The 70,829-nt window shown below is 49.3% G+C and overlaps 2 protein-coding genes and 1 long non-coding RNA gene across 4 annotated transcripts in view; 1 reads left to right on the top strand and 2 right to left on the bottom strand.

The window, feature by feature from the left end:
- Positions 1-1,557, bottom strand: part of KCNC1 (potassium voltage-gated channel subfamily C member 1) — a 40,437-nt gene extending 38,880 nt beyond the window's left edge. Inside the window, exon 1 of one of the 2 annotated variants that reach the window (XM_055144129.1) lies at positions 568-1,557. In XM_055144129.1, coding sequence (XP_055000104.1) covers positions 568-1,137 — 570 coding nt within the window. In that variant the 5' untranslated portion in view covers positions 1,138-1,557. The remainder of the gene's footprint in view (positions 1-567) is intronic. The other variant, XM_004621657.2, reaches the window with a different exon arrangement.
- Positions 1,558-16,188: 14,631 nt separating this feature from the next.
- Positions 16,189-18,037, bottom strand: MYOD1 (myogenic differentiation 1). The gene is made up of 3 exons (XM_004621656.2): positions 17,408-18,037; positions 16,750-16,831; positions 16,189-16,457 (listed from the first exon to the last, which is right to left on the bottom strand). Exons 1-3 carry the CDS (start codon positions 18,035-18,037, stop codon positions 16,189-16,191), a joined length of 981 nt encoding a protein of 326 aa, XP_004621713.2.
- A 23,342-nt stretch (positions 18,038-41,379) lies between these two features.
- LOC129405832 (uncharacterized) lies at positions 41,380-70,586 on the top strand. The gene is made up of 4 exons (XR_008630784.1): positions 41,380-41,521; positions 64,902-64,995; positions 66,459-66,515; positions 69,420-70,586. It is a non-coding gene; the product is annotated as an uncharacterized LOC129405832 (long non-coding RNA).
- Positions 70,587-70,829: the final 243 nt, after the last annotated feature.

The following is a 70,829-nucleotide window of genomic DNA, read 5'->3' as shown; positions in this document are numbered from 1 at the left end:
TCCAGCCGCAGGGCCTCTTCAGCGGGCTCTTACCTGGGAGGCCGAGAGGGGGGCGCCCCCGTCCCCCTCCCCACACCAGAAATCTAAGGGGGCAGTTCACACCTTCCCATCTGCAAAGGCAGGCAAGAAGACGCAGCAACACACCCATGCTCACTGTGCGCGCGCGCGCGCACACACACACACACACACACACCACACACACACACACACACACACACACACACAGGCCCGCTCTCTGCCCCCTGCATGCTTTACCCACCCAGACACCATCACGCTTACATAAACATGCCCGCAAGCCGCTCACACGCGCGCGTGCACAAACACACCCATTCAGCAACACACGCGTGTTAAAACAGGACAGACCCTGGATGCGAATACCCACAAAACGGGTCACCCCGGCGCGGCGCGAACGCGCCGGCCTCTCTCACCCCTGTGCACACTCCCTCCTCCCCCGCGCCGTCCTCAGGTCCCCCCTCACGCGCTCCTTCTCCAGGCCTCCATGCCCAGCCCTCGGGGACGCAGCGGGGCGCTGCCCACTCGCACGCCCGCTCGCCCGCCGGCACTTACCCGCGCGTAGCGGGATGAGTAGGGGTCCTCGAAGAGCGCCCAGATGCGCGGCTGCCAGCGGCGCCAAAAGCCGCCGGAGCGTCCGTCCGGGGAGTCGCTGAGCGCCAGGCGCTTGGTCATCTCTAGCTCGTCCTCCCCGTCGCCCGAGTCGCCGGGCCCGTCGGCGTCCGCGTCGTCGGCGCTGTTGTCCAGGGGCGCGCCGCCGAAGCTGTCGAGCGCCTCCTCGGCGTCGCGGTGCTGCCGGTACGTCATCCAGCAGCAGGGCTCCACGTCCGTCTCGTCGATGCCCCAGAAGGCCAGCTCCTCCTCGTAGAGCGGCCCGCACACGTCGGCCGGGCAGTGCAGCTTGCCCGTGCGGTAGTAGTTCAGGATGTGCGCGAAGACGCCCGGGTGCCGGTCGAAGAAGAACTCGTCGGCGCGCGGGTCATAGTCGAAGTGGCTGTGGGCGTCGGGCTCGGCCAGCCAGGCCAGCCGCGTGCCGGGCAGCGTGCGCAGCGTCGAGCGGTACGTCTGGTGGCGCGTGCCGCCCACGTTGATCACGATGCGCTCGCTCTCGTCCCCTTGGCCCATCGCGGCGCCCCCTTAGGCATGGCGCGGCCCCGCGACACCCATGGGAGCGGCCGCCAGGGGGAGTCGGCACCGGGGAGGGGGGCTATGCGGCCTCCTCCCCCCTCCCCCTTCCGGAGCCGTCGGGAGGAACCGGAGAGCGCGGGTTCGGGTCACCCCGCGAGTGACCCACCCCCTCCCGGCCCCCTTCTCTCCTCCTCCGGGCCGCTCTTTTCTTTTCCTATCCGGTCCGGGGTGGGTGGGGAAGTGTGCGCGGGATCTCGAGGGTCTCTGGGGCGCCAGAGGTGGGAAGGAGCTGGTCCGGCTGCGGAGGAGGCAGAGGTGGAAGAAAGGGAGGGAGCAGCAGGAAAAGGAGAGCGCAGGGGAGGAGGAGGGTTGTGCGGCGGCGCTCAGCTGTGCGCCCCGGGAGGAGAGCTAAGAGGGTGGGGGGGCCGGGCTGCTGTCCCCATCTCAGTGGGGAAACGGAGCAATCAACACAAAGCTTTGCGGGGCTGGGAGGGTGGGAGAGGAAGGTCAGCGGCTCCCCGGAGGCCTCCCCCCGCAAGTACAGAGAGACCAGCCCCCTCCGGAAGGGGGGGAGAAAGGGTAGAGAGAGGAGTGGAGAGGTGGGTGGGGGGCTGGGGGGGGGGCCCGGGGAAATTCGCGCTCTGCTTCACGGTGGTCGCTGCAGCGTGCTCTCGCCGTTGGGGCGGGGGAGATGGATGCTCGCCGCCTTCCTGCGCGGCTGGGCTGCAGCTCTCGGGGCGCAGGGCGGGCTCGGGGGGGCCCCCTCCCTCTCTCCTTGCCTGGCTGCCTGCTCTCCCCCCCGGCGGCGGGCGCGCCTGCCCGCCCGCCCTCCTCTCTGTCTGTCTGTCTGTCTGTCTGTCTGTCTCTTTCTCTCTTTCTCTCTCCGCGCCTCTCGGAGGCGATGGCGGGGCCCCCGGGCCGGGGCGCGCGGGGTGCGCTGCGCGCGGTGGCGCCCGCGGCCGGGCTCCGGCGCTCCCCGCGGCGGTGCTGAAGGGACAGCTCCCGGGCTGGAGCGGCGCTGCGCCGGGGGGCTCTCGGGGCGGCCGGGGGGACTGGCTCCCGTACCTCTGCGCCCCGCGCTCCCGCGCCCCGCGGCGGGCGGGCGCCGGGCGCCGCGCTGGTCGGGCCCGGGAGGCGGGGGTGGCGAGTCCGGGCGCGGCGAGGCGAAGCCGGCGAGGCCGAGGGGAGCGAGGCGCCGCCGCCGCCGCGACGCTGCTGCCGCCCGGGCTGCTGGCTCGGGCCGGCTGGCTCGCTCGCTCGCGCGCTCCGCGTCCAGCCCGCCGCTCTCCGGACACGGGCACACGGCGCGCGCAGCCGCACTCGCCCCCGGAGGGAGGTGCCGCGCTGGGTCCTAAAAAGCCCTGATTCCGCGCCCCCCCTCCCCCCCCACACACAGCCCCGCGCCGAGCCCGGCCTCCCTCTACCTCGGCGCTGGGGGCGCCCGCCCCGCAGGGCTCCCGCGGCTCCCCGGGGACCCGCCGACGCTCCGCCCTCGGGGGAGCGCCCCTGGAGGGGCGGGGGCTCCGGGAGACGTCTAGGCCCGTGCCCCCGGGTCGCGCGGCGGGGTGAGAGGACGTGGGCACCCGCCCGCCCCTCTCGATCCAAATTGGGGATTGCCTAACCCCCGACCTCCCCGGAGACACCTGGGCTCGGACCCGCTCCCAGCAATTCTCTAATGCCAACCCTTTCCACGGAACCTGGAAGCCCCCCAGTTCTCTTCCCAAATAACCTCTCGCATGGCCTTCAAAATAATACACCCTGCCTCCTACCACCACCACCAGTACTCACAAGGTGCACGTTGTCCCCTAAATCTTCTCACAACCCTATGGTCTACACCCTTGGACAACTCACTAACCCCTAAACCTTTCAAATCCCCAGTACCACCGACTTGTTACTTTGTCGCCAGCTCAGCTCATGGTCCTCCTGCTATAGCTCTGACGTCCTGTCCCAGGCGCCATGGCTCCTGAAAAGGACGTTTGTTCATCCCTAGAGGTCAGAAGGACCAACTGCTGCCCTCTCCCAGGCTTCAGCCGCGATCAGGTGACCTGAAAGGCCACGGCCACTTGCAGTGATTTCCAGGGCTCCGCAGCTGAACCCAGGGGCTGGGAGTTGCCGTTTGAACCTCCAAGTCAGCCTAGCTGGTGTTTGCTGCCTGGGCCTCACTTTACCTAATGGAGCCATCGCATTGCTGGTTCCAGGCTCTATCACAGGCACCGGGACCTTGCCTCAGAGGGCCTCCCAGGCTGTGTGGGAAAGTGAGAGGTGGGCTCCATACACGGCTGGGAAGGTTAGGCCCCCCTCCAGCTCCTGGGGTGGCCACATTGGGAAAGAAATTTATTGATCCCACACCACCCCAATCGAACACCAGGCTCCCTGGGCAAAGGGCGATTTAATTAAGGCTCATACCTACCTGTTGGCACTTGCTAATGGGTGCAGGCAACGGTCCCTCTGCAGTGGCCCACGGACACCCATGTAGGCCTGGGGACAAGGCTGGGCTGCAGTCATCTCCTTCCTCACACTGGGCCACATAATTTCCAGTCCAGTCCCAGGGAAATCTGCCTGTGGTGGGAACAGTGCTGAGAATGGGGAGGGTGGGGGGAAGTCCGGGGCAGGGAAAGAGTGGAGGGGCAGAAGGGGGACCAAGGGGAGTGATCAGAGAGGCAGAGTGAGGGTGAAAACAGGGCAGGAGAAGGACAGCTGGACTCTAATCTGGGCCAGGAGAGACCTCTGCAGAGACTGATAGGCATCACCTTGTCCGTGGGAGCTGCTTCCCTTCTATCCCCCAGCCAGGCGTGGACAAGAGTCTCCCTCTAACCAGTCTAAGGCCCGTGTCCGGGCCACTGTGCAGGCTAGGACCACTGTGCAGGCTAGTCCGAGCAGGCTAGGACCACTGTGGCTCAGCTGCTCCCCAACTCAGACCACCATCCCATTCTCCCCACCTAGGCCCCGACCCCCCCACCCACCCCACCTCCACAGACTAAAATAAGCTCTGCCCCATCCAAGGAGTTGACGGAACAGAACCATGGAAACTTGGAAGGAGGAGAAAGAGATGTGCGCAGAGAGATGGACACATGTGCAAGGATGCAGACATGGGGAGGGATGAGAAAGAGGCTTTTGCAAAACCCCCTTACTTCCATATTAGACCCCTCTTCTCCCTCGGGACAGGGGGCCTGGAGCTCCATATCTTCCTTCCCTGCTGGGCCCTGCTGGGTCAGAGTATGACTCCCCAACATCCATGTGGAGCCTCACTTATGAGAACAGACAGCCAGCACCTCCAGGGCTTGCTCTCCCTCACCCCCAGTTCCCAGAGCACGGTAGCTTCTGGTTGAGGGCTGGAAGATTCAAGAGCGGCCAGGAGAGGGGCTGGATCCCAGGGTCCCGGTGGGTCTGGAGTCCTGGTCCAAGACTGAGCCAAGGAGGATTTACCTGGGGTCTGTCAAGAGTCAGAACAGCGCCCACCCCAGCCACTAGCCCATGGGGAGCCATTGTGGGGGGCTGAAGAGTGCCTCACTGGGTGTGGGGTGGGGGGCTGAAGCAGAAGAGGAGAGAGAGGCGGACTGCCCCTGGGAGGGGAGTCTGCGTGAGCAGGAGCTCTGCTGAGGGTTGACCTGCAAGGAAAAGAGAAGCAGGATGGGAGAAGTGGAAGGGGGCCCTGGCATCTGAAAATCCGTCCCGGTAAGAGGCAAACAACAGTCTCGGAGCATCCCAAGTGGGAGACTGTCCTACTTTAGAATTTTCACCTTGATCCTCATGCCCCTGCACCTCAGGCTTCTCCTCCCCCGTGAGGACACCCTTCCCTTCTCTAACTGAAGCAGGGACCTAAAGGTTCCTCCTCACACTTCCTTTTCACACTATGAGAAGGCTGGCATTTGCAGACAGCCTAGGAAAAATCCAGAGGGCAACACAGAAAAACAAAATAAAACACAGACCTAGGGAAATGAGGGCAGGGAGGAAAAATAACTCCCTGGGCTAAACTTCTGCCACCCCCCCCACTCCGCCCATAACCACACACCCCTACCCACCTACCCAATGCCCAGAGCATAGGAATGACCGGGGACCCTTCTCTTGGTTCATTTTAAGCATCCCCCACTCTGCCTTTTTTTTTCCAGATGATTTGCTCCTCCTTTTCAGAGGAAGGTTTATGATGCCATGCCTGAGGGTCCGAGGCATCTGTGACGAGAGGGGCCACACAAAGAACTGCAGGTGGAGAAGTATTATCCAGGGTTTAGGGGCAGAGGCCCTAGGACCAGGCAGCCAGGTTGCAGTCGCGGCTCCAGAATCGACTGTGACCTTGGGCAAGTTTCTCAACTTCTCCACACCTCAGGTCTTTGTGGTTTCATGCATGTAATAATAAGCCCTAGATTCTTAACACCTCCGCTGGGGGTGGCGGTGGGGGGGCTTCTCTTGTTCAAACTAAGGGGGGTTCCCTTAAGCTCTGGTGGGAAATGGCTAGTGGATGAGCTGTCACAGGGGCGGACTAGGAATAAGGTTAAGGGAGTCTGAAGCCAAGTCTGGCTTATGTTTTCACACCTGGCACTTCAGGTCTTAGATTGGATCCTGTTAGGCTCTGGCACTGGCCCGAGTCCAGCCTCTGGGCTCACGTCCAGGCGGTCACATCTCTGCTGTGGTGATGCTCCCTGGCCCAGCCTAAGCCCTCCCAGTGGGCTGTGGTGCCACCTCGTGGTCACAGCCGGAAACGAACCTAGCTGGGCACTGCCCGGGTTGGCTTTGCGGGGGGGGGGGGGGGGGGGATGTTAAGCACTGCGGGCCCCAGGCATCTTCTCCTCACTCCCTGGACACCTCCTTCCAGTAGACAGAGTGGGGTGGGGATAGGGAGAGCGACCCTTGAGGTGACCAGGTAGGAAACTGCTGCCCACGTCTCTCAGTTTTGTACCGTGAACCCTGACCTTGGGACCTAACCCTGGAAATGGGGCTCAGTTGTTCCTTTTTGAAACCGCTGGATGACTGGATCCCAGATTTTTCGGGCCGGTGGCAGTCCAGAAAGGGTGAAGAACCATCGAGGGAAGTGCTAAGACAGGCATTCTCGGTTTCTGCTCGCTGACCCAGTCAGCGCCCTGTTGTGGGGGCTGCATTGTGGGGTGGAGAGCAGCATTCCTGCCCTCTACCCACTAGATGTCAGTAGAACCCCTTCCCCTGCCAGGACCACCCCAAGGGTGTATAGCTGGATCTACAGCTGCCAAAGTGATGCTCTACTGGAGGTGGCGCTTGTGCATAAAATTCCCCCCCAGATGAGAAAACCAGTGATTTTAGACAGATTTTGGTGAGGGATCTAGTCTTGCTTCTGATTTGGTGTATGAAATGGCCATTTTTCCTCTTAAGACTTCTGTTACTTATCTGAAGAAAGTTCTAGAATAACACTGGGTGAGGATCGAATGAGATGGGTCTCATACTGCATTTTCTTTCTGTCCCTCTGCCTGAGACTCCGCTGTAAGGCTTCTGCCACTGTTCAGCAGCGTCACCCCTCAGGGTGTCATTGGCCCAAGGGGCGGAACATCACCCCTTCTGGGCGAGGCTCGGGGAAGAATGGCGTTGGGCACTTCTTGCTGCTGGCCATGGATGTGAGGAGGGGAAGTGGGAAAGAAAGATTCCTGTGGGGTGGGAAGAGGGTGTGAGGAGGGTCAGGGATGCCTCTGTGTGTGTGTGTGTGTGTGTGTGTGTGTGTGTGTGTGTGTGTGTGTGTGTGTGAAACAGTGTGGATATTGGCAGTTCTGTGAGAGTGCCCACAGAAGGACTGGGCAGGGACCATGGGGTTCTAGAAGCTCTTCTAGAAACAGCTGGAGACAAGGCTCTTCCAAGAACCTTCCTCCCTGTGCAGCTAGTCCAAGAGGAGGCTTGGGGGCTTCCCAGTGGGCATGGAGCATGAGTCTGTCTGCAGGGAAGGTGGTCAGCAGTAGGCAGGGGGAGACCAGGTTTTGTGAAGCTGGAAGTTTAGACATTAGGGAACCCCTCTATTTTTTTCTAATTGGGCAAAAGAGGAACATTTATCAAGTCATAGAAAAGAAGTCAGGGTTAAAGAGGACAACTTGAAAAATTGAGAAATACGAGTATTTAAAATACCCAAAAGAAACGGTATTATATAAAATGTCCAACAATCTGCATAATATGTTTAAGTATGTTACATTTATTGAAAACATTCATATTGCCAACATAAATTATTACCCTTTTTTTTGCAATTGCAAAAAAAAAGACTGCATTTATTTTGGCAGAATGATGTTCAGTTAACAAAACAATGTTTATTTTTATAAAAGCTGTGTCAAAGATGACTGAAAATGAAAAAATCATCATCCCCCACAGGCTTATTTTTTTTTGTGTGTGTACCAAGAGAATCTACTTTAATTCGACAATTTATAATATCAGTGTTGTACAGGCAAGATGTGGAGCCTCTGAAAATATCATCAAGGTCAGGGTTATGCTGAGATACACTGACAAAATGTGAGGAACCTAGAATATCAAAAAAAAGAACTGTTGAAAAATGCAGCTGGAGGACTCACATACCCTGATCTTATACTATGCAATGACAGGACTCAATATTATACAGTAGAACTGGCATCAGGATAGACATATAGATCAATGAAACAACCTAGAGTCCAGAAATAAACCCATACCTTTATGGTCAATTAATTTTTTGACAAGGATGCCAAGACAATTCAATGGGAGAAAGCACTGTCTTTCAAACAAATAGTGCCGGTCAGTTGGATGTCAACAGTCAAAAGAATGAAGTTGGATATACCACATACAAAAGTTAAAAGTGCATCAACTACTTGCATATAAGAATGGAAACTAGAAAAGCCTCGGAAGATATCATGTTAGGCAATAGTTTCTTAGATATTACTCCAAAAACATAAGCAACACATCAAAAGTATGAGCATAGATCAGACTCCAGTGAAATTAAAATAAACACTCATCTTTTGCCCTTCAGAAGATGCTGACATCCAAAAGTGGGAGAGGGGCTGGAGTGATAGCACAGTGGGTAGGGTGTTTGCCTTACACGAGGCCGCCCCAGGTTCTAATCCCAGCATCCCATATGGTCCCCCGAGCACCTCCAGGAGTAATTCCTGAGTGCAGAGCCAGGAGTAACCCCTGTGCATCGCTGGGTGTGACCCAAAAAGAAAATAACAAAACAAAACCAAGAGTGGGAGAAAATATCTGGAAATCTGAAATATTGTCTGTTGTTCAGTGTCTCCCAAAGTAGTTGCCTCAAACTGGGGTGGGGGGGCTATTTCTGTTTAGTTTCTTATAAAGGTATGGTTTTGGGGAGGCGTTGTAAATCTTTTTCTAAATTAGTTTGGGGAAGAGAGGAAAATAGGGCAAATAAGTTTTGGGAGCCTCTCATCTAGAAAATAAAATAATTCATAATTCAATAAAAAAGACTCATAACCTAATTTCTAATTGGACAGAAACTAAAATTAGCATTTTGCCAAAGAAGAGGTCCAAATGGCCAATAAGCATACAAAAAGCTGCTGGACACTCTCATTGGAGAAATGCAAATCACGAAGAATGAGATGCCGCTCTGCACTTACTAGGATGGCTGGAATAAAAGAACCCATGACTACATTATTGTGGAAGTTGTTGAGAAATTGGAACACTCATGCATTGCTGATGGGAACGTAAATTAGTTTGGGGAAGAATTTGGCAGTTCCTCAAAATTTAAGCACAGACTTATGATTTATATAGCAATTTCAATTTTAGGTATACGCCCCAGAGACTTAAAAGCATATGTTTTGGGCTGGAGAGATAGTACAGGAGGTAAAGAGATCAAACATAGCCTACCCTGGTTTGATCTCCAGCACTACATATGATCCCCAGAGCACAGGCAGGAGTAATTCCTGAGCACAGAGCCAGGAGTAAACCAGAGCATGGCCAGGTGTGCACCCAACCCCTTAGCCCTTCCAAAAACATGTTTCCACAAAAACATGAATGTCAGTGCTTATGAGAGCATTATTCACAATAGTTTTATGAATGGAAATTTAAAAATCAAAATAATGCAAATGTTTCTCACTTATTCTTTGGCTAATAGGCAAATAAAATACCATATAAGGATCTGAAGAGATAATACAAGCAGGTTTAGACACTTGCCTGACACATAGTTGACTCAGGTTCAGACCCTAGCACCACATGTGTTCCCTTGAGCACAGAGCCTAGAGTAAGCCCTGAGCACCAACAAGGTGTGGCCACTCCAAACAAATAAAAAAATCCACATGATATGTCTATAATGGAATAATATTAAGCCACAAAAATGAATGAAGTACAAATTTATGCTACAACATGGATAACCCTTCAAAACATTAGATTAAGTGGAAAAAAAAGCATGCACAGAAGACCATTGTTTGTGATTCCATTTGACTTTAATGTCCAGAGCAGGTAAATCAACAGAGACGAAATAGATAATGGTTATAAGTCAGAAGGATGGACAGTGAAGGGTGACTGTCAATGGGTACAGAGTTCTTTGGTAAAAAGAAAAGTGCTCTGAAATTTACTAGTGGGGATGGTGATAGAGTTGTGGTTACAATGCGAACTACTGAACTACATATTTATGGGATGGACTGTGTGATATGTACATTTATGTAAATGTATGTAATGTGTGTACTATATTTATATAAATATATGTAAAATGTTAAAGATTGGGAAATTTAAAAGAAGGATTAGTAACCTAAAGGTTACCAACAATTTACCTATGCTGAGGCAATCTAAGTTTTGTTCTAAGTTTTCTTATCTGTACAAGAATAATTTCATTATTTTTATTTATTTATTTTTTGCTTTTTGGGTCACACCCGGCAATGCATAGGGGTTACTCCTGACTCTGCGCTCACGAATTACCCCTGGCGGTGCTCAGGGGACCATATGGAATGCTGGGAATCAAACCCGGGTCGGCCGTGTGCAAGGCAAACGCCCTACCTGCTGTGCTATTGCTCCAGCCCCTATTTTTGGTTTTTTGAGTTATGCCCGATGCTGCTCAAAGCTTATTACAGGCTCTGTGCTCAAGGATCACTCCTGGAAGTCCTCAGGGGACCATAAAGTGTGCCAGGGATCAAGCTGGGGGTTGCGTGCATGCAAGTCAAGTGCCTGGATTATGTCTCCAGCTCCAACTGCTCTTCTTGATTAACACTATCATCATTTTATCTCTCTTCCTTCTCATCTCTTCCTTCTGCCTTTCACTTACTCTCTTTTTTAATCATTCTTTCCAGTTATATTCACTTCTTTTCACTCTCAGGAGCTGGTTATATTTTGAGTTTTCGTCTGTGACAGTGGTTTTATAAGACATTACCTTCTACCCAAGCCTTAAAAGAGAATTCTGATCATTTCATCTTTTCCCTCAATGTGGTTGATCAAGATTGTTTAATATATTTGTCATATAGGGAGGCTTTTTCCAAGCTCACCACTCTGTTGGAAATGTCATGTGTGATATTAGTGCTAGTGCAAAGTTTGAGGAGAATATTTAAGTTTTCTCATCTATGAACTGTAAAAGTTCAAAGTATTTTGAGCTTCCTTTGCTGACTAAATTTTACTGTTTAAAAATGGTCTGTTGATGTTGAGGTCTTGTTAATGTGGCATATTATTGACTTTATGCTCTCTTTGCTGATGTCAGTATTTTGTGTTAGGTCATCAAAAAGGAGATGATCTTTGCCCAATGCATTCACATAATTCATTCTTCTACATTGATTGGGTTATCAAACAATGCAAGTCTTTTCTAATAAATTTCTTGCAAAGTTCTCTTTCTAAGCTGATGTTTAGACTAGAAACATATCTCTTTTGGATGTATAATTATAACCTAGATGTCAGAATTACTTGAGTATATTTCATTGTTCGTCATCATTGTGCCTGTTTCATAGTCGTCTAGCTGCTTCCAATCTATTTCATTAAACTCAAAGCAAACAGATTCCTCTAGACAGGATCATAGCACACCCATACATGCACCCCACGGAAAGGGGAAGGTCAGAAAAGAAAGAGATGATGGTCATAACCAGTTGGCTAACATAATTTTCTTTGACAAATTAAAGACAGGAAGCAAAACCATGTGTGGAGAGTTCTAGGGATGTGCCAGGGCTTTGGAAAAGAGCGACCTCAAGGGAACAGACAAAGAAGTGAGTTTCTGACCTCTATGGTGTCCTTCTCAGGGGAGCGCTCTGGGCACACGTGAGCAGAGAGAGATCCTTGCATGTTTCCACCTCCTGTGTGTACCTGTGCCTGCTCATGTCAGCGTGCACAGATGCCCAGGTGTACGCACGTGTGCATGCACATGCAAGTCTGTGCATACCAGTATGTACAGCATGTCTGCACAGGCTCAGGTCGATCCTGCACCTGGTGTTTCCCCAAATCCAGCACAGGAAGACCCAAAAGTATCTACTGCAATTGGAGCCATAAAATCCTAGCCAGAAAATCTGCTGTCGCTCTCCACCTGGTGACCTGCCCCTCATCTCTCACTGTTCTCTTTCTTTTCCTTGAAGTTGCCTTGACATTGGTTCCCTAAGCATCTTTGTCTGTGGTTATTTCCTGAGGGGATTTGCAGAAGGTGAGGCAACAGTCTCTGGTAAAGCTGACTACTCTTCTCTGTGCTCTGTCCTGTCCCCACTCCGTCCTCATTTCAACCTTGCTGTGTCTTCTCTAAGCATCCTCTGTGGCAGTCTGACAAGTTTTGTTTTTTTTTTTGTGGGGGGGGAGGGGCATTGGATCATGTCTGGCAGTGCTCAGGGCTTACTCCTGGCTCTTCGCTCAGGGATCATTCCTGGTTAGGTTTGGTGGGGGGACCCTGTGGGGAGCTGGGGATCAAACCCAGGTTGGTCACATGCAAGGCACCTTACCCACTGAACTCTCGCTCCAATCTTCTAATAAGTCTTCCTGCCTCAGGTTTGGTTCCCTCCTGTCCTTTCTGTCAGCCCAGACCGGGGCCTTTCTAAAGTAGAAGCACATTTGTAGCCTTCTGCTTTGATTCCTCCAGACCTGCCCCCCATGGCCTCAGAACAAAGCCCAAGTGATGTTCCCTGTAGCCCTGCCCCCCCCCCCCCCCCCCCCGTTTCCCCATCTCCCTCCCAGCCCCCTGGATGCACCTTTGAGGACTGCTGAGGGCACTGTGGGCGTTCTGTCCCATCTGGGTTTGCTGTTTCCTCAGCCTAGTGCATCTTTCTTTGGTTCTTCTTCCCTGACCAATGCCTTCAAGGCTCCCATTAGGAGTTACCCATTTACCTCCACTTTCTGTTCCCGCCCTCTACCCCACAGACCTGCGTGACAGCGCTTAGTTTCTCACTCTGTCAGCAGCTTCTCCAAGAGCTCCTCTCCCCGTGGACCTGGAGCTTCCCCAGGGTAGGAACTCTGAACACTGGTTTCTGTTTTCAGCCAGCATCGGACCTGGCATCTGCTGAATGAGTGAATTAGTGAAAGAGCCTCCAGGGGGCTCCAAGAAGAACACTTAAAGAACCCCAAGGTGCTTCTTAAGAAAGCAGCCACAGGAAAAGCTGGTGACAGCATCTCTAGAGGGATGGAGGAGGGGAAGAGGGCCCCTGGGACTTTGCCAGGGAGATCAGGAAGCAGAGTCTCAGACAGGAGGTGGTGAAGTGCTTCCTGGGTTAGCCTGTCTGCAGGCTAGTGCTTCCTGGGTTAGCCTGTCTGTTCTACAGGGCTGCCCCTGGGATGAGTAGAGCCTTGGAAGAGGGCCTGGGGGTACCTTGGAGATGGTTCCAAGGGCTGAGTATATGATTGCTCTGCAGGAGACCCAGACTCCATCCCTAGCACTGCAGGGTCCCCTGAGCACTGCTCTGGGAGTAGCACCTGTGCACCATCACCAGTGGTGGGCCCAAACCAAATCAAACTAAGCCAAAAACAATCAATGACCTGGAGAGGAAAAAAAGTGTGTCTGGAGAGTGGGATATTGGGCGCACTGAGGTTCTAGTAGCAAGTGTGTGATGGGGGTTGGAGTTGGAGTATTATGTGAATGGGGAAGACCTGTGTTTTGTGGGGTGGGTGAAGTTGGCAGGGAAGAATTTTGCTAGGCCACCCTTCTAGATGCCTTGGAACCAAGGGACGGCAGAAGTTGTGTGTTTATTCTCTCCTGTGGCTTTATTGGCATCCTGTTGTCTTCTTTTTTTTTTTCCCTCCAGAAAAAGTATAAGCATCACCTCTTCCAGGAAGCCCTCTTAGCTCCCTGAACAAGCCCACATTCTTTCTCAGCTCTCAAAGCCCTTCTGCTGCTTCTGATGGTGCACATTAGCTTGAGTACCCTGCCATCCAAGCCCTGGGCTCTTGGGATACTAGAGGAGTGAAGGAAGCCTCTGTGCTTGTCTTCCCTGTGATCCCCTTTGGGGGGAAGAGGTCACACTGAAAGCTTACCAAGGACCACACAACTTACTGGCCTTCAAACTCATTGAGTTTGTCCTCATAATGCTGTGTGGCCCCTGGGACATCCTCTGTACCCAGCGTGACTCTAGTTGGTACTCAGTGTCCTGGCTTACCGGAGTTCATTCTGTGTGTGGAGGGGTGACATTCTATGCACACACTTCAGAGTTCCCCGGGAGATTTGGAAACTGGTACCAACCACTTGAGTCAGATCAGCCTATTTTGACTTCTGTACTTCACTAAGACAAGTAAGGAGAGGCTGCTAAAATGTCAGGGCTGGGAGGAATAGAGACGTTCCTGGTGGCCGCTAGAGTAAATAGACGAACAAAGGGATGACAGTGAAACAGTGATACTTCACTAAACGGCCCTTTGAAGATACTGTGTTTTTCCCAGCAGCCGGTGCTCACTTTGTGTCTCTATATCACATTTAGTTAAGGTATGCACACGGATATTTAAGATGGTATGTTACTGCACACTTAGCCGACTATATTAGAGTGTAAATGTGACTGTTTTATGCACTGAGAAACCAAAATATTCCAATGACTTACTTTATTGGGAAACAAACTGCTTTCTTGCCCAGGCTTGGAACTAAATGTGTTTTCTCTGAGGTGGGCCTGTATATCAGATCAGAATCTGCAAGGTGAGGCCAGGCATGGGTCTCATTTAAATTACTAAGATCACCAAGCACTACCAGGAGTATGATTCCTGAGCAGAGAGTCAGGAGTGAGCCGGAGCATCTCTGGGTGTGGTTCAAGCACCCCCACCCTTAGCCCCAAACAAAAGTCATAAATTATTCAGATCTTCCATACTCCAACTCCCCCGAAATCAGGTCTCAGCTCTGTTCTCTAGTACCCAGGGTTTGTTGTGAATTAATATTGTCTAAATTTTGTGTTTCCCTTAAAAACCACTGATGAGTGAGATGATCCCAGGATTTTCCTTCTCCTTTCACTTAGCACAAGAACCTCCAGTTCCATCCAAGTTGCAATGAACTTCATGATTTTGTATGTTCTTGTGGCTGCAGAGCATTGCATTGTGTGTCTGCACCACAGCTTCTTTATTCAAAGAAAACCATTGGAAAACTGGTTTTCTTTCCATATCCTGGCAACTGCACTAAGCACTCAATAAACATAGGTGTGCACATATCTTTTCAGATTACTGATTTTTGTACTTGGGGGGTAGATGTCAAGAAGGGCAGTCACTGGGCCATATGAAAGCTCCTTTCTCTATTCTTGTGTTTCTTTCCCTAGAATTATCCAAACTTTGCCATGGATGCTGACCCAGACATTCCTACCACTAGTGAAGGAGAGTTCTTCTTTCATCATATCCCCACCAACACTGGTTGTTTTCTAGTCACCGGCTATATGCTATCCTCACTCTCACGGATATATGATATATTGTTAGTTATCATTTTTGATTTGCATGTCCCTGGTAACTACTGACAATGAACAGTTTTTAATATGTTTTTTTGGGGGGAGGGGGAAGAAGGAGGAGGTTGGGCTACATGGGATGGTGCTCAGGGCTGACTTGACTCTACACTCAAGGATCACTCTTGGCAGGCTTCGGGGACCATGTGGGATGTCAAGGATGGAATATCCCAGTCAGCCGCGCTTGAGACAAGCGCCCTGCCACTGCACTATCACTCTGGCCCCGATTTTTTTAAATTTGCTTGACTTTGGACAGGTGGGTGATGCACCAAGGCTACAAATATCAACATCATTGCAAACACATAGCCTAAATTAAGTTTTAAAAAAATGATTCAAATTATTCTAACGCGGATTCCGACTGAGAGCCAGTGATGCGTGTCTGAGTATGGAGATGTACCTCTGGGTCAGAGGAACCGCCCCATTCCTTGGGAAGTTTCTCCACAAGCCCCGCCCCCACTCTGACCTTCCCCTGCCCACTTGCCTTCTTCCTTGCTGACTTCCTCCCTGCCTCCTGCAGGGGTCGCTGCCGGACAGTTTGCCTAGCCCGCGGACTTATCCTCGCGGTCAGCATCCTGCCCTCCGCCCCAGGGAAAGACAGAAACACCGGAGGTATAAATTAGCATCTTTATTTCAAACATCCGAGTGAGCGCCCTTGGCACCTCACCTGCCGTAGAAACATACAAAGTTCCCTGTCGCACTGCACACCACGCCTCAGAGATAAATACCGCCCTAGGGGGCTCCTGCTCTGGCAAAGCAACTCTTATTTACAGGAATAGATTACAAAAGTATTACAAAAAAAAAGAAGAAGAAGAAGAAAAAGAAGAGTGGTCCTGAACCGGGGGATGGGATGGGCGTGGTTACCAATACACCTGTTACAGTCGGGAAGGGAAGCGCACCGAGTGGGCGGTGGGGAAAAAAAGTGAATATGCCCCTATTAGCCTAGGTAAGGTCCAGGGGCGATGCGTGGGTCTGAGGGGCAGGAAGAGGCTGGGGGGGTGGTGAAAGGTGGGGGGCCTGGCCCCTGGGGTTTCAGTTCTGACGCGGAGCTGGAAAAGGACTATGTCCTCGCCCAGGGTCCGGGAGGCAGAAACACTAGACTTCTCCCGCCCCTCCTACCTCCGCAGAGTTCGCTTTTAAAGCACAGTTAAGGGGGGGTTGGCATTTAAACTCAATCTTTGTGGGCACGCGGGACCCCCGTCCCTCCCCGGCGGTGGCGGGAGGGGTGGGGTTGGGGGCTGGAGGCTGCAGGGCTCCTGGACGCGGCCACCCTATTCGCTCAGAGCACCTGGTAGATGATGGGGTTGGGGTTCGCGCCCGCGGGGCCCTGCGGGGCAGCGGCGTCGGGGGAAGGGGTGCGGGCGCTCTCGCTCTCGCTCGGGGCGGCCACGGCCTCCTGCGGAGTTCCTGGCGGCGGCGGCGACGACTCTGGCTGCGCGTCGGGCAGCAGCAGCGCGGGGGCGGCGGGGCTCTCGGTGGAGATGCGCTCCACGATGCTGGACAGGCAGTCAAGGCTGGACACGGCGGCGCTCTTCCCGGGCCTGGGCTCTGCTGGGGGTAGGAGGGAGAGGCGGGGGGCTAGTGAGCCTTCGGGGACGGGGACTGAGCCTTGGACACTGCACACCGCCCTCCCTCTGCTAGGCCGGATGCACCCAAGTCGGGATGAGTGTATGCCCTGGACCACCTCCCAGCACCCCAGCACCCCAGCAAGCGTGTCTGCGCTTGAGGTGCGGGTTGGTACGAGGGGGTCGGGGTGGGCCACGGGAGGGTGGTGGTGCAGGCTAGGGGCGGAAAGGCGCGCACAGAGGGAGTTTGAAAGGGAAGTTGGTTCTATACGCACCGCTGGGCGCCGCCTCGCTGTAGTAGGTGCCTTCGAAGCAGTTCCGCCGCCGGGTACCGCTTGGAGGACCGCTGTAGTCCATCTGCAAATGGCAAGGGGTGCCGAATGAGGCCCGTGGGGGAGGCATTAACCCCTGGAGTCACCCTCTTGCCCAACTCTTCACGTTTTAGTCAAGAGTTTGCTCTGCCCGGTTTCGGGGTAGGGCACGCTGAGCCAAATGAATGCAGGCAGTCTCTTGGGTTCCAGGAGCACTGATTTGACGTTGGTTTTTATTTGGCTACTAGGGCCTCACTCTTATAGGTGTGTTTTACCGCTGAGCCCTATCTCAAACCTGGAGGGCACTTTGGAAATGAGCAGATGAATCAAGGAAAAGCTTTTCTCCAGGCCGACCATTAGTTTTCTAATAACGCCGCCCCTCCCCCCACTTCCCAACCCCCGCACATGGGCTGTGGGCCTTGAAAGCCCACAGCCCATTGGCTAGGGCACTCCATTGGCAGTAGCCGTGGGCACTGAAGTTCACTGCGGGGAAAGATCACCGCCCAATTCCCACGCACCCCTCCCCATTCCTCAGTCCCCCCTGCGCAAAGGCCAGTTCCTGGTTCTTGGAAACGCTTCCCAGTTCTCCCGAGAGCTTCCCTCGCGTCTCCTCCACGCTTACCATGCCGTCGGAACAGTTGGATCTCGGGCTGGACACGTCTGAGTCGCCGCTGTAATGCTCACCGCCGCGACCCGGGGGCAGCGGACCTGGCGCATAGAAGGCGGCGGCGGCGCCAGGGGGCGCGGCGTCCTGGTCCCGCAGCAGCGCCTGCAGCCCCTCGATATAGCGGATGGCGTTGCGCAGGATCTCCACCTTGGGCAGCCTCTGGTTCGGGTTGCTGGACGTACAACGCTTCAGCGTTTCGAAGGCCTCGTTGACTTTGCTCAGGCGGCGTCGCTCGCGCATGGTGGCGGCTTTTCGGCGGTCGGCGTTGGTGGTCTTGCGCTTGCACGCCTTGCAAGCCCACAGGAGACAGCGGCCCGCTTGGTGGTGCCCGCTGGGCGCGCGCACATGCTCATCTTCGCGCGCGCCGGGGCCCGGGTGCACCGCTGCAGGGAAGTGCGAGTGTTCCTCGGGCTTCAGGAGCGCGCCCACGTGCACCAGGCGCGGGTCCAGGTCCTCGAAGAAGCGCAGGTCCGGGGAGTCGAAACACGGGTCATCGTAGAAGTCGTCCGCCGTGGCAAAGTTGCAGAGAGAGCCGTCCGGGGCCGTCAGGTCGACGTCGCGGAGGGGAGGCGACAGCAGCTCCATCTCTTGGCGAGAGGGTGGCGGCACAGTCCTTAGCTTCTCCCAAGTCCGGTGGCCGGGGCTGCCGGAAACTTCCCAAACCCCGATCCCGGTGAGATAGCCGGGCTTCTGAGCGCAGACCCCCCTGTCCCCTCCCCTACTCTGTCGTGTGCGACCCGCGGCGAGGACAGCGGTGGCAGCGCCCCGGGGCTTCCTTACCCCTAGTTTCTCGCCAGGCGCTTGAGGCTATTTATCCTGTAGTAACGTAAGGGCCCCCCTAGCTCAAGCTAGCCGCCGGGGGCGGGGGCGCCCGAGGCCAATGGGATCCGAGAGGGGAGGAGTTTGGGATCCCCAGGGTGGCATCGTGGCCAGCGCCCGGGGAAGCTCCCACCCCCTCGGCGATCGCCCGGCCACTCCGGCCCCTCCTTTGGAAGGCTGCGAGGCTGGCAACCCAGCGCGCGGCGCGGCGGGGCGCTCCGGGGCGCACACTCCAAAGACTCTCCAAAGCTCCCCAGAGCCGCGGGAAACGCTGGCGGAGCGCTCTCCCCGCCAACCTGATTTTGACCATCCCCCACTGCTCCTTCAAAAGGAACAAAGCCTTACTATTTAATATGTTGCTGATTTTTTAAAAAAGTGTGATTTCAAGCAATTATTAGATCCAAGGCCAAGGATGAGACAGTGCATGGACAGAACCACCACATCTTGATTTTATTTAGTGACACTAAGTTTTCATTCAAACGGAGTGAAAACACCTGTACCATGTATATGTCTGTCTACCTTAGTGTAACTATCTTAACTCTTACCAAAAATAAAATATTTGCAAGGGAAAAAAAAAACCCTTGGGAGAACCAGGAGCAGGGTGGGAGTAGAGATCAGATGGTGAGGAATTTGGAGATACACGACCAGGACGGGAGATTCTCAGAGAGCAGAGCCGGAGAGGTAGAGAAACGGGCAAGTGCCTTAGGCCCTGTACTATCTCTCTGGCCTTGGAAGGGTCCTAGGGAGCTCCGCCGCCTTTGCTTCTCTGCCGTTTGTAGTAATGATGCAGGTTCCCACTCATGACGTGCTCACCTGTCTTCACTTCATCACATCATCTCATTTATTTGTTCAGCACGACCTACCAAGCATCCCTAATGGGTCAGGTGCTGGAAGAGGCATTGAGGATTCAGCTAGACCCTGCTCTCGTGTCATGCTCTCTCCCTGTCTCATTACAGGAGAGGGAGACAGACAAATAGACATGGAAGTATATGCGGTCAGGTTATAAGTTCAAGTGAAGAAAAATAAAGCCAGACAAGGGAAAAGTGAGAAAGATGATGGGATGATCAGTAAGGTGTCTCTGGACTGACTACACCTGAGCAGAGTCCAGGAGGTGTTAAGTACACGAGAAGCAACTATCTGGAGCCAGACAGAGGGGCCAGCACATGCAAAGGCCCCAGAGTAGTTTCTTTAGTTGAAATAAAGTAATTCGAAGTGTGGTTGGGCCACACCTGGCTGTGCTCAGGGCTTACTCTTGGCTCTGCGTTCAGAGATCACTCCTGGAGGTACATAGGGAACCATATGTAGTGCCAGAGAGCAAACCCAGGTGAGCTGCCTGCAAGACGAGCATCTTACCCACTGTTCATCAGTAAAATAATTTAAAGTAAAGCAAGGAGGTTCATATGTCCACAGTAGAGAAAGTGGGAGAGTGATCAGAGGTAGGTTCAGACAGGGAGCAAAGGAATTATATTCTGAGGCAGAAAGTCATAGGGTGGGTAGTGGTGGTGGGTGGAGCAAAAGAAAATCACTTCCGTTGGAACCTGTGGAGAGATCATGAGCCAGGCATGAATTCAGATATGGGTTTTTTGGTTTTTTTTTTTTTTTTTTTACTTTTTGGGTCACACCTGGCAATGCACAGGGATTATTCCTGGCTCTGCACTCAGGAATTACTCTTGGGGGTGCTCATGGGACCATATGGGATGCTGGGGATCAAACCTGGGTCGGCCGCATGCAAGGCAAATGCCATACCCACTGTGCTGTCATTTCAGCCCCCAGATATGTTTTTAAGGAAGAGCCATTCAACCTCCCCCCATTTTTCTGTTCTTCCAGGAGCCTGGAAGTCAAGCCCATGAACTGCCTCTGCCACCATATAAAATCATTAACCATGGCCCAGAGACTTGCAAATAAATCTCAGAAGAGATCAACAAGCAGCAGAGATGTCTTCAGATCCAAAAGTCACCATCCAGTTAAAAATTTAACTTTGGCTATATCACTTTATTAAAAAAATTAAAATTCCTGCAGCAAATGTGGCTGCATGACATCCCAAACTCTACACTATTGATGTACCAAGGGTGGCACATCACATTGGACGGGATGTAAAGTAGAAGGCGACCAATCTTGATTAAAAACTATTAGCAAATAAGGCTCAACCTGTAACAACATGCTAGTAATCTCTTATACAAGGGCTTAATGGTTCCAGGGTGAGATACAGCAATCTTCACCCAGCTTCTTCTAAGGAAACTTTTTTAGGATAAATTTTAGCAAGTTATTCATAACAGGAATAACTTGCTAAAATTTAAATAAATTTTAAAATTTTAAAGAAATACAAATAAATTATTTAGGGTCTGTTATTGGAGCAGGCTTGGGTAGTGTTTGGGAAGCTTTAAAATAACAGTAGTAGGAGGGTGTAATGGTGGTGGGATTGGTGTTGGAATATTGAGTGTAATAAATTATTGTAAACAACTTTATAAAAATAAAATAGAATTAATAGAGAAAAAAAAAAGGATGAGCCATCAAGATTTGTTCATGATTGGATGTCCATGGAGACAAGAGTGTGTGAGTCCTGACCCTTTGAAGTACAGAATTGGAGAAGAGCAAGTTTGAAGACAGTGGATGGAGCATCCTGGTTCCTGTAGTGTTTGAAGCATGTCTGAAACATGGAGCAGGTGGGGGAATTTAGGGGACCCGAAGTTCAGAGAGGGTTGGCCATGAGGAAGCCCGTTCATTCCAATGCCAGATTGCAGGTCTGGAGGGGCACAGGGCTCCCCGGCTACTCGCTTTTCCTGCAGTCAGGCTTCCATCCCAGCCCTTCCCCACGCAGCACCCGGTGTAATCATTCTAGAACACGGATGGGATTCAAGCCCTTTGATCTTTCACACTCCCTAACCATGTCCCACTGCCTTTGGAGTAAAATCTCGTCTTCCTGCCATGACTCCTGAGACCTGCACGAGCGAATGGCTTCAGTCTGTCGCTCCAGTGTCATTTGGAAGCCCAGTCCCAGCCTCACCTCCTTTCCTGTCTCCCTACATCCCCCTCAGTGTGGTCTAACCTCAGAGCCTTGCACTGCTGCTCCCTTCACTCTCCCCTGGGGCTCCTTCCAAGACTGGCTGCTTCTCACGTGCTCAATGGTCGGTGCTCAAATGCCGAGTCCTCAGTCCTCTGGCCACCCTCTCCAGTAACTGGACCACATCACCCTGCTTATTTCCTCCTTAGCACAGCCATACTCTGATTTTCTCCACTGTTAGCTTATCTATCGAGTAATGCAGCCCAGTTGAAGGGAGGAATGCTTTCCGACATTTCCCAAAGTCATCACACAGTGAAACTTGATACATATAGAAGTAGTGAATGATTCACCCTTGGCTTTCTCTCCCCATACATACATATTCATATAATACATTTAAGTCCTTAAAATGGGTCATTAATGAGGGCAGTTGTACTTAAATCTTCTAATTCAAATTCTGACAGCCCCCCACACAACTAGGTGGACAGACTGGCCCACACCTTTCCCAGACAAGGTTCAGATTCATCTCCTCTTGGTCAAATAAACTCATAAAGTGCTACTGTAATATACTGTGGAGAGATTTGGCACTTATTGTAAGTGTGCGTCTTTTCATTTGACTTCCATTCATACTGAGGGCAGTGAATAATGATTACTTTTGTGACTCAGTTGGAAACATTTTTTTTTTAAGTCTGTAGAATGTCTGGCATACAGTAGACACACACTAAATAGTTGTTGGTGGGTGAATGAATGAATCTGTTTCATTGAAGGATGCTCTGAGATTTCCTAGTGAGCACTTCAAACCACTTATCCAAACAAATCTAGGGTTTTCTCACACTTGAGGCATGCAAAGAAAGCACAGCTACAATCTGGATGAAGAGACTTCGAGAGAGAGATGGTCATAGAAACTACCTCAGTGCCATCATCAAGGTGTCTTTATAGTAAACAAACATTTTGTGTTCCTATTGATCGAATATTTTACTATTTTATTACTGATAGCTTAGAAAAATAAGCCATTTTGACAGTTTTAAACTTGACTTGTTGCTTGATCTTCTTTGATGGTTAGGAAACACTTTGATTTATTTTACATAAATATATATATTTGGCTTCCCAAGTGGGAAGCCAAGTGTTCAGGAGACCTGAGGTGCCCCCATGGGCAATTCTACCAAATCAACCCGCGGTTCAATGGAAAGGCCTACGGGTGGGAAGCTGCTCGAGCCAGGTATGCTCAGGGTCTCCAGGTCTGCAATGAGCAATGCTAGGGTGGGGTGGGGGGCCATGTGGTACCAGGGAGAGAACTGGGGTTGGTTGGCTGCACACAAAGTAGGCACCTTAATGACCAAAAGTGTGATCTCTGTCTATCTGTCTCTCTCTCTCTCTCTCTCTCTCTCTCTCTCTCTCTCTCTCTTTCTCTCTGACTCAACCCTGTTTTATTTAAAAGTCCTTTGGTGGGGGCTGGAGCAATAGCACAGCGGGTGGGGCATTTGCCTTACATTTGGCTGATCCGGGTTCAATTCTCAGCATCCCATATGGTCCCCTGAGCATCGCCAGGGGTAGTTCCTGAGTGCAGAGCCAGGAGTAACTCCTGTGCATCGCCGGGTGTGACCCAAAAAGCAAAAAAATAAAATAAAATAAAATAAAAATAAAATAAATAAATAAAACAAAAGTCCTTTGGTGTCTTGAGTACTGTGCCATATAATTCTGTTAATGATGGTTTCCTGTGTGCAGCCGTCACCAACACTGTTTCAGTGTACACATCCTTCAGCCTCCCCGCTGCAATCACATCAAACTCTCAAGTGGATCTTGTTTGCTGCAAGCCTTCTGCTCCTTGGAGAGTTGGGAGGGCTTGGACTTAGCAACCCTTCCAGAGCCCCCAAGCCCAGGGCGAGTGGCTGCCTCTGTCACTTTCCCACTTGGACCCCACCCCTTTGGGGAGAGGTGGCAGCACCATCATCCCTGCCTGGGGATGTCAAGAGGGAAAAGATGCCTTTGCAAGTGCAATGAGCCCACATTCATCCAGTGGTGCTGAGGGGGCTGCTCCTGGCTCAGGGCTGGGGGTGGGGATGTGTCGTTCCCAGTGGTACTCCAGGAGACCATGCAGGGCTGGGGAGCAAACCAGGGGCTCCCGCATGCAAAGCTCCAGCTCGTTGTGCTGTCTCCCCAGCCCAAGAGCCCAACTCTTATTTCTCTGCAGTTTAGTCAACGATACTCCTCGGGGACACAGGTGCTAGACTGTTTTGTTATTTTTGGCGAGTGGGGCCACACCCAGCAGTGCTCAGGGATTGCTCCTGGAAGGTTCTGGAAGGATATGGGGTACTAGGATCAAACCTGGGTTGGCCATGTGCAAAGCAAATGCCTTAAGCCGTTGTAGTATCATTGACCCAAGTTGCTACAAGACTGGTTTTAAAAGAAGTGGTAGGCTTTGGGGGGTCTACGGAAGGTACCCCGGCCGCTTTCCCTGCAAGCCACATCAGAGCAGACTAGGGGGGCGGGGGCTCAGTGACTCCCCAAGCAGCAGTGCTCACCTTCCCCAGGGCCTGATCTCTCCTGTCTTCATGAGGAGGTCCTGGAAGGGAGCAGAGAGGGAGGGCAGCGTCAGTCTCTCTCCCTCCACCGGCTCCAGGCCTGCAGCCTGGGGCTATAAATGGAGAGCTGGCCTCGGGGCAGGAATGCAGGCCTGGCTGTGCCCCACGGCCTTGCTCTCGGGGACCGGCCACCCCAGGGCTCCGGCAGCTTTTCTATCTATATATATACTCCCTGGAAACCTAATCTGGGCAGCACCTGCCCTGGTCTCCAAGTGCCCTGCCCCTGGCTAGGCTGGCCCTGTGGCCTTTCCTCTTGCACCTCCCCCACCCCCATGGCTGTCACCCGTGCTCCTTGCACAGACTAGGGGAGGTGGGGAAGGGTGCCAGTTCCCAGGTCCCCACTCTGTCCCTAAGCTTTCCCATCTTGTCTCTGGATCCTCCTCTTGTCCCTTGCAGTCCTGTTATCCTTGAGAAAGCCTGAAGCCGTGCAGTTCCCGGGCGTGGGTCCTACCTTGGATCTGGACTGGGCTGGTGAAGAGGCTAAAGATGGGGCCCGGACTCAAGCTGGGGTCAGAGCTCCTCCACAGAGGGCCTGGCCTCGCTCCCCACTATGGAGGTGTGCCCCCCATCTCCTGCGAGCAAACAAGGCTTGGGGAAGAATTGGGAGTTGGGGGAAAGGAGTCCACATGGAGGGAAGGGAAGTGAGGGGACAACACAAGGCATGTCCATGCCCCCAGCTGCCTGATGCCACTTTTCATGTGCCCCTCCCTGCAGGCACACCCCCCTTCTGCAGGCTCCTCACCCCTTCAGGGATTGGGAAGACCAGGCAGGAAAATGAACAGAAATCCAGACTGGAGCAGGGAAAGCCGAGACTCAACTCAGAACCATCTGATGCCCATCTTCTAGAAAGATCAGAAGCATTAGTTCAACCAATTCCTCTCCTTCCAACTTATTCTCTACATCATTAAAAACTGTCTGCCTCTGAGGGGAATTTTTAAGGGGTCCAGATTCCTGGGACATACTCACTGTGGTTTACACAAACAGTCCCTACAGGGGACAATCGTTTAATGACCAGAGGTTAAAGCAGAAAGGTTTTGAAGAGGCTAATTTTACTTCCAGACTCAAAGTCTTAGATGCTTGGAGTGAGGAAAGTGACAAAAGAGGAGACTTCAGCCTCTCCATTAATAAAGCACTCACTTGGAAACCATAATGCACAAGGGGGGGCAGAGAGAGAGAGAGAGAGAGAGAGAGAGAGAGAGAGAGAGAGAGAGAGAGAGAGAGAGAGAGAGAGAGAGAGAGAGAGAAAGAGAGAAGAAAAGTGCTTACCCTAGAGGCAGGCTGGTGGAGGGACAGGTGGTGGAACATTGTATGACTGAAACCTAATCATAATCAACTTTGCAAATGTGTATCTCATGGTGATTCAATAAAAATAAACTAGCAAAACCCCCACAAATAAATAAATAAAGCACTAGGAACATTACATGTCGTCATGTTTGAAATGCAAGTTTAACATGCAGGGAAAGGGATTGAAGTCCGAGAGAGGCGCGTGTCCTTGAAAGGACAGGTTGCTGGTCTCCCGAGGTCCCCATATCCCTCGGTAGTAGGTGAGAGGCAGGTGAGCCTCATATGCTGGGCACATCTTCCTCCTGACGTTCACCACTCAGTGTTTGCATCACACTCTGTGACGCCCCACTCTTCATGTCTACCTCCCGTTCCATGCACGCCCCACATTCCCAGTAGTCCTCAGCCTGTGCGTACCTCACAGAGCAGACATCTCCCATTCTGTGCCCACCCCTCACTCTGCGACTACTTCACATGGTGTGTGCCAACACTGCGTGTCCACCTCTCAGGTCATCACCACTTATGTCCAGGCGTCCAGCACTACCACTGCCTCCCACACACCACACAAGTCATGTTCCCTTCTTCAGACTCCTTGTTTTCCTTGCACCCGTATCCACCTCACTCAATACACACCCCTCCAGATCACCCCTCATTTCTCATGCCCCTCCACCCCCCGACACATACACCTGAGTCCTCCACTTCCCACATTCTCTGTCCTGGTCGTCAGACCTTGGTCCCAGCGGAAGAGCCTTTATCCAGGAAGACACTCAGGACCGTCATCCCTGCTACACCCATTTCTTCCTGGTGCTCTCTAATTTGAACTTATTTTTGTTTACTTTTGTTTTGGGTCACAGCCAGTGGTTCTCATATCTACTCCTGGCTCTGAGCTCAGGGATCACTCCTGGCATGGCTCAGGGAACCCGAGGGGGTGCCAGGGATGGAACTCAGTTGGCGAGACAAGAGCCCTCCCTACCCACTGCACTGTCACTCCTGTCCCTCTAATTTGACGTTAAGTGAAATCTTCCCAGCCTCCGTGTCAGGGCTGAGGGGGGAGCAGCACAGGGCTGAAGGGAGGAAGGGTGACGAGGCTGGTGATGGTGACGGCAGGATCCAGTGGGCAGTTGGGGGTCCTCTGATCCCCACCCCTCTCCTGTCACCTCCTTCCTGCTAATCAGCCCACCTGCCAGCCTGGGGGCTCCAAGGAGCTGGGATTAAGGCACACACAGCCGCGGGGCTCCAGGGACGGGCACCAGCTGCTGTCCCCCCAACAGCTGCCCCAGAGACAGGCTGGGGACACCAGGCGCCTTGGGGAGGCCTGATTTTCTCCCTCAACCCCGCTCATCCCTGGCTGGTAACACGCAGGACAAAGAACCTCATGGCTGGAACTTGGGCTACCTGGAGCCCCTACAGCCTCTGCTTCTACCCTACTTCCTGTCCCACCACTTCCAGGAAACCCTTTTGGATTGCTGTTTCCCCACAGGTTTGGGAAAGCAATGTCCGGTTCACAGGTGCCAGCAGTCCTACCTACCCTGGGTTCCTGCTGAGTTCCAGAAGCACTCACTGGACATGCGTGTTCCAGCACCTCTGCAGGATCTCAGGGTGGTGTCCACAGGGCGCTGGGCCTCTGGGAGCTCCATCTAGTGGGGGCAGACAGACTCATCAATGGAACATCAAAACACCCTTCGGGAGCTCCCCGAGGGGGTCAGGAACCTGTGGATGCCCCCTGGAGGAGGTCCTGATATCCTTCCTCGGGGATGTTGATGGGTGAGTAGGAGTGACCCCAAGGGAACGCTGGAGGGAAGGCAAAGCATTTCCGGTTTAGAGGACAGCATGAACAGATGCCAAAAGACATGACCACAAGGATGGGCTCATGGTGTCAGGATGACTGACGTTGTCTGGAGAATGGTGAGGCCTTTGGGAGTTTCGGAATTCCGGCTCACGGGGAATTGCCAGAGATGAGTCCACTGGTTTTCTAGGCTAGACAGAGCAGGGAGGGCAGCGGGAGGATAGAAAGTGTGTGTGTGTGGGGGGGGGGGGCAGAGTCTGCCCTGGAGCCAGGGACCCTCCCCAGCACCCAACCCCACCCTTGGGCCCCCTTTCTCCATGGGCAGGAGGGAGACGCTGGGCTCCTGGCTCTCCTCACAGCAGGGGTCTTACTGCGATTCCTCCTTACTTCCCTCTGGCTCTCCCGTCTGGGGGCAGGAGGCGGGGGAAGCCCTGTCACACTCCAGCTGGCCCAGAATGGCCCTTGCGGAGTGGAAGCAAGTGATGCTGGTTGGATGGTTGCTGGTACAAAGGCAGTGTGTCATAGATTTAGGGAGACACCCAAACACCGGCTGTGCATCTGCCTGACCACGGGTGTCTCTTTCATCCCAGAAGCTCTTTTTTCCCAGCAGGGCCCTCGACTGATTCCGGAGGTCATTTGTAAGGCCTCAAAGGGCTCCACGGGCCTCAGCCTACTACACGTGTGGCCTGTCTCCGGGCACACTCCAGGCACTTGGGCCACGCTTGTTGACTTGTTTGCCCTCTCTACGTAAAGGAGCCAGGAGCAAGCACTGGGTGTAGGGATGGGGCCATGGGGGCGCGGGGTGGGGAGGGGCGAGTCTGTCCATTCTGGGCTTTGGATCTCTGGGAAGTTGGGCCACGATGGGGTGCGGGGCAGCTGGAAGTGAGGGTCACTGTGCAGCAGCCTGTGGTGTCGCCTCTGTAGTGGGCCTCCCCACCTCCACCTGTGCACACGGGCAAACTGCCAGTCACCCCCCAAACAAAGCCTGGCCCTGAGGGAGCAGGGCGGGCTGCTGACAGATGCAGAGAAGCTGGTGCAGGCAGGACCGGGGGTGGGGGTGGGGGTGGGGGCGGGGGGAGCAGCGCTGAGGAAGACGCTCCCACAGAAGGCAGAGGCCCAGCAGAGTCCAGAGCACGGCAGCCCATGTCACCTCGCTGCCCCCCCCACCCCCTGCCAGGAACAGAGGCCCAGGGTGCTAAGCCACCTGCCCAGGGCTCCCACCTGCTTCTCACTGGAGGCTGCAGGTTGGGGCTATTGGTCTCTCAGCTACTCGCACAGCCGACTCTAGGCTGAGCAGACCTAGAGGTGGGAATCCACTTCCTGAGGCCCCTTGACATCCTCTAGGAGTGGCATGAACTTGCTTCCACTCCTGTCCCAGAATGGACACTGGGGTGGACACATCGATGAATCCATCCTGGCGTCCGGCTCTGACCCGTCTGGTTCCAGAGTCCTGGGAATCACTGTTCTTCTGAGGCTAATTTGGGATGCAGGGTGCTCAGAGTGGACCTGCGAGGAGTTAGGGAGTGGCAGGGAGATGAGGGGAGCATGAGGAGAAAGGGTGTCTGGGTTGAACCTTGCTGAATCCATTCCATTAAGTTTGTTTCCTTCCATTCAGCCCCCACCCCCCCGACTCTTCTTCTCTTTTCCCCAGCCAAACTCCTCCTCTTTTTTTTTCTTTTTGCTTTTTTGGTCACACCCGGTGATGCACAGGGGTTACTCCTGGCTCTGCACTCAGGAGTACTCCTTGGTGGTGCTCAGGGGACCATATGGGATGCTGGGAATCAAACCTGGGTCAGCCGCATGTAAGGCAAATGCCTTAGTGACTGTGCTATTGCTCCAGCCCCCTCCTCTTCCTTTTTTATTCTGAAAAATTAAAAACACAGAAATAGACACAACAGCTTAATGAGCCCACTACTGGCTCTGGCAACCATGAGCCCCAATCTCAACCCGATTTGTTCATATCCCACACTCTCCTCTCCTCCCGTTACTTTGAAACATTTCAGACACTGTATTCTTGTATCCACTTCTACATATGTGGCCTTGAATTTCTAAAAGATTAGTATTTTCTAGTGGGTAGGTCGTTTGCCTTGCACACAGCCGACCCGGGTTCGATTCCCAGCATCCCATAGGGTCCCCTGAGCACCGCCAGGGATAATTCCTGAGTGCCGAGCCAGGAGTGACCCCTGTGCATCACTGGGTGTGACCCAAAAAGCAAAAATAAATAAATAAAATAAAATAAAATAAAATATTAGCATTTTTTACTTAGGTACAATATCATCGGCACACTAAAAATGAATATTTTATATCCTGTGGCCATCCACCTTTTTCTTTTCAATTATTATAAAGTTTTTTTTAAAGCAAGCAAAACCTATCTTCAATGTTTGCTTTTGCTTGTTTTTCTTTGGGGGCCTCACCCAATGGTGCACAGAGCTTTCTTCCGCCTCTGTGCTCAGAGACTATTCATGGCAGACCTTGGGGAACCATCCGCAATGCCAGAGACTGAGGTAAAGCCAGGTCTGCTGCATGCAAGGCAAGTACCCCAGCTGTTCTACCATATTCCCCGGCCCCCAGGAGTCAGTTTTTAAAGGGAGCTTTTTCTGAGCATGAAATAAAACTCCCAGCCACCGCATCAGAAATGATTTATAGTTGTTATTTGTTTGTTTGTTTGTTTGTTTGGGGACCACACTCAATGATGCTCAGGGCAGGCGCCTTGCTGTGAGCTCAGGGCTCACCCCTGGCAGGGGTTGGGGGACCATATTGCTGCTGGGGATCAAACCAGGGGTCAGTTGCCTACAAGGCACGTGCCTTACCCATGCTACCATCTCTCCGGCCCTCTTTTGTAAAAACTAAAGCTCGTCGAGGGGCGCGTGCATTCTCGGGCTCTCCAGGCAGCTCTGTCTCACCGCCCGCGTTCGGTGCTCTGGAACCGCTGTGTATGGGCTGGATCGGGACGGCCGGTGGTCAAGGACAGGCGAAGGAAGAACGAGGACCAAGCTGGTTGCTGATTAGTTACCTTTTATTCAATCTTCCATCTTTCTCATCTCCCGCACTCCCAACTCTGGCCTCTCTCTGGATCAACTGCAGCCTTCTCCCGCTTCTCTAGTCTCTCCTCCTACTTCTCTCTCCCACCTTGCCCCCCAGGCTACAACCAGCCAGGTAGCAAAATCAACATAAGAAAGCCCTTCCTGACTCTTAAGGTTTTTTTCCTTTCCTTAGTCCAAACACTTATTAACATCTTAATACCACTTATTTTTGGATGGACATAGCAAGAGATACATTGAGGCTTGCAAGGCAACTCTCCTGGCAACATCTTGCCACACTCAACTACAGCACTCAGGCCAGATTAATCACTCCTACCCCTAGCAGGGTCCAAATCTAGTTATCACTGTTTGGATCATGACAACATTTGTCCATGATCAAGCTCTTAACTTATAGTTAAGCATTAGGCACTTTGGCCAGGCCCATCTCGATGCCAGGGTAGCACACAACTCACCGCTTGCCCTGGGTCCATCTTGTCCCTCGTTGGGACCCTGCTTTTGGGGGTGCTAGGAAGTAAGGGCAGCTGAAGCTTAGGATGAGAGAACAGATGCCCAGGAGGAAAATATCATGTAGAGTCAAATGACTCCCAGGTTACAAAAGCATAGCATTTGCTAAGTCTTCCTGTGTCCATACAGAAAGGACATTGCTCTGAATAAACTATGCAAAGGACTCAAGGAGAAGAGAAAAACAATATTTACAAGTCAACAGAACACTAAGAAAGAAGCTACAAATAACCACAGAGGAATGGGAGCTCTGTAACAGGAGTAACCCAATAAACCTAAACTACCTGAGGCTATGTAATTCTACACTCTTTGATAGCTCTTAGGGCAAAAAATTTAAAAAAAAATATGGATTCAGGATATAACTCAGCAGTAGAGTGCTTGCCTGCATGTATCAGGTCCTGAGTTTGACTTCTACCATCAGGGATCAGACTTATTATTATTATTTAAATCTTGGGCCACAACTGGTGATGCTCAGGGGTAGTGCTTTGTAGTCACATTTTTTGCTTTTGTTCTGACTCATCTGCCTTCCCCTTTTCCTATGAGAAATATTGTGATCACATTGAACTCCTTGGCACTACAGAATCTCTCTGGGCAGTGCTGGGCGTGGCAGGTATGGGATGCCAGGGATTGAACCCGAGTTGGCAGTATGCAAGGCAAGCATCTTACCCACTGTGCTATTTCTCTGGCCCCTTTCATAACCTTTCCATCGATACCAATCAGTGATCAAATTTCCAATGATACATTAGGATTCAAAGGGACACCTGGTGATAGCACCTCGGGTAGGGCGTTTGCCTTGCACACTGCTGACCCAGGTTTGATTCTTCCATCCCTCTTGGAGAGCCTGGCAAGCTACCGAGAATATCCCGCCTGCATGGCAGAGCCTGGCAAGTTACCTGTGGCGTATTCGATATGCCAAAAAGAGTAATGACAAGTCTCACAATGGAGACGTTACTGGTGCCCACTCGAGCAAATCAATGAGCAATGGGATGACAGTGCTACACTGCTACATTAGGATTCAAATTGGGGCAATACATTGTTTTTTAAATTAATTATAATTAAAATATAAAGGGTTTCTAATTTCTTCCCTCATATCCCTTTTTCTTCGCAAACATTTTTAAAAAATAGACTATTTCACCTTGAGGAATTTCTTACAGGGTGGAATTTTCTTACTGCATTTATACTGTGTGATTTCTTTTTAAATGCAGTTAAAATTTTGACCTGGAAACAGCCATCTAGCAGATTATTTTTTTTGAGATTCCCTAGCAGTTAGCCGTGCCCAAAGTGGCATGTGTTTAGTGATTTACATTCAACTTTTTGGTTATGATTTGTTTCCTTTCCCCTTCCTCATTGATTGAAATATGTGGTAAATTTTAGGAGCTATCAGACATAATAATGGCACTCTGAATACCCCCAGAACCTGTCAAATTTATTACTTTACATTGTATTGAAGACTTTGCAAAAGTGATTAAAAATATTTAGGTGAGATTATTCTGTATTATCTAAGGAGTTCAATGTGATCACAAGATTTCTTATAGGAAAAGGGGAAGGCAGATGTGTCAGAACAAAAACAGAAAATGTGACTATAAAGCAGAGGTCAGGGAGATGTGGCTATAAGACAAGAAAGGCATGTAGCTTCTAGAAGCTGAAAAAGGCATGATCCTCTAGGGTTAGGCTGCTCGGCTCAAACTTAGATCTTAGCTCCTAAAAACCCACTGCTGACATTCATCCACCATAATTGTAAAATTGACCATGTGTTGTTTTAAACCACCAGGATCGGAGTATTTTGTTTGAGTATCAGTAGAAACAATTTTTTTGTGAACATGGAGAGTATCATACTGAGTAAAATGAGTCAGAAGGAGAGGGGCAGGTAAAGGATGACTGCATTCAATTGTGGGATATAAAAACTAGTATGAGACTAATATTTATGGACAGGGAAAACAAGGGTCAGTGTGTGTAGAGAGTATCGAGCCCGTGCGGCAGAGCCTGGCAAGCTACCCGTGTGTATTGGATATGCCAAAAACAGTAACAATAAGTCTCTCAATGAGAGACATTACTGGTGCCCGCTTGAACAAATCGATGAACAACGGGATGATAGTGACAGTGACAAGTTCTCTTTTGCTTGATAAGTAAGGTTTGTTCTCTTCATCTTGCAGATAGGATTAAGAGTTGGGGGAGCTCATAACTAAGCAGAGAGAGGGTGTCCCTGAGAGTGAAGTAGAGGTTTCGGGATGCCTTTGGGGAAGATGAAGAAAAGGAATCCCTTGAAGGGAATCAGTGTGAGTGAGGTGGGTAATCCTATGGGGCTCTGGGAGTCTTTGGTTGAACCCTTGACACTATGTTCCTGAGTGATTTGGGCATGCCCTTTAAATCATGGCGCCTCAGTTTCCACTTCTAAAAGTGAAGACAGGGGCTGGAATGATAGCACGGCGGGTAGGGCGTTTGCCTTGCATGCATCTGACCCGGGTTCGATTCCCAGCATCCCAAACAGTCCCCTGAGCACCGCCAGGAGTAATTCCTGAGTCTGTGAGCCAGGAGTAACCCCTGTGCATTGCCGGGTATGACCCAAAAAGCAACAACAACAACAACAACAAAAAGTGAAGACATTAATTCACATTTGTGAAAGTACTATACTGTGGAGTAAAAAAAAAAAGGCAAGAAATACGAATTCAAAGCACAGAGCTTGGAACATAGTAAGTATTCAATAAACTTTTTAAGGTTTCCGCTATCCAAAATTGAATAATCAGACCAACCTATTGAATGCTAGCCTCTGGAAATTGCTAATGTTTAATCTTGTGTCTCACACCCACAGATATTTAGAATTGTTCTGGCTGCCGCTCAATATTCCTTGCCCAAGTAGTAAAGGAAGCAGCAAAGGATTAACCTATATATCTCTCCTCTCAATTCCCTTTCTATTAGCACTGTTAGCACTCTTAGCACTGTCGTACTGTTGTTCATCGATTTGCTCTACCAGGCACCAGTAATGTCTCCATTGTGAGACTTGTTGTTACTGTTTTTGGCATATCGAATCCTCCACGGGGGGCTTGCCAGGCTCTGTCATGCGGGCGGGATACTCTCGGTAGCTTGCCAGTCACTTTCTATTGTTCTACATAATGATAGAGACTTGAACCCATTGTAAGACCCAGGTATAGAAAGTGCTACTGTAGGATCCAGGTATGATTCTTTTAAAAAGTTTCCCCTGGGCAACACTCAGGTTACTCATCTCTAATGGCTCTTAGGAAGAAGACCCAGACTAGAAATCACCCATCTATCTATCCCTTGTTGCAAATGGCTCCTTTTTGCTTAGCTAACTCAAGCTCTTGAAGATGTAAAATTGAACAACCTTTGGACTGGTGTGGCCGCTGCCATTCAAGATCATGAATGAGCACCATGGGGATGTGGGCCTGGCTTGTGGGACACCCTCGAAGAAGGCGGGAGAGCTGGACCACCACTCTCAGCCCAGAGAGAAGCATCTGCCATGGCTGGGGTCTGCTCTCAGCCCTGAGCAGATGCTTACACTCACATTCTGCATTCCGCAGGCCTAGGAACCCAGGACCGGAAAGTAGCCCTGGCGATGCTTTGGAGGCCGAAATGGTCGTGCTTGTTTACCTCTCCCTCTGTATCCAATTATGACACACTAAGTGAAAATTTCTCTCCAAAATTGCTCACATTGATCACAAGGCAGCCCCCACTTGTCTCACTGAGTCCGTAAACACGTTTTCCAAGGAGTCAGGTGGATTCTTTCTACATTTTTCTGTGAGTTAGTTATTCTCTTCAAGTCCTAATGTTTGAGGGAAGTTGACTGATTCCAAAAGGCATAGTCAAATTTCATAACTAGAGGGACAATGATAGTTTTTTAAGAATAATTAGTGGAAGGTTGTCATGAAACAATTTTTGTGTGGTGAAGGGTCTCCCTAATCTCTTTAAACTGGGCTTATGCCCTGATCCTGAACGAAAACTTGCAAAGTCTCATTAACTTCATTTATACTATTAAAGAAGTAAAAAGTGCTACTGTCATTTGAATTGCATACGGTGTATTGGAACTTCTTTGCCCCCACGCCCCCTTAATGCACTTTAGGAGTGTGGATTTGGTGATTTTACTCTCATATGTGGGTTGTACTACATGGAAAAGTTAACTTTTGCTTAAGACGAGATTATTGAATGGCCATTATCACTTGAGCTCCTTATTTATTTTTTATAGTGAAGCAAGGTAGTTTTTATTGAAAGAAATTTATTTAGAAAGAAATGAGGGGAGAGAAAAAGATTAATGTGTGTTCAAGAGAGAATGTGGGTTTCCCCAGGGTGGTAAAAGCAGAGGAGGAAATATGACTTGTGTGTGTGTGTGTGTGTGTTAAAATGAGTTTGCTCTCTCCAGCATGTCAAAAAAAAAGTCAGAGGTTGAAAACATGGCGAAGATTTGCCATTGTTGGCTTGGAGATGGAATTGCCAAGCAGAAAGGACATGAAAGCATTTCTAAGGGCTGAGAATGACCTCTAGCCAACATCCAGCAGAAATATTTGGTGAATCACAGATGATAAAACCATAAAGATTTGGACTTTTCTTACAACTAAACTTGAGTAAGCTTAGAGGTGATTACCTCCCTTCCTTTTGTGCCTTCCCCACCCCACCACCTCAACATGAGAGCTCAGCATATTGACCCTTTAACTTCGCCTGTGAGACTCTGACCAAAGAGCCCAGGGCGTCTTGCCAGACGTTGAGTTGGAGATACTGGCGCTAATGCAAGGGTGTTTATTTAAACCACTAAGCTGCAAATATAGTCTCAGTTTCAGTAGCTCTTCCAGTGCTGGGCATAACAACAAATGATAAAACTGCTGGTTCTGTCCTGGCTCCTGCTACTGAAAGCCATTAAAGGTGAGAGAGAATATACCTTGAGATCATTTTAAACAAAATTGTATGTCTGAAACCTACACATTTGTTGATACTTGTCCCCTGTTAAGCCAAGTGAAGTACAAATGCATGTGTGTAACCCCTGCACTGCTCTGTTGCAGGAGGTCGATGGTAGAGAAGATGCTGTGTGCATGTGTGTGTGTGTGTGTGTGTGTGTGTGTGTGTGTGTGTTGAGAGGGGATGTGTGGGGAATCTCTGTATGTGCTGCCCAATTTTAGTGTGAATCTATAGCTGCTCTGAACAAAATATTTTTTCTCTTTCTAAGCAGTGCATTGAAACAATAAGCACTTATTTTAGTTTAACTAGATAACTAAGTCTGCAACTAGGATCCTCCTAATTTGGGCTAGATCAGTCTCTTCTCCTGGGCTCATGTGGGCAGCTGTTCTGGGATCTTCACATAAATGGGGTTGATTGATTCTTGGTTGCTCTAGGCTGACTGCGGTGACTGGGGCAATTTTATTTTCTCTCAGGGTTTTGCATGGTGCAGCAAAATAGCCTGGTAATAGCAATGGTGCAAAAGTGCAAACAGAAGTACACAGGCTTATTTTTAGTCATCTGTTCCATGGATATGTTAATATCCCTTGGGTCACCAGTTCCCCAGGATTAAACTCAGAACTAAAGGAGGCAGAAATTGGTCCCTTAATTCAGAGCTGCATAGTAACAAGGCAAAGGGTTTGGACTCCAGGACAGTGAAAGACTGGGACCATTGAAATGCTATATGGAGCTAATGGGATACCTACCTCTAGGGATGGTATAAATGTAGATGGTCCAATATGTAGATGCTTAATAGAGACCTGGCCCATAATAAGGAGGTGACTGATTTCTTCTCCTCATGGGGGATTTTAGGATGCTTCTGGGGATTTTTAAAAATTGAATCACTATGAGATACACAGTGACAAAGTTCTTCAGGATTGGGTTTTAGTCATACAATATTTCAACACCAGCACCAGTGCCCATTTCCTATCACCAATGTCTAATTTCTGGAGATATTTTTTGGACAGAGGAGAAAGACTGAGAATTGATAGAGCCCCAATAGCAAAAATTCATACATAATTTATGATTCCCTCAGAAAAGGACCGGTGGGAACTCCTCTCTTAAGAAGTTTCTTCTGGAGAAGTTTTCTTGGATTTGGTCTTCAGTCTTACCAAACACAAGGCATTCTCATTTCTATATTCCAGGGCCAGTGGTTTGCCATCATTTGCCAGCTTCCATGCCCTTGTCTTGTTTTTTTTATATCTCACAGATAAGTGAGTACAGTGAGAAAGCCAAAAAAAGGGTAGAGTGGAGGGGAGAATGAGAGGGTGGACTGGTGAGGTTCTTGGACATTTTGATGATGTAAAGGTCAGGTAATTATGTACATCAAAACCATAAGAGTCAACCCTAGCAAAAACATGTGACCTGAACCATAATAAATAAAATTTTAAAGATGAGTTTGCTAAGGAGGTGGGATGTGGGGAGGATTGTTGACGTTGGTGTTGGGTTTAAAGTTGGAACATTGAATGCCCAAAACTGCTATGGTGCCTTACTGGGGAAGCGGGGGAGACAAAGTCACTGGTTGGCAGGTGATTCCCATTAACCTAAATCAATTTCTATCCAGCAGAGTATCATAGAAAACCTTACAAGTCAGTCACTTCCCTCCTCCGACATGGAAACATATTTCTGGCAATGATAATGGATTCTCTGTCCTCTGGAGCAATGACGCTGATGGTACTACTGTGAATAGCTCTCTCTACTAAGTAGATCAAGCAGTAATTCACCAAGATTAGTACTATTAATGTCCCCACTTTACAGAGGAGGGGACTGAGGACTTGAAAAGTCATTCAGCAAGTGACAGAATTGAGATTTGAACTCATATTGTCCAACTCCAAAGCCAAAGATCTTAATTATTTCACATTTTCTCCCCTAAAGTTTTTGTATTCTGCTCATTCCAGGCCTGAGGGGACTGGAACTTTGTGTTGTGTCTTGCCCATGCCAACCATTCTTCGTTTGTGCATATCACAGTATGAAAAGGAGCCACCAATCCCTGTCACAGGGGGATGGTGGGGAGGGGGTGGCCCAGGCCTTTTTGGAGGTATCACGGTTGAAGGGAATTTCCAGGTCTATAAGGCCGAGGGATCCCCAACCCCAGAGCTCTCGTCTCCTTACTCTCAGAGGTACACTTGAAAGCTTGCCCTTCCCTGGCAGGCCAGTGCCTGCTGGTCATTCCTGGGGACAGCCCGAGGCCTTGGCCATGGTCAAGGTCTTGGAACTGGCTTTCATCCCCAGGTCCTGACTTCTCATGGCTCATGTCTCAGGCTAAGTGAGGAGCAGGACTCCAGGCAAAAGACAAGGCCCCCAACCTCAGGCCTGAGTGGGAGAAACCGGAGAAGGCGCCCGGAACAGCTGACTCTGGGCGCCACGTTTTTTGGAAATGGCTGCCCCTCCCCCACACTGGCTGTGCTGTGAGTCACGGGTTTTAAGCTGAGCACTCTGGGAGATTAACCAGCTTTGTGACCAGCTGCTGGAGGAGGATACTTGGCCGAAAGAAGCAGGATAAAGTTACCCTCTCAGAACTTTATAGGAAGGCCCATAAATGCCCCCAACTGCTGTGGGGCCCACGATCTGGGGGCACTCCTGGGGTGCTCCCCTTTCCAAGGCCTTCGTGGCGGGTCTCATGGTCTTGTCCTCATCCGCCTAGCAGGTTCTGTTCCCTTGGCACCCATGGGGACATGATTCCAGTGTGACCGTGAGCAGGGAACTTCCTTCTCTAGAGGACGCAATGGTGTGAACAGGGTCCAGACTGGATGCAAAGGGCAGGGCCTGGCTCAGCGGGCAGCAGAGGCTGCTGGGAAATGCCCAGAACAGGATGGGGGGATCGCTGGTCCAGGGATGTCCCAGACAGGGTAAAGGACAGGGAGGATCCCACCCTAGGCCCTTAGGATATGATAGTTTGAGGGGCCAAGAGGGGGTCGTGGGATGGGGAATCAGAAGCCTGGTTTCTAATCCCGCTTCCACTGATGCTCTGGCCCACTGTTCCTCTATCTTTTTCTTGCCATGATTGCTTCTGACCGTCCTTCCTTCCTGTGGGCCCCCTGTCCTATGGGTTGGCCCTCTAGTCTTGTGCTGTGGGCCCCCTGTCTCCCATTGACATGATTTTCACTCATGATAAAGATTATCACCCTTGGACTATCCTGGGGGCCCACAGGGGGTGACAGTTTGAAAACACTGCTCTGGCCTCAGTGCCTCTGACAGGAGGATGTGTGTGACCCAGTCATTTTCTATGGGGTTCCAATATTCAGAGCTGTAACAATTGTGCTTCTTGGATTCAAATTTCTGACTAGCAGCATTCTCCACCTACCACATATCACCTCTTTGCCTCTAATGGCACATTACTTTTTGGTTTGGGGGCCAGCCCAGTTTTTCCCAGGGCTTACTCTTGAATCTGTGCTCAAGAATCACTCTGGAGGGGCTTGGGGGACCATATGTGGTGCTGAGGATCAAACCCAGGTCACCTTAGCCACTGCACTACCTCTCTATCCCTCCTAATGTCATTTATCAAAACCTAATAATTTTGTCGATGAACTCTCCATCCAGCTATTACTGTTGAGGTGTCTGCTTTGGGTCAGGCTCTATGATAGTTGGTGGAGAAAAGTCTGCATATGACTTTGCAATGCTACATTTCAACCTACAAAATTAATTTTTAACAAAATAGTGCCTCCATTTGCTTCCTGTAATTGGGTCTTAATAGTGTTCTTGAAGATAGAATAATTCTCCGGTAGAACTTTGCCTGGAGATGGTCTCCTGGGAGCCTTCCTGTCCATCTCATTCCATTCCCAGAGCCCCAAGCTGCCTGTTCCTTGGAGGAGGGCCTGGGCCAGAGAGCTGCCACTGGGAAGAGGATGTCTCCATATGGTGATGGGGTCACGGTCTGAGAAAGGCACTGTGTGCCCTCCCATGGGCCCGGATTGTACTGTTTATAGTTTCTGCCTCTGAATACAAAGATGGGGTGACTATGAGAGTCCAAACTGACCCTGGTCTTCCTATCACCCAAATCCTCCAGTCCTTCAGGTGCCACTGCCTTACCAACCTCTCCCCAGGCCACGTGCTTTGCACATTTTCCCTTAGGTCTTGAAGTTGGGTAATTTTCATCATGTTTTAGATAAGAAGACAACACTCTAGGCTGGGCCTGTGCTTACCATGGGCATATAGCAGAGAGTGGGAAGGGCCCATTTCTAGTCTGGTGAGAGATAAAAATAGATAATAAGAGTAATAACTAGCTTGCTATTCTCTACTAGGTGACCGGAACTTTCCCCAAGTCAACTCAGTCCCCAAATACCGCCCCCTGATTATCCTTCCCAATTTTTGGAGGAGGAACCAGAGACAGAGAGGAGCATCTTAGGGTCAGAGCAGACGTGTGCTGTGTAGTTCGTGCCCAGAGATTTCTATGTGAACAGCCAAGGCAACAGCCATTTCCCAGAGCTCCACCGAACAATAGAGAGGAGAAAATGGGCTCTGCTAGCCCACAGCTCCCCCTATATAGTGGGGGGTGAGGGGGGAGGCGGGTGAATAGTAACAGAGAGCCACCCCTCAGCTTGAGGAGAGTATGCGGGGTCTGCACTGGGGACAGGCATGGAAAGATCTGGGTGTGTTCTTATGGTTTGAGGGTGACACGGGCAGTGTTCAGGGCACACCCCTGGCTCTGCAATTAAGGACCCCTCCGGGTGGGGCTTGAGTTCCATGTGGAGTGCTTGGGATCAAACCTTTGCTGGCCGCATGCAACGCAAGAGCCCTACTCCCTGTCCTATCATTCCAACCAGGGTGTGAGTCCTGGCTTTGCCTCTAACCAGCTCAGACAAGACCTACAGGCTAGGGCTGGAGCAATAGCACAGCAGGTAGGGCATTTGCCTTGCATGCGAGTGACCTGGGTTTGATTCCCAGCATCCCATCCTGAGTGCATGAGCCAGGAGTAACCCCTGTGCATTGCTAGGTGTGACTCGAAAAGAAAAGAAAAAGAGACCTAGAGCCTTCTGAAGCTCTACTGCCTCTTCAGAAAGATGGAGAAAGATGGGGACACAAATACCCCCTTTCAGGGTGATTGAGAATGAGCTAGGCCAGCCACCTCCGGCATCATCTTTGTGTGGCCTCAGGTGGTCACTGTCTGGACACAGGTGACTGTGGTGCCTGTACTAAGGAGGGGGCAGGGGAAGGAGGAAGAGGCAGCTGGGGAACTTATCTCCCTGAATCAAGGTCTTGGCCAGAGGCTGGCCCTCTGCACCCACCCTTCTGTCCAGCCCGAGGTCTGTCCAGGCACCTGCTGTGGCTGCTGACACCCCGAGGCAGGGCCAGCAAGGCCAGGGGAAGGCCAGGAGGGCGGGTGAGGACAGTTCAGCTTCACTACTCACTGTTGGGTTCTCCGCTGCTTCGGGCAGCCCGGCACCTCTCCGGAAGGGGAGTGGGCGTGCGGACATGAAGAGAGTTGAGCCAGGCCTGCTTGCCTCTTAGAAATGAAGCCCCCACCTGCGTCCGTTCTCTAGGAGAGGATGGTGGCAGCAGAACAGCCAGAGGCAGGGCTAACCCAAGGCTCCAGGAGAGGATGTGATTGGGGCAGGGGGCTGCACTGCAGGGAAGGGAGAGGCCTCCCGGACGGCGGGAAGGGCAGGTGCGAAGGCGCAGAGGCTCACTCATGGAATTAGAGACCTTCCTGAGGGTCTCTTCATCCGGATGCAGCTGTTCCAGTAGAAACTTTTGGTAGAAAATGTCCAGATTCGGTTATTTCGGCAGAAAATGGGCACATGAAGGTAAGTCTGGGGACTCGGAACTATTTCTGGGCTGGGGACCCTGAGCTATTCTTGGACTAGGGACCCTGAGCCACTCCTGAAGATGGGAATGATCTTTTGGGGGTCAGGCCAGAGTTAGGGGGGCTGAGCACTGTGGGTTCAGACACCAGCGCTAAAGAGGTAGACAGCTGGTTGGGGGTTTGCAGCACAAACCTTTCTGTTGGCAGAAGGACCGTGGGCGGTCGGCCCCGAGAAAGATGGGCACCCCCTAAAAGCAGGGACCCCGAGGTGGAGATGCTCCCCGCGACAGCGTGCCGGCATAGCAACGACACCCAGCTAACAGGGGGCTGACAATAAGGACTGACCCATTCGAGAGACCCCTGCGTCCCACAGACTCCTGGTAAGTGACAATCGCCCCCTCCCCCCGGGGTCCACAGTCCTGTGGGCCACCTGCGGCAGCTGCCAGTCCCCGGCCCTGCCGCCGCAGAGGCTGCAGAGCCCAGCGCGCGACAGCCGCACCCCCTCCCGGGCGCACGTGCGCGCCCGCCCCGCGGCCCGCCGCACACCCCCGCGCACACGCCGGCCGCGGGCTAACCAGCCCACAGTTGTCGGCGGGGCCGCGCGGTCACACGGCATTAGCCCAGCGGCCCGCCCGCCAGGTGCGGCCACGGCCCCTAATCCTGGGCCCTGGCCGCTAAGCCCGGCCTGAGCGACGCCACAGCTGGGGGCGCCGGACACGCGCCGCCCCGCACCCGCCCCACCACGTGGCCCTGCAGCGCCGCCTCCTCCGTCGGGCTCCCCGGCCCCCGCTCAGCCCCCTCCACCCCACCACCAGCCTCTGTCTATTCCTTGGCACCCACTGCCTGGCTTCCTTCCTCTCCCAGTTTCCCCTGGGAGAACCTCCCTCCCTGCACCCCCCCCCCCTACTATCCTGCAGTGCCCAGTCCTAGCAGGAACCTGTCCCCTGCCCGCCACCTTCCCATCATCTCCAGCCCAAACTTTCCTGCTCTGCCCGCTCAGCTCCTACTTGCATTTGTAAGGCAGGGGAGAGAGTCACCCCACATATTTCAACCTCCCCCTCTTGATGCTAGTCCCAGTGTGAGGATCCCTCCATTTAGGGTAGTGAGGGGTTGTTGGGATTTCCCACCCCCCCCCAAAAAAAAAACAGCCTAACCTCTGATCCTCTTAGAGGCCTGGATCTTTAGGAGAGCTGAGGGAGGGTCAGCAGAAAGGTGGGACTTAGGTGACCCCAAGAGGCCTTAGATCCTGTTCTTCCTTCCAGGCATCTGCATGTTGAAGACAGTGGGGTGTGGGAGAGGACCCCTGGCCTCCCAGCTCACCCCAACACTCTTAGAGTCTGAGATGTCCAAAGCAGCTTTTGGTCTCTGGAGTGGGGATAAGAGAAGACGGGGTGGAAAGTGAGAGCTTAAGTCTGGGCGGGGCTTGGAGCTGGCTGGGGGTCGGGGGTGTTCACCACCTTGGGATGCCCCACTGGCATGACCTGCTGGGGGTCCTGGCCCCAAATACTGCCCACACTGGTGCTGATGGACAGCCCCAGCAGGTGGGAGCCGGCTGGTCACCCCAATAACCCTGCCCACCTGTCACCCTCCTGCTCGGGTGACCGGCTGCTTGACCCACTGACCAACTTCCTCTGGGCATGCCGGGCACAGAGTATGGTAGGGTGGCGGTGTCCAGCTTGGTTCACGGCCGCTTCTCTCCCAATAACTTGCTGGCTCAGGGACACCTAGTCCCCCAACACCGAGGGCCCCAGTGCGCTTAGATTCAGGCTTCAGCATGACAGTTGTGCGCATGGCTGCCCACCTGCCTCGAAGCCCACTTGCCATGTGGGAACAGCACCAACTGGATCCTGTACCCGTTCTGTATTGGCGTTTCCTTCTGGGTGGCCACAAAGCCTTGTGTGGGAGGCGTGGGGATTAAGTCTGAGCTGCCACACGGCTCTGGGCTCACCCAGATGTGAGACCTCATTGAGTTTTACTTAACTTCCTAGCACTTCAGGTTCTTCATCTGTCGAGTGGGTCTATTATTGTACTTTATGTCTCATAGGCTTGTCCAGAAAATCAAGCAAAACAGTCCCTGTGACTACGTTGCGTACTTCCTGTGCAATGTAATGTATGTTGTGTGTTGTTAACTTTATTATCCTGTGAGAGCTGAGAGGCTCCCAAGCACTCCCTACCTGGTAATCTCCCTTTATTCAGTAATTTCTGGTCATAGTTATCTAAGTGGTTATAAATCATCCTAATATCATCTGTGTTCCATGCTCTATGTTGGGAGGGAACTGATGGCTGCCTAAGTTCTATACCATTCCCATACCTTACATGGGTCCTGGCTATGAATGTTCATTTTTGATAGTTTTTTTTAAAAAAATCAAGAAAACTCCCAGAGGCTAAACCTGGACTGTTCAGCGAAATGTGGGGTGGGACCTGGAGTTCACCCAGGCTCTCTGATTCTAGATCTTTCTGCCAGATTAGGAGTTCAGCTGTGTGTCTCATCATCCATCTCTTTCTTCATGGAAACGGAACAAAGACTGCCTCCTCCATAACATGCACCCGCCCAGATGTCCCCAAAGGCCACCACTAGTGCTTCCACATCTCCTTTTACATGCTCTTGGGATCTCAACGTGAGACTTTTTGCAGGCCCTTAAAGAGAATAATGTAGAGACAAGAGAGATGGCTCAAAGGGCGGAAGCACATGCTTTGTATTGGGGAGACCCAGGTTTAATCCCCAGCATCACAGAGTCCTCTGAGCACTACCAGCAGTGTCAGTGCTCGGAGCACTGATGGGGGTAACTCCTGAGCACCGAGAGTGAAAACGGGGGGGGGGGGGGAGAGAGAGAGAGAGAGAGAGAGAGAGAGAAAGAGAGAGAGAGAGAGAGACTTGCAGAGCTCTAGCTTTAGGACCCTTTCCTCAGCACCCAACCCTCCCCTTTATTGTGTCTCCCAGACCTGGTTCCAGTCTTGACAACATTTGAGAAAGGATGCAGTAGTCAGGGGCTCCTCTCCCTCACCGACCCCCACCCCAGAGATGGAGACCAGAGATACAGGATGAAATTGGGGAGCTTTCGCACTTCCCTGATACACTCCGCCCCACAGGAAGCCTTCTTCCTTTTACGTCTTATCCTAAGTGAAGCTCAAGAAATCCTGTTCCACTGCCTTCTGCATTGCCCCGAGTCTCTCTCTGTGTGCTTCCTGTCTCTCAAGTCTTCTGGGGTCCACCCTCAGGCATTGCCCTCAGGATCTGTCCCTGATTTGGAGGCAGATTCTTTACTATAATGCTAAGGAAGTATACTTTGGGTTATAACCTCTATGATATCTGGTTATATTCATTAGTTACATATTTCTGTACAACAAATCATTCCCCCATGCATACACTTCAAACAACTGATACTTCTTTTTAATTTTTTTATTTTATAAGTTAGCTAACAATATTTGATTATATTTAATATTCAAACACCAATCCCACCACCATTACACCTTCCCACCACTAAATTCGGGATGCTTTCATCCCAAGTCCCAATCCCTGCCCTAAAACAACCAAAATAATATATTTTGTATTGTCTGTGATGAAAAATTGCTGAACATGCTTACAAAAAAGTGTTTATATGGAAAACAGTGTGAAGATTGTTCTATTTTGGCAGGAGCCATTAAGACATTCTATAGGATATTACTACCATGTTAAAGTTCGGGTGAGGTGAGCTTTGGTATATATCACTGTATCACTGTCATCCTGTTGCTCATCGATTTGCTCAAGTAAGCACCAGTAACATCTCCATTGTGAGATTTGTTACTGTTTTTGGCATATCGAATACGACATGGGTAGCTTGCCAGGCTTTGCCGTGTGGGTGAGATATTCTCAGTAGCTTGCTGGGTTCTCCAAGAGGAATCAAACCCGGGTTGGCCATGTGCAAAGCAAATGCCCTACCTGCTGTGCTATCGCTCCAGCCCAAATATAGATATAAAATAAAATATAAAACCCATTGGTGTCCTCCAGTGAAAACTGCTGGTCTGGATGCATCAGGTCCATGTGTTCATATTTTTGCTATATATATCTGAAAATATGTATATATGCATATATACATATATGTATTTCCCTCTATGCTTTGCTGTCTACTATCTGAACCCCATCAGATATGATGTGGTAATCATAGAGAATGGGTAAGGAGTGTCTTGTGATGTGTCGTGCAGCTGCTTTCGCAGCTGCGTGGTCCAGAAATATATTACTCATATGTGAGGCTCAGCTCGAGTGTATGGGGAGCGGCCTTGAGCGTGGTGGCGGTTGGGTTGTGGAGGTTTTCGGCTGCTGGATCTGGGTCCCTTGGGGCCTGGAGGACTCTCACCTGGCCCCCTCTGGGGCGACCCGAGTGAAACAGCCTGGCGTGGAGTCCGGTGGCATGGCTGTGGGGGCGTCATGTTATGCTCGATGAGAACAATTTACAAAATTGAGAATTAAAGACACATAAGAATATGAGTTCAAGAATATTTTTCTGCTTTTCCTATTTGTACTGCCTCATTTCCCAAGCTTTTCCATAAAGAGAACCAACTAATTGTACTGGCATCTCACTTAACTCTCTAAGAAATTCTCTCTACTAGATTTGTATTCTGAAAATAAAGATAATCAGACTCTGCTTCTAAGAAATTTAAGAGCTACATTTAGCTAACATGTCTGCTCATGGGAGCCTATTATTAAATCTCTATTTTTTTGAAACTTACCTTCCTAAAATGGGACCTATTGCGCTTTCTCAAGTTACCCTCTGGTCATCACAAACTCTTGAAGCGATGGCTATTATTATTATTATTATTATTATTATGTGGGTAGGGCATTTGCTTTGCATGCTGCCGACCCAAGTTCAATTCCTCTGTCCCTCTTGGAGAGCCCGGCAAGCTACCGAGAGTATCCCGCCTGCACGGCAGAGCCTGGCAAGCTACCCGTGGCGTATATGACAAAAAGAGTAACGACAAGTCTCACCATGGAGATGTTACTGGTGCCCACTTGAACAAATTGATGAACAATGGGATGACAGTGCTACAGTGATATCATTATTATTATTATTATTATTATTATTATTATTATTATTACTTTGAGACCACACTTTGTAGTGTTCAGGGCTTACTCCTGGTGGGGCTTAGAGGGCCACCTGGGGTGCCAGAGATTGAACCTGGGTAGACTAAGTGCAAGGCAGGCACCCTACCTGCTGTACTCTCTCCAGCCCTGTCTGTTTCTTGGGTCCCATCTTCTCCCTTCATCTGAACAGGTCAGGACTAGTTTTGGAGAAACCATTCCCTGGGCCCTGATCTGTTCAGTGCTCCCACTATCTGTACTTCTCATGGCTCTTTGTCCCCTAATCTTCCCTGTGTTTGTTTCTGCCTTCTGACTTGCAGGTAAGGTAGGACAATTCAACTCCCCTCGATGGATTCAGGAGACACGAATTATGTGCTAGGGCTGTCATGCGGTTCAGAGAGCTAATGTGCAATTCCTATATCTGAGGGCCAGGAATGATTTCTCCTCCCAGGAGATAAAATGATCAGTAAGTCCACTCAAAATAATCACCATCAGGTGCGGTCATGGCAGAATTTCTAGCAATGGCTCCTAAGATTCCATCCCTTAATCCCTGGGACCTGTGAATGCGATGAGACACCACTCCCTTGTGTATATTATGCTTTGTGGCAGAGCTGACTTTAAGCAGGGGCTTAATTGAGTTACAAGAGTCTTAACAACAAAGATCTGTCTCCTGCCGATGGCAGGAGACCTCAGGAGATCTAAAGCCTAAGAAGGATTCAATGCAGTGATTTTTTTTGAATTAGTGAATCATTGTGAGGGTACAGTTACAGATTTACACATTTTCATGCTTGTGTTTCCCTCATACAATGTTTGAGCACACCCATCCCTCCACCAGTGTCCATTCTCCATCACCAATGAACCCAGTATCCCTCCCACCCCCAATCCCATCCCCCCCATCCCACCCCGCCTCTGTGGCAGGGTATTCCATTTTGTTCTCTCTCTCTCTCTCCTTTTGGGTGCTGTGGTTTGCAATAGGGGTATTCGGTGGCCACCGTGTTTAGTCTCTAGTCTACTTTCAGCACGCATCTCCCTTCCCAAGCGGGATCTCCAACCACATTTTACTTGGTGTTTCCTTCTCTATCTGAGCTGCCTTTTCCCCCAGCACGTGAGGCCAGCTTCCAAGCCATGAAGCCAAACTCCTGGTACTTATTTCTACTATTCTTGGGTGTTAGTCTCCTACTGTATTGTTTTATATTCCACAGATGAGTGCAATCTTTCTATGTCTATCTCTCTCTTTCTGACTCATGATGCTTTCCATGTTGATCCACTTATATGTAAAGTTTAAAGTTTATGACTTCATCTTTTCTAACAGCTGCATAGTATTCCATTGTATAGATGTACCAAAGTTTCTTTAACCAGTCATCTGTTAAAGTTGTCTGGGGCACTCAGGTTTTTTCCAGATTCTGGCTATTGTAAACAGTGCTGCAATGAACATATAAGTGCAGATGTCATTTCGACTATATTTTTTTGCTTCTCTAGGATATAATCCCAGCAGTGAAATTGCTGGGTCAAATGGGAGCTCAATTTCTAATTTTTTGAGAAGCGTCCATATTGTTTTCCAAAAGGGCTGAACCAGTCGGCATTCCCACCAGGAATGTAGAAGGGTTCCTTTCTCCCCACATCCTTGGCAACAGTGGTTGCTTTTGTTCTTTTGAATGTGTGCCAATCTCTGTGGTTTGAGGTAATATCTCATGGTTGTTTTGATCTGCATCTCAATGTGGTGATTTAATTTGCTACTTTGAAGGCAGAGGGGGCCATGTGAGAGGGAATGTAGGAGCCTGTAGGCGCCAAGAGCCATCCAGCAAGGATCAGGGATTCCCACCTGGGAAGCATAAGCGCTGGGTTCTGTCACCACATTGGATGTATTGGGAAGCTGCAGTGGTTTCTAACTTCTTTTCCCCCAGGTTGTACAGTCACCATCGCCATTTAATTCCAGACCATTTGTTTTCATTCCTGTCCCCACCTTCAGCCCCTAACAATACCCAGAAGTAGTCATTCTCTCTTCCCTCTTCTTTTTGTCCCTGGCAATCAATAATCTATTATTCTCTCTGTATGAAGGTGTTCGTTCTGGACATTTCACATAAATGTGATCGTTCAATATGTGGGCTTTCCCATTAGCCTTGTGCTTAGCATAAAGTTGTAGCATCTAGTCCTACTTCATTTTATGTCTGAATAATCTTCCCTTGTATAGATGTACAATATTGCATTGGCTGATGGCCACTTGGGTTGTTTTTATTTTTAGCAACTATGAAAAAAAATGTTAGTAGATAGGTTTTGTGCGAAGGGTTTTTATTTCTCTTGACTATCTATCTAGGCAAGTGTAATTGTTGAGTCGTGATAGCTTTAAGTTTTTTTATGCAATATCAGACTGTTTTCCCAAATTATTGCATCAGTTCCCATTCTCTTCAGCAATGATGTGTGTAGGGGTCCCAATTTCACATCCATACCAATAATTGTTAAGTCTGTCTCTTTTAATTTTATTTATTTATTTATTTATTTATTTATTTATTTTTGCTTCTTGGGACTCACCTGGCAATGCACAAGGGTTACTCTGGCTCTGCACTCAGAAATTACTCCTTGCGGTGCTCAGGGACCATATGGGATGCTGGGAATAGAACCCTGGTCAGCTGCGTGCCAGGCAAATGCCCTACCTGCTGTGCTATCACTCCAGCCCCAAGTCTATCTCTTTTTAAACATTAAAACCATCTTAGTGGGAATAAAGTGCTATCTCTTTGTGGTTTTCATTTACATTTTCCTCAGACACTGGTGTGGAAGGGGTATTGTTTCATGTCAGAGTATACATAGCAGTAGAAGACGCTTCTTACAGACGCCTCCTACACCAGATGGTAAATATGGAAATGGAACCAAAATGGACAACAAAATAAGATATTTAGGCTGTGAAGCAAAGAAACCAATAAGCAGTATTTTCATTTATTTTGATTATGACATGGGCTCCTCCCTTCATCTTAGGGAGATAGAACTGCAGCCCCAGGTAGGCCTCCCATGGGTGGGAGGACTGACATCTGGGGTGCTGGGCATTTTGGGTAAAGGGGGTTTCCAGGGAGCAAACCCAGAGTCCCAATACACGTGAAGCATGCTTTCTAACACGTTACTGGCGTGTCCCTCTACCACTGAGGGCATACATCCAAAGCTAAGGGATCACAAAATCAAGAATCAGAACAGTGACCAAGTTGTAAAAACATGAAGAAGGCAGCAGGCATGGAGTGAACAGAGAGAATATTGGAGCCAATTGCTTTAATTTTCCCCCTTTATATGGGACTGGAGTGATAGTACAGTGGGAAGGGCATTTGCCTTGCACGCAGCCAACCTGGGTTTGATTCCTCCGTCCCTCTCAGAGAGCCCAGCAAGCTACTGAGAGTATCTGGCCCACATGGCAGAACCTGGCAAGCTCCCCATGGGTTATTTGATATGTCAAAAACAGTAACAACAAGTCTCACAATGGCGATGTTACTGGTGCCCGCTCGAGCAAATCGATGAGCAATGGGACGACAGTGCTATAGGACAGTGCTATATTGGATGAGTCGTTATGTACAGCCACAATAAAGGCACCTCAGATTCCACAACATGTTTGGCCACTATGGCAAGATAGTTAGATGGATGGAGACAGCCATAGCTGCTCAGATGGATCTGAGGGCCAGCCCAGGTTTCTACCTGCCAGCTCCATTTCTATAATCTAAGTCCCCTTATAACCTTAGAGCAGGCCTGCCTGTCCCCTTTACTACCTGGATCCATTCACGAGTGGGTCAAGTTCTGCCCTAGGCACTGGAGATACAGCAGTGAACAAAACACAGAACTTGGTGGTCTTGTCTTTAATCAGGGGAGAAGGTCAACAAGCATAGAGGTAGTAAGGAAATTACTGTAGGTGTCTTAGTGACATAGAAAACTGAAGCGAGGCAAGAGAGACAGCTCTGAGGACTGACTTACACACTTTACGTGCATGAGTCTCAGGTTTGATTCCTGAGCAACTAAGGGAGAAGCAACCTGAGCACAGAGCAGGAATGGCCCTAGAACTCTCCAAACTCCCTGCGCCCACAAAAAAGTAGATGAAAAGTAGCACTGTAGCACTGTCATCCCGTTGTTCATCGATTTGCTTGAGCGGGCACCAGTAACATCTCCATTGTGAGACTTGTTACTGTTTTTGTCACATCGAATACAGCATGGGTAGCTTGCCAGGCTGGCTCTGCCGTGCAGGCGGGATACTCTCGGTAGCTTTCCGGGCTCTCTGAGAGGGACGAGAAGAAGGGGGGAATTGAACCCGGGTCGGCCACATGCAAGGCAAACGCCCTACCCACTGTGCTATCACTCCAGCCCGAGATGAGAAGTAGATGAGAAGTAGTTCCGAGTAACGGAGACCAGGATTCTATAGGAAAGAGACAGCAGTTAAAGGCTGATCAGGGAAGACATTAATGAAAGGTTGAGATTTTATTTTTATTCATTTAATTTTTTATTGAATCACTGTGAGTCACACTTACAAAACTTTCAAGTTTGAGTTTCAGTCATACAATGATCGACTACCCATCCCTCCACCAGTGCACATTTCCACCACCAATGTTCCCAGTATCCCTACTACTCCCTCCTATCCCTCACCTCCCTTTATGGCAGACAGTTTCCCTCTTACTCTCTCTCTACTTATGGGCTTTATGGCTTGCAATACAGTTAATGAGAGGCCATCATGTTTGGTCCTTTATCTACTTTGAGCACACATCTCCTGCCCTGAGAAATCCCTCCAACCATCATTGACTTAGTGACCCCTTCTCTATCCCAGCTGCCTTCTCCACCAGCTCATCAGGCAGGCTTCCAACCATGGAGCAATCTTCCTGACCCTGTTAAAGGTTTGAGCATAGGTTTGAGATTTGAGCAAAACCTTGAAGATTTTGAAGAGTGAGCAAGGTATGCAGAAGAGTATTCCAAGCAGAGGGAACAATAATAGCAAAAATAAAATCTTCCATGCTTGAGAAACTGCAGGCAGGCTGGTGTACCTACCAGGCCAAGGGGCAGAGATATAGGAGATGAGAATCTTATTTTGATAGACCAAGATTATGGGGAGCATCATGGGCATGGCCAGCACTTTGATTTGCAGTTTGAAACGAGGAGCCCCAAGCAGTTTTGAGCAGAAGACTTCATGAGACTTAACTTACATTTCTGGGAGTATTCTCTAGTTTCAGTGCTGAGAATAGATGAGATGGGAGTGGGGCAGGAAGCATGGCAGAAGCAAGAGGATTTGTGCAAAAGCTACATAGAGGTGAAAGTTGATTGTAGCTTGGTTTGCAGTGAGAATCAAAGGTGGGAAAAAGATGTCCTCAGACTTTTGATATGCTTTATGAAGGTAGAGTCTATAGAAGCTCATGAGAGATTGAATGAGGGAGTGTGAATAAGGGAAACAAAGATTTAAAGATCATGTGGGGGTTTCTGCCTGAGCAATAAGAGTATTGCAGCTGCTATAAACTGAGGTAGGAAGGGAAGTAGATCAAGCTAGCCTGTGGGAGTTCAATGCTGGGTACATTGGGTCAAGTTTGAGGGGGGCTTTGAACATCCGTACGATTACATCCAGGTACCAACAGAAATGAGTTGGGTTTTACTTGAGAGATCTGGGTTAAAGATAGAAATTTGAGAGTCCTCAGCCTAGAAATAATATTTAAAACAAGATCAGAATACAGGTTTTGATGGGGCTTTTTGGTCAGTATTGAATTGTCCCTGCCTTTGAATAGTCCCATTTCTTTTTATTTTTAAAATTAGTATAGCTTAGGTAGCAAGCTTACAATATCATTATTGATTATGGTTCTGATGGATAGTAACCGCTTCTCCCCATTACTAAAGTGTGCAAGACCACCTACCAATGTCCTTATGTTACTTCTAGTCTGCTTCTTCATACCCACCTCCCCCGCCACTCTTTACTCTCTGCTTGGTAATCTGAGTTTAGCAATCCAAGCTTGTCATCATTTTATAATGTCTATTCCCTCTCCCGAACTTTTTTTTGGTGTCTCCCTATACCACAGATGAGTGAGATCATCCTGTATCTGTCCTTTTCCCTCTGACTTATTTCTCGTACCATAATACCCCCCAGTCCCATTACATTGCAACATGAACAGACCCATTTTCTTTGTCCACCTGAGACATTTCCATCCTCTTTCTGAGGGATGAGTATCATCTCTCCATCTTCATGCAGGTGGTGTTGGCTTTGCTGGCCGAACCTAGCAAGTCCATGGGGTCTATCATCTTTCTCTGCATTGGAACTCACCACATTAGTCCTCAGTGCCCTCCCCTTGCAGTTGATGCCCCCAAAGAGCTGTGCATCACCCTATACTGGTCTTTTTTTCCCATTTCATATTGGTAGATGTCAGATCAATTTTATCTCCGTCTTTATCCCCTTTCCTCCTTTTTGTCATGTGTTGGTGCATTGAAGTCTGAGCAGGAAGTTCTTTGTATGAACATTACATGTGTCCATACACATGGTATCTTGAATATGTTTTTATGTCAAAAAACACAAGAATATTAAGGTCCTTCCTGCAGACTGTGGTCTCAAGGGCAGGAGGCAAGGATGCTTTTCCCACTGCAACATAGAGATTTGGGGCGGGAGGCCCAGACTGGGCTGATTCTTACTCTTTCTTGTCACTCAACTATCCTTCACCTATTTTCAGGCTAGAAACACTAGAATAAGGAGTGAGTGTGCTATGTGAAAGAGATGGGTTTAGGGCATTAGAGCATTACAAAGAAGCTGATATATGAATCCATTCCCTACATAGCTTTAGCATATAGATTTAGGGGTCTCACCCAAAGGGACAGGAAGGGCCTACGAGTTAGAACCCCTAGAAGCCCCAACTGGTTCCTCTCTATAGCTCCCTTCTCTGAGTACTTGCTTTCCTCGTCCCCCAGGCTGGGTTCTCCCTGCCTCCTCCTCCCTCACCCCAGGCAGAGAAGGGCCAATTCAGGGCCCTATGACTCAGGCCCGGGGTGGGGGAGGATGTTTTGGATGCCGCTGTGCTGACGCTGGTGCCCTCTGTTCTTACATCCTCCTTAATTTACTGCCTGAGGAGGGGGCCAGGGCTCCAGAGAGGGGATTAGATGGTCCACACTGATCTAAGGCAACAGCTGCTGGGCTGGCGGCCGAGGAGCGAGGAGTGAGCAGGAGGCGGGGGAGACTCCTGCCTCCACCAGGGCCGGAAAGGAACCAGGCGGGCATCCGGATGGGGCCCCAAGGGTGAGGCTGACTCTGGAGGAAACTGCCCTGTGTCTGCGGGATAGGGTCGCAAGGCTGGCCTGGCCAGTAAGGTCAAGTTCAGGAGTTACCATGAGGGTCAAGAGGCTGACTCTCTGGTCAACCCTCTTGCCCGCTTCCTGGAGAAAGTTAAGAAGCGTTTTCTTAGTCTCCTGCAGCCCAGAAAGGACTAGATCAACCCCGGGGCCCTCTCATCAAGCCCAAAGTTGCTACATAATTGTGTGAGAGGTTCCCTAAAGTCAAAGCTACTCCACGTCTGTGGGAGCAATGCCTGGAATCATGGTAGTGCTGTATTTTCTCTTTCCCTCCACTCACAAGGCAGGGCACAGCACTTCCGCTGACACGAGGAAACAGACTCACAGAGGTTCAGTGCCTTGTCTCAGGTCATACTGGGGGTCAATATCCGGCTGCAGTCAAAATCCAGTACTGATAACTTAGTCTTCCTCTTCAATGCCAGGGCATACATGTTGACCTGGATGCTCTGGAGACCATCAACTCTTCCTTCCCCTAGCCCAGCGGTTTTTCAAATTGCTCATCCAAACTGGTGCCAGCCCACCAGTGTGAAAAGTTGAATACTGCCATTATAGACCATGATTCCAGGCAAGAGCCTTCTGTAATAAAAAATAAATCATCATCATTATCATCTTCCCGTTGCTCATCGATTTATTCGAGCGAGCACCAGTAACATCTCTCATTGAGAGACTTATTATTATTGTTTTTGGCATATCCAATACACATGGGTAGCTTGCCAGGCTCTGCCGTGCAGGCTCCATACTCTTTGGTAGCTTGCCGGGCTCTCTGAGAGGGGCAGAGGAATCAAACACGGGTCGGCCACATGAAAGGCGAAAGCCCAACCGCTGTGCTATCACTCCAGCCCTGCTATCACTCCAGCCTGTGAAAATGGGACTATAAATCTGGATTTTTTGAAGCAGTCTCCTTTTGCAGACTTGGTTTTCCCATCTGTATAATGAGCAGTGGACTGGAGCAAAAGCACAGCGGGTAGGGCATTTGCCTTGCACAGAGCCAACCCAGGTTCGAGTCCTTCGTCCCTCTCAGAGAGCTAGGTAAGCTACCAAAAATATCCTCCCCTTATGGCGGAGCCTGGCAAGCTCCCCGTGGCGTATTCCATATGCCAAAAATAGTAACAACAAATCTCACAATTGAGACGTTACTGGTGCCCGCTTGAGCAAATTGATGAACAACAGGACGACAGCGCTATAATGAGCAGTAGTTTGAATCACACTAGGTGTAATTTGAAAACTTAGTAGAGGTTCTTGGCCTTAGCTAGACCAAGACCAAGAACATAAGGTTTGGGAATCACTAAGAATGATAGAGTAAAAATTCAAGTCTGGAATCAATGTCTGGGATCAACTATAACCTCTTCTACTTAGGACTATTTCTTCTCAAGTTCACTAACCGCATTTCTGTAGACAACTGATAACAATGCCTCCCATCAATGACTGCTAAAAGGATTAAAGAGAGACGATGTCTTCTAAAAGCCAAACACTGTCTTGGTGTACATCAAGACCAAATAAATATAGAGAAAGAGCAGTAAGAGTTGTGCTGTTACTTCTTGCTTGCAGGCACAGGTAGCCAGAGACCTAGAGGCTAGCTTAGGGTGCTGTTTCTCCCTCCGACTTACCCGTTAGGATCACTGCATTGGAGACTGATGTTTAACAAGGCTTCTGGGTGACCTCAGAGATCAACCCGAGGTTAGTAACCACTATCTTAGGGTCTCTGCTTTGATGGTCAAATAATTGACATATCATTTGTTTATAGGTAAACAGGTGCTCAGTCATTTAATAGTTTAAACATGTTTCCCCATTGGTACTTTCACTACTAATTAACTCCTAACAAGACCTTCCTTCTCTGGGTCATGAGCAAGAACTCCCCACTGGGGGTTCCCAATTAATGAGGTTTATGTGGGCTTGGGGGGACTTTGGGAAGTAGGCAGGACTAATTATACTCCGATATCCCCTCCCTCCCTACTCCCTCACTCTGGCCAAATTCTGCCTGTCCTTCATCAATCTTGTCCTGGCCTCCAGCTGGCTTGCATTAGCTCTGGTTTTCCAGCCCCCATGGCTGTGACTGTAGCCGAGAGGCTGAGCCTGTCCAGGCTGGATGGATCTGTCACCCGATCCTGGGTCTGTGCAGCAGCCAGTCCTGGAATCTGGGGCAACGTGATCCTGCCCTGCGGGAGCTCCTAGCCAAGCTACGGACGCCATGGTGGGGCTCAGAAAATCCTGCCTCCCCAGGGACCACTGCCTAAGCACCCGAGGATCACTTCCTAATTTTAAGAGAAGGAAACTGGGCTCAGAGAAATGCAGCATCCACCCGTGACCACACAGCCTGCTAGTGGCTAGCATACCCCCAAGGAACTACACCCCAATAGAGCTCTGCTTCCTGCCCCAGTTCTTTTGCTGACTCCTCCTATAGCAGACGTCCTCAGATAATGGGGATCCTGCCCATCCACAGACCCTCAGGGTAGGGGAAGTTAAGGGAAGAACGTTTTTTAAAATAAGTTTTACTGGATCACCGGGAGATACCGTTAGAAATTTGCATGCTTAATTTTCCGTCATACAATGCTCGAGCACCCATCCCTCCACCAGTGCATATTTTCCACCACCATTGTTCCCAGTGTCCTTCCTGCCACCCCCACCCCATCCCACTCCCTGCTTCTGTGGCAGGTACCATCCTTCACACTCCCTCTCTAACTTTGGGCATTATGATTTGCAATACAGATACTAAGAGGTGATGGTGTTTGGTCCTTGATCTACTTTCAGCACACATCTCCCACCCCAGGCAATCCTCCCAGTCATCATTTACTTAGTGGTTCCTTCTCCATCCCAACTGCCTTTTCCCCCAGCGCGTGTTGCCGGTTTCTAAAGCATGGTGTGACCCTTCTGGCCCTTATCTCTACTATCCTTTGGTGTTAGTCTCAGATTATGCTACTTAATGTTCCACAAATGAGTGCTGTCATTCTATGTCTGTCCTTCTCTTTCTGACTAATTTCACTTAGCATGATACTCTTTATGTCCATCCACATATTATGCAAATTTCATGATTTCATCTCTTCTAACAGCTGCGTAGTATTCTATTGTGTAGATGTACCAAGGTTCTTTCTTTCTTCCTTTCTTTTCTTTCTTTCTCTCTCTCTCTTTCTTTCTAAATATTTTATTTTTTTTTCCAGAGAAGCCCGTCTTTGTTTTTTTTCTTTTTTTTTATTAGTGAATCACCAGGATGGTACAGTTACAGATTTACATATTTTTGTGCTTGTGTTTCAGTCATACAATGCTCAAGAACCCATCCCTCCACCAGTGCCCATTCTCCACCACCGATAATCCCAGTATCCCTCCCACCTCGCAATCCCATCCCCCCCACCCCACCCTGCCTCGTGGCAGGGCATTCCCTTTTGTTCTCTCTCTCCTTTTGGGTGTTGTGGTTTGCAATAGAGGTATTGAGTGGCCATCGTGTTCAATCTATAGTCTACTTTCAGCACGCATCTCCCATCCCGAGCAGTTCCTCCAACCACTGTACCAGAGTTTCTTTAACCAGTCATCTGTTCTTGTAAACATAGTTTTTTTCCCAGATTCTGGCTATTGTGAACAGTGCTGCAATAAACATACAAGTGCAGATGTCATTGCTACTGTTTTTTTTTTTTGCATCTCTGGATATATTCCCGGGAGTGTTATTGCTGGGTCATATGAAAATTCAATTTCTAGTTTTTGGAGGAATGTCCATATTGTTTTCCAAAAAGGATGGACCAGTCAGCATTCCCATCAACAATGAATGAGAGTTCCTTTCAAGGGAAGAACATTTTTGAACAAAAGTATGTGATCCTTTTAACCTAGATTGAAGTTAAATTTCAGGTTATTTAGAGTTGGAAGTTTGAGTAATCGGTATAAAAGTATGGGAATAATTGAAATAAACCAATAAATAAGATTTTTTAAATGTCTCCCAGACATGGCAAAACTTTTTTTTTAATTTTTATTTTATTGAATCACCATGAAGAAAATACAAAGCTTTCAGGCTTAGGTCTCAGTAATATAATGATTAAACCCCCATCCTTTCACCTGTGCACATGTTCCACCACCAAGAATCCCAATATACCTGCCTTCCACCCACCCCCCACCTAAGTAGCTAATGATCTTCACTTTATTCTCTCTATACTTTGAATACATTCAATATTTCAATAGAGAACTCACTATTATTGTTTGGAATTTCCCCCCCAACAATCAGACCTGCTGAAAAAGCATCATTTAATAATTTCTTTTCATTGCTGAGATAAAGACTCTATGAGTTCTCGGACTGCGCGGTTTTGGATTTCTGATATTTTAGCTCAGTTCACAGTCTAGATGCATTTCTGTAAGAAGCTGCTCTGGTGCCAAAATGGGTTAGAAGACCTCTTGTCCTAAAACCCTAGTCTTTAGGAGCAGAGGGTTCGTTTTGCGTGCAGCAGCTCCAGATCTTATCTGGGCGGAGAGCGTGGACATGGCAAAACTTTTAAGCTCATGAGGTACATAGATGGTTGGGTTTTACCCACAGGGTACTCATCTCTAGAATTTAAATCTGGTTCTTAGAGCATCTACCCAAAGGCCATTGCTTCACCCACAGCTATATCAGCCCAGACCCTGGAACAGAAAGATTCATGGAGAAAAGCCTATATTTTTCTCTACGTATGTTGAGGAAAAGGTCAAGGTAATTTTCCAAAGTCTAATTACCCACATTATTTGATTTAAAAAAAAAACGTACTTTACCTTCTAAATTATACCTGCTTCTTTTGGATCCCCTTCAAATTTCTAGGACAAGAAATAGTTCTGTTATACATCTGAGGGTGAGGATCTCAGAGACCAGATGGCTCCCTGGTCTTGGGTTTTGAAGTGTCAGGACATTACGTGGTTCAAGCCTAGAGAAAATGAGTTGGCTGCTGTTACCCAGAGACAGCCTGGAACTCAAGGTGCTCCCAGCATGGGTCTCTGCTGGAGTCCACGATGTGTTAGCCCTTCCGGAAGTTGCCATCGTTGGAGAAAGGGCTTCTGAGGGCCCAAGGGCTTTGAACACCATTGTTCTATAAGATAAGGCACTAGAGGACATATTATGCACTAGAGAACACTGAAGCTACACCTTTTTGTTGAGGTAGATTGGTTCACGGACTGGAGCCATAGCACAGTGGGTAGGGCATTTGCCTTGCACGTGGCTGATCTGGGTTCGATTCCTCCATCTCTCTCAGAGAGCCCGGCAAACTATCGAGAGTATCCCGCCCACAGAGCAGAGCCTGGCAAGCTACCCGTAGCATATTTGATATGCGAAAAACAATAACAAGTCTCACAATGGAGATATTACTGGTGCCCGCTCGAGCAAATCAATGAACAAGGGAATGAACAGGGCTACAGTGCAGACTGGTTCACACTTCTTGTTTAAACTGACTGCACTGGGAGTTGAATCCAAAAGCATCACATTCCAAAGTCAGTTATAGGGCCAGGAAATATAAGGGTTAAGGTACACACCAAGCATGAGATGCCCTGAACATCACCAGGTCCCCTGAGTGCCACCAGGATGATCCTAGCAGGGCTGGAGTTTCTTCCTCTGCAAAATAATCAGTACACTACTTCCCCAATATCTTTCAGATAGAAGTAGGGCTATATTTCAGTGTAGATGAAGTAGATTGGCTCACATTTCATGGTCCATTTATTTTTCCATTTCTCTCTCAGTGCTTATCAAAATTGCTCAGGAAGGCTGTAGCCAGTGTATGCAGTCTGTGAGCTGCACCACCAGCCCGTGGCCCACCTCTTCTGTCAAAAACAGGTTCTGGAATGGGTGATTCTCTGTGAGCTCAGGCTCATTGTCAGTGTCGAACTGATGTAGGCAGGGAGACAGGGAAAGGCCCCTGACAATGAAAAGTCTAGGAAATAAAGTTACCTGAATTTTCTGGGAAGTGAAAGTTTTAAGGTTGACCCTCCTGTGGATACAGAAAAGAAGACCTGATAAGACCTTAGGGGCTGGAGCGATAGCACAGCGGGTAGGGCGTTTGCCTTGCACGCGGCCGACCCAGGTTTGATTCCCAGCATCCCATATGGTCCCCTGAGCTGTGCCAGAAGTAATTCCTGAGTGCAGAGCCAGGAGTAACCCCTGTGCATTGCCGGGTGTGACCTAAAAAAAAAAAAAAGAAAAAAGAAAAAAAAAAGAAGACTCCAGAACATTCCAGATCAAGACAACCTGAGAAGATATCCATAAAAAAGCCAGTCCCAAAAAGCCTATTCAAGGTTCTCTCCACCCTTGGAGAAGCCCGTGTTCTCCCTTGAGTGCATTAATCTTTCTCTCTCCTTCCCCTCCACACTTTCAAAACCCTTCAAATAAAATCTGTTCTACTTCATTGCTTCTCTACTCCTGAAATTCTTTTCCGCGAGGCAAGACAAGAACCCGGTAACTCTGGGTAAACCTGGTGGGGCTGGCAGGGCTTTAGCCCGTGCAGAGCAGGGTGGCTCATCACATACTTTATCAATCCTAGTCTTCCCAGCTGGGTCTCGAGGTGGCAGAATGGATTAGGAGAAAGTGACCGTCTCTCTCCTCCCAGCCTGACATAAGCCCACCAACAACATCAGATCCTGAAACAGCAGCCAGAGTCTCCCCAAGCACTGACTTAGAATTCTGATTATAAGAATTCTATAGGAACTTGCCCACAGCTACTGGAAACACAATAGAGCTCACCTCCCGGGGAATGATTTTCAACTGGGAGGGAAGGAGATGGTAGAGAAATCTACAGCTATTAGCTGTCTGGTGGAAACTTCCCAGAGATATTCAATAACCTGCTATGAGTTCTAGCAGATGGAACTCCCTGTGCATACGGGCACGAGGACAGACATCTTCATCATTTTCTATTTCCCCAGTCACCCTTTCCTATTCTCTTTTGTCTTTTGGGATTGCTTCTGAATAGACTGCCTCCCAGGAATCCTTGCTTCATGCTCAACTTCCAGGATGACCTAAACCAAGGCAGGGGCCAGGGTCTGGAAGACTGCGTGCATCGGGAACATCCCAAGTGGTGCATGAGCGCAAAGGTGGTGGTGCCTGTGGCAGACACATGGAGGTGAAGCAGGAAAGAAATTCAGACGGAAAGTCAGTTCTGGATTCAGCAGCCAGGAGACCTCTTTTTCATTCCCGGAGTTTTGGCACCTATAAAATCTCCAGAGTTCTTGCAGTTCTTGAAGTTTCTATTCAAGAAGAAGCATCACACTGATGTCAGTGGGCCTCATGGGTGGCTTATATGAGATGGGGAGGAGAGAGAGAGATGGTCACTTTCTCCTAATGCACTTCTGCCACCTTGAGACTCAGCATTTCAGGGTTCTTGTCTCGCCTAGTAGAAAAGAATTTCAGCAGTAGACGAGCAGTGAGGTAGAACAGAATTTATTTGTAAATTTTTGAAGGTGAGGAGCGAGGAAAAGCAAGAGAGAGAGAGAGTAATGTGCTTAAGGGAGAATGCAGGCAACACATGTGCTTGGGCACCACATGTGCTCAGCCATGTAGGCACAAGCAGCACATGGGCTCAGGTAGCACATGCATGCCCTCCCTTTGTTCAAGGTGGCTTTTGTAGGGTTTCTCCAAGCCGCCCCCAGGTGGGGCTTTCTAGTTAGGTAAGAGTCCATTCCTAGGGTAGTTGCTAAGTGGGTAGAGTTGGAAGTGCTCTTCTTTGAAACTCCTTTCCTTGACCTTTGTTCCTGCTGGATAATCAAATTAAAGGGAGGAATTGAGGGTTCTGAGTAATTTCCTCTTGCCTGGCTGTCTTCCCGGGGCCCCTCGGAGGGATGGGCTCCAGTTTCCCTCCCCACCCCGAGCAGAGCTCCAGGCAGCCAAAGACCACCAGAACCTAGCTACAGCCATGCTCGAGGCCCCTCTCCACATGTTCGGATAGGCCTCATGCATGAAGGTACTGGCAGGGGAACCCAGGTGTGTGTAATCCCATCAATGGCCAACATCCAGAGAGAGACTTAAAAGCGAGCTCCCAGAAGGGATATCTTGTAGCCTACTTCTCCCTTTGGGAGAAACTGGCAATCTTCTGAGAGTTTCCTGCCCACATGGGATAGCCTTGCAAGCTTCCCATGGTGTATTCATATGCTAAATCCAGTAACAAGCTGGATCTCATTCCCTTGACCCTGAAAGAGACATCATTAGGAGGGCCGAGTCGAGATAGACTTCTAAGATCTCAGGGAAAGGACGAAATGAGAGGTTACTGAGCCCGCTTGAGAAATCGGTGATTAACGGGAATCGGTGATTAATTTGTGATCGTGAGTAATTTCCTCAAGGCCTTTTCTGTAGGGAGGGGGTCCGGTCTCCTCAGGGTGGGCTGCTGGAGAAGGTCTAATCAGGTCTTGCTTTCTGTATCCACAAAGTGGGTTAGACTTAGGACCGGTGGCTTTATTTCTTCCCAGAAATTTCATTGCCATGATGTGGGGGGCGCTGTGTGTGTGTGGGAGCCTTCCCTAACCTACCTGCCTACATCAACACCATGAGACCCACATGAGACGATTGTTACTCGTCGTGGTGTTCCAGGATGTGCTACTCTGCCACCACATGTACTTCCGGCCTGGGAGATGGCTTCCCTGGGCAGTGGGGGTGAAGCGAGCTGTGACTTCTGGCCATAGTTTCAGTGAGCCAGTTTCACTGATCACGGAATCCAGGCCTGGCATTTGGGAAGGGGAGAAGTGGACACTCTTTTACCTGGCAGTGTCTTTGGCACTGATATTCCAGCCACAGCTAAGCCTCTGTCTAAAACAAACGAGGAATCTAACCGAGGGGGAAAATTGATTTAAATGCTTACAGTGAAACAGTAAGGCCTGACACGGCCTCCTCATTTGCATGAGGTGAGTCACTAAAACGGTTGACCTCATGGCTAATCTCTGAACAAAGGCATGATGGCAGTGACTGCTGGCAAGGGAATGGCCGCAGACCTATTTCCTGGAACGCTGGCGCCAGTTTGAGCCCAGAGTGGCCGAGGGCCATTAGGAAGTCACATGACCTCTCCAAGGCGCAAGTTCCTCACTCTGAGGCCTTGCTCCGGCTTTGAGTCTTTGATTGGTCGTGTTACAGAGTAATCCTTTTATCGGCTGCTAATTGGCCAGTATCACCACTGAGGCCTCACAATACTCGACTCTCACGGGTGAAGAGTTCCTTATTCTCTGATCAGTAAAACCCACCATCTTGTTAGCTGAAGCAATTCTGGTGAACTCTCCGCACACCTTCCTATTTCTATTTCCAGGCAAACTCCATCTGTGACCATCTGAACGTGTGCTCCTCTCACACACTCCGTTCCAGGCTTCTTCCTTCTTCCTTAGTGGGAAGAACAAAGGTCTGGAGTTGGGTAAGATCTGGACTTGAGCTCTAGCCTGCTCACTTGTCAACTTTACTGCAGTGAAAAAGAAGGTCTAATTTTAATATGCCCCTATTTTATTAATTTAATTTTATTTTTAAAAAGTAGTTCACAATATTTGTTTACATCTAATATTCAAATACCAATCCCACCACCATTATACCTTCCCACAGCCATATTTCGGATGTTTCCATCCTGAACTACAACCCCTGTCCCAAAGCAGAACTGAAATAATTTATTTTGTATTATTTGTTATGAATAAACTGCTGAAAATAATTTTTAAAAGTTTCCTTAGAGGAAAGTGTGTGAAGATTGTTGTATTTTACCCAGGGTCCATTAAACCTGTCTATAAGAAATTACTAACTTGTTGTTAAAGGTTGAGTCTTGTGTGCATATATACATATATGTATATATATATATATATATACTATACATTATATATATATATATATAAATTTTCCCCCTCTAGGATTGGTTGCCTTCTTAAGATTGGTTTAAAAGATTAAATCCCATCAAATCTGGTGCACTACTCTTGGTGTGAGGTAAGAGATGTCGCACAGCTGTGAATGTGGAGGCTATAACCCTATTTTAATAAGCAATAGAATTTAAGAGTCAAATCATGGCTTTATTATTTGGTGGCTGCGTGATTTCCAGTGGGCTACTTATCTTCTTTGAGCCTCCTATTACTCAGCTATAAAACAGGGATCCTGGTAGCACGAACCCCAAAGACTTGCAAGAATTAACTGGGAAAAATAGATGTAAAGTCCTTGGCATATAAATTATTTATTTATTTTTTTTTTTTGCTTTTTGGGTCACACCTGGCGACGCACAGGGGTTACTCCTGGCTCTGCACTCAGGAATTACTCCTGGCGGTGCTCAGGGGACCTTATGGGATGCTAGAAATTGAACCCGGGTCAGCCACATGCAAGGCAAACGCCCTACCCGCTGTGCTATCACTCCAGCCCCAGCATATAAATTCTTAATGAACACTAGCTGTCTCTTCTCTGAGGCATTTCAAGGGAAGGAAGGCACAGAACAATAATGACCCAGTCTTGTTCTTGAGTGGCTAAGGGTCTGATGACCATCTAGTCAGTGATCTTAGGACATTCTTCTCCTCCCAAGTGAGGGCAACTTCAATGTCTACCTGGGCTTGTCCCTTGCAAAGAAATGCAAGGAGAGATGGAAGGAGGTTGGAGGATGTTGCATTTATGAGGAGGATGTGGTGAGAAATAATCTTGTCAGAGATAGTGCCATAATTGGCTGCACATATTAAACCTGTTAAAGTATTTATTTATTTATTTATTATCGTTTGCTTTTGAGTCACACCTGGTGATGCCCAGGGGTTACTCCTGGCTCTGTGCTCAGGAATTACTCCTGGCGGTGCTCAGGGGACCATATGAGACATTGTGAATCAAACCCAGGTTGACTGTGTGCAATGCAAACAAACGCCCTACCCCATTTGTTTAACAGGGGGCTCTGGTCCTCTGTCAAAGTATTTAGTGAGAGAAAGAAACATATATTATTATAGGGTCAAAATATAGACTCTGGGTTCACAGGTACAACTGCTGCATCACGCGTGTGTATCATGACAACAGAGGCGAGATCTCAAGTATAGTCTCCACTCCCAGTCATACCCAATTACACTTAACAAATTTCTCAGTCTTCAGTTGGATGAGCAGCTTTAAGAACAAAATCTGTTGCACTAATAAATATCAGAACATCCCTGGGTTCAATAAAGGGCATGAGAGAGTGTTGTGTATGTCAAATTGAGCTTTTGGGGTTTGAACCTTTGTGTCAAAGGATGTTTTACTCACATTTATGATTCTAATATCTTAGGATTCAGTAGTACTAAGTCTATATATTATAGTATATGAAAATTAATGCCCATAAACCAGATCAGTATAATTGGGAAGCCCCACATAAGCTGCTCATTGTCCAGCCTTTGGGAGAAGAATCTAGAAATTTGCAAAGGATTGGCAAAGGTAAACAGGATTGTGGTTCTTTGAGATTTGGCTATTTTTCTTTTAGCTGAAAGTTCATGGGAATCTTTGTCAGAATCATTTGTCGAAGACCATATTTAATTATCTTTTTTCTTTCTTTCTGTAGCACAGTGGATCAAACCCAGTGCCTTACATGTATGAGCTTGGCTCTACCGCTGAGCCATGCCTCCAACACATTGATGTATTTTCAAATCTAAGAGGTTTGTGTGTTTTCCCCCTTTCCTGCCATTAGCCTTCAAGCTGTGGGGTTGGAAAAGGAAAGGGGGAGGTAAAGATGTCGAGAAGTCCTGTCAGAACAGAAGGGGAAGCAGAGAGCTCTTCAGGTACTAGGGAAGGATGAGAGGATGAAGGGAGATCAGGATGCAGCCTTAGGCCAAGGACACGGGTAAACAGAAAGATCACAGACATCCCAAAGGAAGCCCCCTCCTCCACATACACACCCTAGGTAATGCTGCAAATATTTATGCTGCTGTTGTAGTTTTTTCCCAGCCCTGCCCTGATGTTGTGTGATGTATCTATGCTGGTGTTACCAAGTAGCCCTGAAGGCCTATGAAAGAGTTCCAGAAGCATCTATCTACATGATGATGGCAAATGAATAAGGTGCCTTTGCCTGGAAGTTGGGGATTCCCATTGTCTAGGGGTAAGAGGCCTCCCAAAACAAGAGGCTACGAGGGAGGCACAAAGCTGGGGGTCCAGGTGGAAGTTGTAGCTGAGTCTCATTGTCTCAGCCCTGAGAGCAGGATCCCCAGAGCAGGACAAGGGGAATCATTACCCCGAAAGTAGTGATTTGCCTGAGTTGCCAGCACATGCGACCAGCAATGCAGGTGATGTGGGATGATGGACCTCATGTCCAGGGATGAGGGGGATTGAGCTCTTCCTCCAGAGCTCTCTCTCCCCTTAGAGCCCCTGCAGCACTCAGGAGCAGAAAGGTAAGGGTGCAAGCTTGGGGAGTACCTTGAAGGCCTAAGCAGCTAGCACCAGTTTATTCAGAGGCTGTTTTATTCCACCGAGAAGAGTTAGGGAATGAGTCTCCATGCCCTCTTCTATTTCTTTGGAGACTTTGAATCAAGACCAGAATTCTGGAGAATACTAAAGAAAAATCTATTTTGGGCATCTCTGAATTGCACTGCATATACCGGAATTGAGTTACAACAGGGGCCGGTGGTATCGTCCAAAGTGTCCAAGGCCAACTGTTTTAAATCACGTTTCCCGCATTGTAACGAAGACTCCCTTAGTTGAAAGGCTAACACACTGAACATTTTTGTCTCATCTGCACAAGAGCATATGATGGTTCTCTGATCTGAGGATTCTTTAGGGGAGAGGATTATGGTATGTCATTTTTCATCCTGTAATTGATACACTAACTGCCTAGCAGAACCCGGGGTTCCAGAGAAGCGCGGCTTTATTTGCAGTCTTACTCTGATCTCATTCAAAATGAGCACACACCCCAACGTGGCTGACAGACTAAAGGTGTCAAAGTGATTCTCAAGGGACCCTTTAGAGGTATTATTAATGCTGCTTTGTGTAAAGTCATTAGATGCCAAACTGGCAAGCAAGGCTGCCTTTGTAGGGATGGTAACCACAATGCAACAGTACAACCTAAGTGCCTGCAATTCTGTAGCATCACCTGCATTTGAACAATTCCATTCCTTTGTCTCTCCAGAGTGTTTTCCATTGTGAATTAAGGATAATTCAAGGCCCTTTACAGAACTCATTACAGGTGAGTGTCATATGGATTATCAAGTGTCATATGGATTATCAAACAGGCTCAAATGCTCGATCCCTGACTAGACTTGGCAAAATCACAGCACAACTTTTGTAACTTGTGGAAAGTTTTTTAAAGCCGCAGATTTTAAGTCATATTGCTAAGAATTGCTTAACCAGGGGTATGGATGGGATGAGGTGTGCTGGAGAGATTGTACAGCGGGTAAGGTGCTCACCTTGCATGCGGCCAACCTGGCTTTGATCCCTGGCATCCCATATGGTCTCCTGAGTCTACCAGGAGTAATTCTTTCTTTCTTTCTTTCTTTCTTTTTTTTTTTTGCTTTTTGGGTCACACCCGGCAATGCACAAGGGTCATTCCTGGTTCATGCACTCAGGAATTACCCCTGGTGGTGCTCAGGGGACCCTATGGGATGCTGGAATTCGAACCCAGGTCGGCTGCGTGCAAGGCAAATGCCCTACCCACTGTGCTATCACTCTAGCCCTACCAGGAGTAATTCTTAAGTACAGAGCCAAGAGTAACACCTGAGCACCACTGGTTATATACCCAAATGAAAACAAACAAACAAACAAATAGGAATTGTGTAATGGGACTGGTGAGTACAGGAGTTAAGGCAGTTGCACGGTACGCAGTAGAACCCCATATAGTTTCCTGAGCCCCACCAGGAATGATTCCTGAGCACTGAGCCAGAAGTGAGCTCTGAGAACCCTAGGTGTGGTCAAAAATCTAAAAAGGAAAATAATGTCTTTAACATTTTCAGGGTCTTCTGGGTTTTTTTCCCAGTGAAATACATTTTTGTTTTATCCAGAAAATCAAAGGAATGACTGGGGTGTGTTAAACTTGGTACTGGGATATATTTCCCTGCTAGAAGATACTGTTATTCCCCAGCATCTTCGTGGAGCACTCCGCCTGCGGTTCTATGGGCAAAGACACTTCCTCCTGAGAGTGTCTCCACATCAGAGGTCGGGGCAACCCACACTGATGCTTTGGGAGAAAAGGGAGGACATGGTCACAGCTTGTGGGGACAGGAGCATCTTCCTGTTCTGGACCTTGGCCCGATGCTTAGGAGCACATCATCACTTTACACTTTTACCTTTTTTGATGCGGGGAGGTGTCCTACTTGGCTGTGCGCTCAGTGCTTGCTCTGTGCTCAGGGGCCACTCCTGGTGGTGCTTGGAGAACCATATAAGGTGCTGGGGAGTGACTCTGTGTTGACTGCAGGCAAGGCATGTGCCTTTCTCACTGTACTATTGCTCTGGCTGCTTAACTTTTATTTAAATGTAGCACTGTAGCACTGTTGTCCCGTTGTTAAATCAATTTGCTCAAGTGGGCACCAGTAACGTCTCCTTTGTGAGGCTTATTGTTACAGATTTTGGCATATTGAATATGCCACGGGGAGCTTGCCAGGCTCTGCCGTATAGGTGGGATACTCTCGGTAGCTTGCCGGGCTCTCCGAGAGGGGCAGAGGAATTGAACCCAGGTCAGCTGCATGCAAGGCAAACACCCTACCCACTGTGCTATCTCACCTAAGTATCCAGCGTTTTGAACTTTTGTCAAACAAGCACACTACTATAGTTTGTCTCCAGTTGAGAAACAGACCGTGACCGCTCACAGCAAGCTCCTGGGGGTCCCTCACAGCCACTTCAGCCCCCCCCCCCCCGCAGGGTGACTACTCTCCTGATTTCTAGAGCCATGAATTCACAGATTCTTTTTTCTTTAATTTTTTAAATTTTATTGAATCACCGTGAGATAGTTACAAGCTTTCATGTTTGGGTTACAATCTCACAATGATCAAACACCCATCCCTCCACCAGTGCACATTCCCCACCACCAATATCCCGGGTATACCCCCCCTTTCCCACCCTCCCCCTGCCTCTATGTCAGACAATATTCCCCATACTCTCTCTCTCTACTTTTGGGCATTATGGCTTGCAACACAGACACTGAGAGGTCATCATGTTTGGTCCATTATCTACTTTTGGCATGCATCTCCCATTCAACTGGTTCCTCCAGCCATCATTTTCTTAGTGATCCCTTCTCTATTCCATCTGCTTTCTTCCCTCCACTCATGAAGCAGGCTTCCAGCTATGGGGCAATCCCCCTGGCCCTTGTATCTACTGTCCTTGGATGTCAGCATCATGTGATCACAGACTCATTTGTGCTTTATCAAAAAGATTTTATTTAGAAAACATCACTGACACCCAACATATAGACATTAGTTATGCAGGGCCACTGTATGGGCTTCCCCCAGTGATAACATGACAGAACCAGAGTGTATGAGCAAAACCAGGAAACTGATGCTGACCCAATGGTAGTGACTCAGCTAGTGATCTTTTCATACTCTCTCTCTCTCTCTCTCTCTCTCTGTGTGCGTGTGTGAATGTGTGTGGTTCTGGGGACTGAACACAGGATCTCACACATGCAGGACAGGTACTCTACCACTGAGTCACATCCACAGTCCTTTTTAATTTTGCAGTAAGGTCACACCTGGCAGCACTCAGACAGTCTATGTGTCCTGGGTAAATAGACATTAGTATACTCTACTCTGAATAGAACTCAACCTGACCCAAACCAACCAACTTCTTAGGATACCCAGCACTGCTTGGGTGCCATGCAGTGTCAGAGACTGACCTCGGGACCTTGCATATGCTCAGTGGGTGCACCACCACTTGAGCTCTCACCCTGACCTCCATTAAAAAGTTATTTATGGCCCTTTGGATCCGGCTGCGGAGCGAGCATGATGGAAGAGCCCAAGGGAGCGCCCTTGGACTCCAGGCAGCCCACTGAACTAATTCCGGCATGGGACCAGAGACCCCACGGTGCGCTGAAACAGTGGGAACCGGGCATCCCCCAATTCTTTTAACCTGTCTCTCTCTCTCAACTCCTCCCTCCTGAGCACAGCGCAGGATCCGCGGTTTTCCTGAGCGCAAAATGGAGCCGGCGATCCAGCTGAAACAGGACGCTTTCGCACGCTTGCGGGAGACCCCAGGGGGCGGGGGCGGCGACCCCCGCCCACCGCAGATAGATATTTAAACCCACCTCCCCCACGTGTGCTTCCCTTTGGATCCGGCTGCGGAGCGAGCATGATGGAAGAGCCCAAGGGAGCGCCCTTGGACTCCAGGCAGCCCACTGAACTAATTCCGGCATGGGACCAGAGACCCCACGGTGCGCTGAAACAGTGGGAACCGGGCATCCCCCAATTCTTTTAACCTGTCTCTCTCTCTCAACTCCTCCCTCCTGAACACAGCGCAGGACTTCTCCATCTTATGAGCACCATAAAAGGGTAAAAGTTTGTAGTGATGTTATTTCTGGTTGTACTTTCCCTGGACTTTATACAGAAACCCAAAACTGCGCGGCCGAGGTAGCGGCCGCGCAACCTAATGTCATCTTAGCATCAGCAATATGTAATGGTTCGCTTTTAATGGGTCGGACTTTTGTGGGAGATCCTAACAAGAATAGTAAGTCTGTTGCTGAAATATTGAAGGCAATCAAAGTGGTAGCCATCTCTCTAGACTAAACTAAGCTATATCCCTACGCCAGCTGAGAAGAAATTTTCTTCTTTCTCGGGAAGAAACGCGGCGTGTCGTCAACTACAATGTGATGTCCATTAAGCAAACAGACCTGGTGGCGTGGGAATGGGATATAAGGGGAAAAATTATGTACATGGAACAGTGGGACGCTGGTGGAATCTTGAGCCGGAGCCGATACCAGCGCAAGACCTTCGGTTCCAGAAACTGCTTGCAGACACCCTACTAGTCTATCAACTAAGCCAGAGCCCCACGTCTGCTGATGACGGGAAATAACCATCCTTTTCGTTTTTTGTTTTCGTTTTTTTTTCCCTTGTCAGGCAGCGTGGCGATTACTAAACAGGCGTGAACTCGGTGGCGCGGGGCAAGGGGGAAAAAGAAAAGTTATGTAACAAACAGCGGGACTTAATATCTCTATATTCTTAGTAGTGGAGAACTATCAAATGCCTCCTTGGCAATAGGACTGCTTTTCTTTTTGGGGGGAAACCCCAACAATGGTAGTGAGTTGTGTGTTGAAACATGGAATGTAATCGAGATAAGGCATAAACGAAGTGAAACTTATCAAGTACAAGGGTGGGGACTGGGGAGGTGGGAGGGGGCGGCAGGTATACTGGGGGGGTTGGTGATGGAAGATGGGCACTGGTGAAGGGAAGGGTGTTTGAGAATTGTATAACCGACATAATCCTGAGAACTATGTAACCCTCCACATGGTGATTCAATAAAATTAAAAAAATAAAAAATAAAAAAAAAAGTAATTTATGGGACCGGAGAGACAGTACTGTAA

The sequence above is a fragment of the Sorex araneus genome, chromosome 6 (assembly GCF_027595985.1).
Source record: "Sorex araneus isolate mSorAra2 chromosome 6, mSorAra2.pri, whole genome shotgun sequence".
NCBI classification, from domain to species: domain Eukaryota; kingdom Metazoa; phylum Chordata; class Mammalia; order Eulipotyphla; family Soricidae; genus Sorex; species Sorex araneus.
Note: the sequence above shows the minus strand (reverse complement) of the source record. Positions and strands in the feature narration are given on the sequence as shown.

Bases quoted from the DNA above. Each gene is read 5' to 3' on its own strand.
- MYOD1 (XM_004621656.2), bottom strand. From the start codon at position 18,037: ATGGAGCTGCTGTCGCCTCCCCTCCGCGACGTCGACCTGACGGCCCCG. The intron at 16,832-17,407 runs GTAAGCGTGGAG...TGCCATTTGCAG, and splicing joins CCAACTGTTCCGACGGCATG to ATGGACTACAGCGGTCCTCC. The intron at 16,458-16,749 runs GTGCGTATAGAA...TACCCCCAGCAG, and splicing joins CAGCGAGGCGGCGCCCAGCG to AGCCCAGGCCCGGGAAGAGC.